This window comes from Agelaius phoeniceus, chromosome 5, assembly GCF_051311805.1.
Source record: "Agelaius phoeniceus isolate bAgePho1 chromosome 5, bAgePho1.hap1, whole genome shotgun sequence".
NCBI lineage: Eukaryota > Metazoa > Chordata > Aves > Passeriformes > Icteridae > Agelaius > Agelaius phoeniceus.
The window spans coordinates 23,563,874-23,632,790 of record NC_135269.1 but is presented as its reverse complement, the minus strand read 5'-3'; the positions used below and the strand labels follow the sequence as shown (position 1 = coordinate 23,632,790).

Here is a 68,917-nt window from a genome sequence, read left to right as displayed (position 1 = left end):
AGGACAGCTCAAGCCTGAACCTGAATGCATCTCAGCCTGATCAAAACCCTGTGGCCCTTTCTCGAGAGCGACGAAGCCTAGGTGAGTTGGGGGTCTTGCACCTTGTGATTGTTGGGGAGCAGCCGTGGGTGAGCAGCTATGGGTGCTCCAGATATCTGTCTGAAATACAGATGTAGGGGTGGAGGTTATAGTGCACCTGTGTGTGTGGAGACACACACAGGTGCACTATAAAAAAATGAGGGTCTGGGCCTGGAGTGGGAGCAGGGTGTTTCACCCTGGGAGGGCAGGAGAGGGAGTCTGGACTTCTGTGCACTGCTCTGTCTTAAATCTTGATGGTGCTTGTTTGCTCTAAAGTGTCATCTGCTGTCTGGGCTGCAGTGAGAAGCATCACTTACTGGGGCTTCCTCCACAGGGCATGGCTCTGTACAGGGAGAGAGACAGAGGGGTGGGAGAAAGAGAAAGAACATTCGTGTGTGCTTGTGCACGTGAGAGCCATCTGGGGCCCTTCACTTGCAGCAGAGGTGGCTGTGGCAGGGTGGTGGCAGCTGCAAAGCCCATTTCACCCCGTTTCCCTCTTGTCCCTGTGTAGATGCTCTGGCAGCAGCAGAGACAGCTGTCCTGGCAGAGTGCAAGACACGGGAGGTGGTCTTTGAAATCTCCCGCACCATGGTGGACAGCACCAACGCCAACTTCGTGGTGTGGCCGCCCTGCGTGGAGGTGCAGCGCTGCTCCGGCTGCTGCAACAACCGCAACGTGCAGTGCCGCCCCACGCAGATCCGCGTCCGGCCCGTGCAGGTGAGGCACCCGCCCGCCGCCGCTCCCTCCTCCTGCCGCCCAGCAGAGCTACAGGGCATTGTCCCCATCTGCAGCTCCACGCCGCGGCCATCCCTGTGCCCCAAAGCCACACGCGGGCAGGGCTCGGGTGCGGGGCTCATGCAGCCATCTGTGCCCTCTGTGCGCCCATGCAGAAGCGTGGGTGACCTCCATGCCAGCTGCTGGAAGGGCTGGTGCTGTCCAGCAGCTGGGGACTGTCACCAGGCAGAGCTGCAGGGCACTGTCCCCATCTGCAGCTCCATGCCTTCCTGTGGCTCGAGGAGGCCTGTCTGCTGTGTTAGAGCAGAAGAAACAGGGTGCTTTCATCGTGGGAACTGGTTTGGATGCAAAAAGAGGAGGGTTTGCAGTGTCAGTCTCCATCCCCCCACTGCTGCTGCAGCAGCTTCTTTCCAAGATGTGCGCTGGAACAGCTTCTCTTTCTCAGCCCACAGTTACCTCCTGACCTGCTCCATCATCCAGCAGACACCTGACAGCTAACCTCTTGCTCTGATCCTCCCCTCACAGCTACCAGTGATCTCCTCACAGCTTCCTCCTAGACAGCTTGTTTAAAAATAATATTCATCCCATACTAATCCTCTGCCTGAGCCCTAAGAGACTCCCCCAGGCAGGCAGCAGAGGTTGGCTGGGAGAGATTGTATTCACACACAGCCCTTTTCATCAGGAAATTCCTTTCTCAGAAAAGCCAGGCTGAATGAGGAAAAAATGGGGGGGAGCAGGAGTTGTTTTTCTGGAAAAAAACAAGTGAGAGGTCAAAAGCCAGCCTGAAAAAGTGACCTGGAAATGGTTTCTTTGAGGACAGAGGTCTCTCTATTGTTTGGCTGGAAGTGTTTGTCTAGCAGGCAGCGTGTGGTCTGAAGCGTGTGGAGTGGGCTTTCAAGGAAAGATAAACAGCCTGGCTGCTTTGGCGCTGGCTGAGAGATGCTGCTGGGGGCAGTGGGTTTAGAGGAATTCCATCCCAGATGCACAGCAGAGTGAGTATTTATAGCTTGTGGAGCACTTCAGGCACCACAGACTTGTTAGATAAGCTGAGTGGGGTCAGGCCTGGTTGATGATGAAGTGGGAGGACCCCCTAGAAAGCTTGTGCCCTGTGGTGGGATGTGGAGCAATGAGTCTTCCCTCTGAGTCAGCACTGGTGGAGAGTCCGGGGGAATTTCCAGAGCACTGCCTTTCCTATGAAGAGCCGAGGGCTTCAGCCCTGCGAGTTATTAAAGAGCTTGAGACAAATTCAGGCAGGCCTCAGCAGGGCTGGTGAGGCTGTGTTAGCTTGCTTCAGACCTGAGTTCTTCTCCTTTTGCCCTTCCTGTCGGTTCTGTGGGAATTATCCTGGTTGTCCCAGGTCTCCACCATTGCATCTGTCAGAAACAGGCTGGCATGTCCTGCATGTTCCATGTTTCTGTCTCTGATCAACCAGTCATCCTGCTTAATCTCTGGCAATGGTTAGGATCAGGGGAACCAACCAGAGACATCCAAACTTGCCTGGTCTGGGTCTGTTCTGCTGCCATGTTCAGAATTATCTCCCATATACACCACCTCTGAGTCTGTGTTTGAGTTTTGAGTTTGAGTTTTGAGCTTGAACAGGGCTCTGTGAGCAACCTTCTGACCCTTTAGGAAGAAAGCCAGGAGTAAAGTGCACTGACACTGACTAATTTTACAGAGTGGGAGCCGTGGCTGTACTAATCTTCTGCTGGCCTTCCTCTTGCAAATAGGTGAACAAGATCGAGTTTGTCCAGAGGAAGCCAAAATTCACAAAAGTCGTTGTGCCTTTGGAGGACCACGTGCAGTGTCGGTGTGAAGCCGTGTTCCGACCGCCCCCCAGGAACATCCGTCCAGGGCCACGGGAACAGAGACGTAAGGATCTTGGCATTGGTAGAATGAAGGGAGGTGTGAGAAGAGGGGCTGGGGAGAGAGAAAAGAGACCTCCACTGGTTTCAATCTGCTTAGCTCCAGTAAATCCCAAGGGCCTTCACTGGTTTATACCAGCTGAGGGACCTTTCCCAGGATGTCTGCCTGCCTGGAAGGGGCTGAAACAGAGGGAAAAGAAGGAGGGGAAGGTGAGAGGTGAGGGGAAGGGCATGGTGGGAAAAGGGAGAGGGCAAAGATTGTGGAGAACAGAGGACAAGGAATAGAAGAACAGAAAGAGGCCTTGTGGTCCTGCTGTTGCAGAGCTCTTTGTTGACAGTGTGTGGAGAAGGATATTTCAACAGAAGCAGTCTGCCCCTGGCTGTACAGACACTCTCCCCTCTGTTTTGGCAGGCTTGTCCCCAGCATTCACCACAGCCGCTGTCTCACAGAGGCGGCGAGTACGCCGGCCGCCGGCACAGAAGAGGAAACATAAGAAGTACAAGCATGTCAACGATAAGAAAGTGCTGAAAGAAATCCTCATAGCATAGAAGTGCTGGCAGGGGAGAGAGAGCACAAGGCAGGTAACAGTGAGCTTCTTTTCCATCCAGGAGAGATGTCCTCCTGGGACATGGCATCTCGGACCCTTCCCACACCGCTGGCCATTCGTTCTGTGTGGGGCTGTTGCAGGACAAAACCTGGGTTGAAGGAGGAGGCAGAAGTAGGTTGGGTGCCAACATGTGCATTCTATTTATGGAATTAAGGCTCTTTGCAAAGTTGGAATGATCATGCTGCAGCCATCCTTGCTCCCAGGCCCCGCCCTCTCCTTTCTCTGCCTCCCTTTCAGGCAGAGAACAAGCCTGGCTTCTCCCTACACCTAAATCCCCTCGGGGTCCAGGTAATTCATCTCCTCTGTGGAGCAACTCCTGTTCTAGTTTCTCTATTGGTTCTCCATTGAAAACAGAGAATTAATGTTGCTCTAGGGAGCCCTTTTCCTTTTATTTCCTTACTTGAGTTGGCAGAAAGACCGAAAAGCAGCAACACTTTTGGTTCATCACTCTCCTACAGGGAAGCCTATGTGCATGAGAAAGGTCATACCAGGGAAAAGGAGAACTGGAATCTCTGGCAAGAGATCTGGACTTTGTCAGGCCAGCATCTGATTCTTCTCTCCATGACTTATGTAAACAGGAGTAATTCCCTCATCACCAGAAGAATTTCACTGGTACAAGCGAAAGGAGGCTAAGCCTTGGTTCCCCATGAGAGGAAGAGGTGCAGAAAAGAGGGAAAGAGTAGTCAGGGTGCAGAATGGTGGGAGCTGGATTGTGACACAGCTTAACAGGGAGAGCCCTGGCCCACAGCTCAGCAGTTCCAGCTCTGCTACAGCCACTCGAATAAGCCTGGGCCACCACTTCACATTCACTTCCCCTCACCCCAGGAGAGGGGGCAGCAGGCTTCCGTATGTGGCAAATCAGGAGCAGGGGACAAGGGGCACCGAGCAGTGACTTGAGACTGGGATTCCCACGCTTAGCACTATGAGGGCTCTGATTGTCCCAAGATTCTCCTGGGCAGCCTAAAGTTCCCAGGGTAGAAATGATGCATACCCATGCAAATCTCAGCTCTTGCTCAAGCTGTTCAGGGGAAAAAAATAGAGGAGGTCAAAAGTCCTCCCAGGCTTCTAATCTGGCTCTTTGGCATAAATATTTCCAGAGGAGAAAAGGGGATAGGAGGGGAGTTGCAGGGGGCAAAAGGTTACATTTTCTAATGCTGTGTCTGGTTTTGTTTCACTTCCAGGTTTATTTAATATATTTGCTGTATAGCCCCCATGGGGTCCTTGGAATGATAACTTTTCCTCTTTGTCCATCTGCCTCGACGTCTGATTCAGACGGCAATTGGTGCTTCCCTTTCCATCAGTGGACCTTCTCCCACCAAAGCCTCCCTCTCATTTATTAGCATAATTTTAAAGTTTAACACACACACACACACTAAAGGACAAGGATGATCTACATATATATATATGAGAAAAGAACAAAGTACAAATAAAACCGTGAATGCCAACAGCCACAACTTGTGATGAGAACAGGACAATTCCTTCCCTGCTACGGAGGACAGGATGGAAAATGTGAAAAGGAAAGCGGGTCCAATTTCTTCCGAGAAAAGGAGAAAAACAGATGGACAGAGGCCAGAAGGGGAATATTCTCCCTTTCCTTCACGCTTCTGGTAAGGCTGGGAGGGCCCAGCTGAGATCTACTCTTGCGTTGGACCTACCTTTTGGCAGCAGGCAAATCTCAGACTGCGAGCGGCGACCAATGATGGAAAATGCACTAAGGATGTTCATCGCCCTACCTGGACAGATCTATATTTTTAACGTGTGTGTGTATATTTTATTTTTAAAAAGAAAAACCAAAACCACTATGGTATATAACATCTCGGGGAACAGAACAAACAGGCAAAGAAATAAAAAAAGAAGCCAAATGCATTCCCCCACTCCCTCTTTTCCCTGCTCCTGGTGCTGACTGGAAGGTGTTTGGATCATGGGGAAGGAGCAAAAGGCGGCAGAATCGTCTCCACGCCCTCGACCCCTGCCAAGGAGAGCTGTCTTTGCACATGCTGGTGGAGAATTCAACTTTCCAGGCTCGGACTAAAATTATTTTTTAAATTCACTCTGGATGTGTGCGTGTGTACATGTGTGTGTGTGTGTATATATAGATATATACGTGTGCATGTGTGTGCGTGTGTATGTGTATTTATACATACATATATAAAAATATATATATATATATATGTTCTTAAATGGGTTTCATTCCCCAGTGGCAGGAAGCTCAGAGGCACGTGGGTGCATCGGCTTCGCTGGGCTGGCAGAAAAGCACACTGTAACTGCAACGTGCCTGCGAGGCCAGGGCCAGGGACAGGGCAGGCAGAGGCATCATCTGACCTCTCTCTTTCTTGTTACCCTTTTCTCTCACTCTGCACCAACCCCCCCTCCCCAGCACAATTTCCTTGCAGGAGGTGAAGTGGCACCAAACTTAGAAGCATGACTTAATCTCAGTGAGCTGTCCTTGCCTGCTCTGTGGTCTTGAAAGGGGTCATTCCCATGAGGTCTTTAACCCCTTCCTCGATGTCCTGCACTCTATGCCTCCACTAATCTTTCCCTGCCAATGTTCCCAACCCACTTAGCTTGGGAGTTGATCCACAATGTGGACAGCTCTGTGTAGGTATAGAGAAAGAAATGAGGATGGTCTCCACAGCTGGCAGCAGCCGTCTGAGACTGAAATGAGCTCTTCTAAGTGAGGAGGACTCAGAGAACAACTGGAGGGTCAGTTGCAGAGTTCCTCCTGGGCCACTGCCTGTCTTCGAGGAGGGAGGTCTGTGTGGGCAAGGGCTGGTTTTGCACAGGTAATAGTCAGTAACCATTAGCAGAATTGTTCCATATGATGGGAATTCCCAGCATCACCTTGGAGTCAGGGTATTGGGTTGTGCTGTGCTGGGTGCTGCATACATGAAGAAAATGCCTGCCCAGAGCAATCACATGGCACTTCTCCCCTCGCACACACACCCCTGTTGTGGGGTAGAACTTTGGAGGGAGATGGGGAAAGTAGCCAAAGCCACAGACTGAGAGCTGTTACAAGTTGTGGAGGGAGCCAGTCCTCACCTCCTGCAAGCCCAGAGCACTTCTCATACCACTGCCAAGGCAGCACGTTGCTCCCTCCCTCCAGCCCCAAGCCCTCAAGTCTTAAGACACTTTCTTACCCTGTTCCAAAATCTGTTTCTTTTGGTTTGTAAATATGTTGTTTTCTTTTATTTTATTTTAAATTTTTTTGCTTTTTTTTAATGTAAGGTTAATTTATACTCAGTACTGTATTTAAAGTTGTAAAAAAAAACCAAAAAAAAAAAAAGGAAATCACCTCTTGAACAGCATTTTCTGTTTCTTTTGTGAGCTGAATGAAAAGCAGAGGCCAAACCAGCTCACTACAGGGCACAGCAGGATTTCCAGGGCCTCTCCAGGTTCCTTTTCAGAACACTTGTTCTGAGATTGCAGAGAGAAGCAACCAAAGCTGGGAAAGTCCTGAGAGCCCATGCACAGCCCTGCCCATGGCCAGCCATGCTGTGCTCCTCCTTCCTCACTTGGGCTGGTTTGAAATGACTCAGGTGCTGGGATTTTTGTCTTGGAGAGGTCCCCTTCTCCTCAGCTGCTCTGCTAGGACACCCAGCCAGAATTTCCCTGTGCTTTCATCCCATCTCCGGATTCCTCTGCTTTGAAGGGCTTGGGACAGTGGGTGCTGTTTACACTTCCCAAAGCTGTACAAACATTTGGCCCCTTCCCTCCTTAGTCACTTTGTCTAGACAACAGCAGTCCTTCCCTTGGTCTGAGAGGCCGCTGCATTTCCCTTTCCTCCCAGCAAGGGAGGTCTCACACATCTGCATTTGGGGGCCATGTTGTGGGGAGCAAAGGCAGGTCCTCCCCTGTGCCTAGATTTTGGCATCCCCCGGCACAGGCACAGCACCCTCAGTCCATGGCTCATTGTGAGGAGCAGAGACCCCAGCAGAGACTTGTGCTGCAGTGGTGAACCTGGGGACAGCAGTGTGTAGGAGTAATCCAGGATGTCCTTAAAGGACAAGCTCGATGCTCACAGGTGTGCACCTTGGTGGACATGGTTCATTTTGGGGTGATGACCTGTTTTCTCAGATCCCCCAAAGAGAGGGAGTAACAGTGAGCTCTATCTACCCCAAAGAATGAAAATACGGGCAAAATCGCAATCCCCACTTTGATTTTCAGAGGATAATTCAGGGAAAAGAAAGATTTTTGTCAGGAGACTTCTTTGGGCTCGAGGGCTTGTCAGCAGGGACTTTGAGAAAAAAAGGGTGCAAGGAGGGGTACGAGGCAAAGGAAACATGGGAGCACCATCCTGGACTGGGGAGTGGGAGGAAGGGCTTGGTGTCCCAGGGTCCAGCACACTGCCTGTCCATGGAGGTCCCCAGGCAGCCCCATTTGCAAGTGCAGCCTGTGCTTTTAACAGCTTGGAACTGGTGCTGAAAGGCTGTGAGCCCTGGCACCTGAAGCCACCCTCTGCCTGGTGTCTGTCACCCCTGGTGTCTGTCCTGGGGCTTGTCCAGGGGCTTGTACAGGGGCTTGCTGAGGTGCTTCTTGCTCACCACAGCAGCCTGGTGCACATCCAGCGCAGCTCAGCGTGGAGCACAGGAAGGAGGGACCTGTGCCACTTCTCAAGGCTGGAGCAGGTGGTTTACACCCACCCCACAAAGCCAGGCTTTAATCAATCCTGGAAATAAATTTTAATAAAGCCAGGAAATAAATCCTGGCAGCATCTGCTGGAAACTGTCTCCTGCAGCTTGGTGAACCCAGTGCTACAAGTGATCTCAGATGTGCCAGGGAGTTTTGGCAACTGTCTCTGGTTTAATTGCTCAACTGCTACTTTACCTAAAGGCCCAGTCTTGGATATGTCATTCAACAGGAGGTTCATCTTTTGGTGGAGAAGACACATCCATCCTTCCAGGCAGGGGAGAGAGGCTGCAGCAGTGGATCCCCCTGTGGTAGCACAGCTCCTGAAAGCAGCACAGAGATGGGAGAGCAAGGCTGGGGGTATTCAGGCACAAGAAGCAAACCCCTGTGTTCTAGAGCCAGACTTCCTGGTTTTTAGATGGACAGTTTGCAACACTAAATCTGTCTCATGGGTAAATGAAGTGAAAAATCTCTTTGCAAGAACAGACCTGGGAAAACCCTTGACTGCTTATTTTGTTGGTACTCAGGAATACAAAGAGCTTAAACTCTCTCCACACCTGGCTGTGGCTTGAAGGAAGAGCCTTCTCCAGCCCAGCCATGTGGCACAAAGCCCAAACAGGTGTTCTCCTCCCTGTGCTCAGCTCCTGCCTCCCTGGCACAAACTGTGCCCGCACCATGACAGCCACTGTGTCCTGCCTGCCCAGGATCCAGACCTGGCTGGAGACAGTTCAGTGGAGACCAGTGCTTTCCCTCTTTATCCAGGGTGGGATAGGGATGCGTTGGAGTGTGGCTCCATCTCATTGTCCATGCACTAATATCTGGCAGGCCCCAGGGATGGAGAAGTCAGCTATGCCAAGGGAAAAGCAGGGTACAAAGAAGGAGGAAAATAGGAAGAATTGAAAGCTATTTTGGAAAAAACCCCACAACAAAACCTCGTTGCCTGAGCATGCAGCTGTTCCTCACTCGCCTTCAGCCAGCCCGTGACCAAAGGGTGCTGCCCCTCCCTGATCCATGAGCTGCCCGTGACCAAGTCAACTTGTTGCAGGCTTGGGAATTTCCCATCTTAAAAGACACTGCAGGGAAGCCAGGCAGCCTCAGCTGTTTGTGGATTTTGTGACAGGGCAGAGTGAAAAACTGAGTGCTAACAGGAATAGGAGGTAACCCCAAATGCTGAGGCCTCCCTGCAGGGAGTGCAGACAAGGGTTAACACAAGGAGTTAACAGGCTCAGCAGTGGATCCATGAAGCTCTTGGCAGAGGAGCTAGGAGATTAAAGATACCAAAATATAAAATTATGGCAGGGCTCACCTACTATTTTTCCTCCCCCAGTCAGGCAGATTCCACATAGGACTCTGGCATGATGGACTGCCTTGGATTCACAGCAAAGTCTGGAGTAAAGGCAGCCTCAAGGGAAACAAGCCCCTTTTTTTATTACTTTGTTATTACTATCTCAATAAAGCTGTTTGCAAGGGATTAAGCAGCAACCCAAGCACAGCAGGGACCCAGGCAGCAGGGAGTTTGTGGTTTGACAGTCGATGCACTTTTCAAAATGTTTGCTGTGAATTTTTTTTGCACATGCTGCAAAAATTCAATGGATGGTGCAGAAACACCAGGCAAGCAGCTTGGCCTTAGGTCTTGTCCCAGCAGCTTTGGAAACTCCCAAGTTCCCAAATGTCCTGAACTTTGGCCCTGGCCAAAGCTGACCTATGCAGTCAGTGAAAGCAGGCTCTGGTCCCCAAACCCAGGCCCTGCTTGGCTCTTTTCTGCATGAAAAGAAATGATTTTTCAGCAGGAGTCTCAGCACAGACCCAGGGAAGAGCAGAGGAGATGGTGTCAGCTACTGTTGGTCTCTTCAGCTGTGAGCAACGACATCAGAGACAAAAGCAAATGAGGTCAGCACAGGAAAAGTGCTGATGACTGAACCGAGGTGTGCTCCCAGAAAGGAGCCCTTCCTCACACCTGCATCCCCCCCACTGAGGGGATTTCAGGACTCCCCAGGCCTTGGGTGGGGATGTCAGCAGGCTTCATGGATGCCAGCAGGCTGGGAGGGTGCTCAGGAGAACTGATATTTGGGCATGCTGGGGTGTTAGCTTCTCCCAGAAAGGAGGGCAGAGGGGTTTGCCATGACACTGCACATGTGTGCTTGATGTCTGTGAGGAAAAGTTCTGGGAAGTGCCTGCATTTCTGCAGAGCGCCTTCAATGCCTCCTGCGCAGCCTCTCATGCTGAGGGGCTGTGCAAAGTGGCCTGTGCCTTTAAAATCTGCAGAGGTGACATTTAGGTGGAAAAAATGTTTCACCATGACCATGGATATTGTTTGTATTTCAGTAATTGACCGAGAAGAGACACACAGAGAGAGAGAGAGAGAGAGAGAGAGGGAAAGACCTTCCTTCCCTCTAACAGGTTCAGGAATTTTTTCCACTAATTAAGAAGAAAAACAAAATGCTTGCACTGGGAGGGTGATGGGAGGAAAAGGGGGTCTCCCTGGTGTCCCATAAACCTGGTAGCCATGGACAAAACACCACAATCACAGCACAGCCTTGCCCTGGAAAGTTTGAGGCAGTTCTGGCCAGTGGAGCGAAGCAGGAGCACACCTCTCACTCACAGGGGACCCTGCTTTGCAGCATCCCAGGCTGGATGAGGAGCAGCTCCCTCCCAGAAGGATGCACAAATCCAGATGAGGCTCTTGCTCAGTGAAGGGCAGGACCGTGAAGAGCAGCGAGGTGACAGCCAGTGGTGCAGGTTGTCCCCTGGGAGGGATGGGGGATGCTTTACACATCAGAGCAGAGCATCTCTCCAGCTGCAGTGAGATGCAGTCAAAGAACTGAAATAGGTGTTCCTTGCATTCAGGTTTGGCTGGGACGAGGCTCTCCTGGCTCCACTGAGGGAGGTGTGAACAGCCCAGTAATTGAACAAGGCATTTTCCCAGCACGGCCACCTTCAAGTGTGTTAAATGAAACAGAAAGGAGCAGCTGAACAGGATCCGCAGATTTTTCCCCATGATACGTATTTTCCCTTTTCCATGGATAGTCCCACAGGGTATGGTGTGACCTATTGTTGTACTTATTTATTTACTCAGGTCTTGTAGATGATTTCAAAGCTCATGGCCAGGAAGGAGCAGCCAGATGCTGTTGCCATGTGGGACACAAAATCTGCTCCGGTTTCCCACTTTGAACACAGATGAGAAGCCAGGTGCAACCCCCAAACCCAGGACTGAACCCTGCTCCCTTCCCTCCTTGCTCTAACCTAGAAAGTGGAATATTTCATTGTGGTTTTTCCCAAGCAAGAGGTTAGCTGATTGGAGTGGTTTGGATTAAGGAGCTGCTTAAGGAAGGAAGGACCAGGGTTGGGTGGAAGGGTGTAGGAGAAGCTTTGGGTGCTTGGAGATTTCCTGGTGCCAGACACCACTAATCCCTGAAGAAGGACAGCCAGCAACAGGGGAATTTTTTTCCCTAGTTGGAAAATGTGAATATTTACAAGCTTGGATTAAAAAATCCTGCAAGGAATCTGGGTGCATGTGCACACCCACCCAGGAAATTGAGGCCCTCAGGCAGCAGGGATCTGGCATGGTGCTGCTGTGCCCACTGTGGTGCATTGTCTGGTGCAGATGGGGAAGGATGTCATCGCTGCTGGCAGTGTCCCTGGCATTGGGAACACTTGTGGCCACAAATCCAAAGTGTCACCAGTGTGAGCTGGGAGTAAGGTGGGTGGGTCCTGCACTTCAGTGTGATCAGTCCTCAGGGAACTGCAGTAGAGGGAAACAAGGGCCTCGTGAGACCTGGATGCCTGTGCCCAGCCAGAGCAGGTTCCATCTGGCCCTTCTGCAGGCTAAGAGAGGAGAGGTGGTCACTGCACTGCTTGAACTGGGGAGAGCAGCAAGGTCTGCTGCTCCCCAGTGCTGGCAGGACTTGGCTCCCTGGGGTCTGTGTCACTGCATGGGAGAGGTCACAGTGCTAGGTTTGGGCAGTTAGCAGAGGTCCTTGGGTATGGGCATCTGCACCTCAGCTCTCCATGGCTGGAATGGGATGCCCAGAGTTCCCATCCACAGGTTTAGAAAGGACCTGAGGAGTTTGTGAGGAGCTGCCAGAACCAGTTATGGAGAGACACAGTGAACTTGTAAAGGAGTGGGAGGATGAAGGTAAAGCCCAAAGGAAGGATTTGCTTTTTGGGAATTTTTTCTTTCACTCCTTTCCACCCCTCACTCAAAGACCCCTCCTGCTTGCCAGGAAACTTGGTCGGGGCAAGCATTTTGCCACCTGGCTTATGCACGCACCAGTCAAGGAAACAATTCTCCAGCTGAAAGAGGAAATCTCCGTCCTGGCTATTTCCAACCTCTATTGTTTGTTACCCAACTCATGCATTACACAGACCAGTGGGCAAGGCAGCATGATTGCAACACTATGCATGTGCTTTCAGACACTTAATTTTAGCATTGCATCCTCTGATTTGTGGTACTGAGAAAACCCAGTTCTAAGGAAAGAGGAAATCTGTGTTTCTGATGCTTGATTTTGACCATAAAAGGAATCAGATCATTCGAGTGACCTAACAGGTTTAGTCATTCACACTGTAATCCTCTGGGAGTCCAGCGAATCCCCCCTGGGGTTTTCCCATTCCCAAGGAGCTGGACTGCCTGGGAGCTCTGGGCTGGGCTGAAATCCTTGAGTTCCTGGAGCTTTTGTGCCTCTGATTAAGTTCCTGATCTTTGGACCTTTTCTCTGGGCGGTACAGGACACATGCACTCCCCTTCCCAAGCAACCTAAGGATGGGACACTTTGCCAGCAAGTGTCACACCTTGACACCGTTTCTCCTACAGACCCAAAAATATCTTTAAGGCACTTGTCAACACGTTGTCCAAAATCTTCCTGCCTTTCCCCAATAACAGGGCTTCCTCAGCTGCAGGTGTGAAAGGCATTTTTCAAAGAAGTTGAATGTAATGAATTTAGGAATAAACAACTCCGGAGGGAGGCTCTGTGCAGCACTGGGGGCTGAGTTCTAAGTGCAGAAGCCCCCTTTGCCTAGTCCTGCGCTCAGCACTGTTCTGCAGCAGGGCTTAGTCCCCTCCCAGGGAGGGGTAAAAAGGCCTTCCATGCTGGGAAGAAATTGGGATTGGTGCACAGCAGCTCTTCCCTACAGAAACAGGCCCTGAGACAGCAAGGACCTGCCTCCCTGCTAAGCAAAGGCACCTTAGTTGGTGTGACTGCAGTGCCCACAGATTCCCTGACCTGGTATTGCAGGGATTCCTCCACCAGCCATGCAGCAAAGAAACACACAGACCAAAATCTCAGTGCTTGTGGCAAGTGTCCAGCCCCAACCAAGCAACAAGCAAACCCCAAACCTCTTCAGCTCCACACCCCACCAGTGCCAGGGCAGAGGCACCAGGCTCTGGGGTGAGGCTGAGACCCCTGCTGCATGCCCAGCCATGGTTATGGAAACTGCACACGGCAGGTTTTCTTCCCAATGGCTGCAGGGAGGTCTGTCACCAGGACTCCCCTGAGAGCTTCCCAAAAGCCTGTCCAGGCAGGCCTAGGAATGGCTGTGCTGGCCACTTCCTAAAATGTAGAAGCATCCTTGGGGTTTTTTGCAATCTTGCAGACATAACATGCTTTCAATTCCTCAAAAACAATGTTCTGCATGTGACCAAAGGCACTGTCCTCTGTCCTCCCTGGGGTCCCTTCCCCTTCCCATAACACATGTGTGTGCAGCTGGTGGTGGGAGCCAGGGAGTCTCCTTCTCCTTCTCTTTCAGTAGTCAATGGGGCTATGACATGTGCCTGTTTCATTGAGAAAGGTACCAAACCACAGAAGGCTGTGAAAGGGGAAAGTGGGAAGCTGGAGTAGGTGGAACAGGGGTGTGCTTTAAAAGAAGAAAGAACTCTTTCTTTTTACCAAGTACCTGGTTGTGCAAGACCTGTAGATTGTGATTTGACTGTGGGACAAAACCATCATGACATAGCTTTGGCCGAAGGTCAGCACTTGCCTTGTTTGGTTTGGCGTGTCAGTGAAAAAAAGGCAAAAAAAAAAAAAAAAAAAGCCAGAAAGAAAGAAAGAAAGAAAAGAGGTCTTGAAATACCTGAATTGCTGATCCTGGCTCACCTCTGCAAGGGTGGAGGAGCTGGGAGCAGGTTGAGGCAGCCAACGAAGGGGCACTCTTGGGGTCTGTGCTTTCTTTGGGAATGAAGCAGGACTGTGGGGGTTTTTCTGCACCCCCAAGAGCTGAAGCAATGCTGAGAGAAAGAGACTGGTGTCCTCCATCATCCTGTTGGTTCCCAACAGCCACTTGGGAGTAGGGGAAATGCCAAGCATCCTCCACTTGTCTGGGTACAGTGAGAAGTGCAGTCTGACTGATGAGTTGCAGGTTGTGGAAGAGCATCAGAAATATGATTATTGTGAGCTGAATTCAAGTGCTCACACCAGGGGAACTTCTGATCCTGTATATACCCATCCTGCCCATGCACACATTCCACTGGGAAAGAGAGCTGGGCTTTCTCATCCAGTGGGTGCCCTGTTCTTCTCACTGGGCTGTTTTGCAGTTGCAGGCCAAGACAGGAATGCCAGGAATGTGAAATCCCGGCGCACTGCCCTGTGTCCCGTCCGTCTGTCCCCCCCGGCTGCCCCCCGCTTCCCTGGCCCGTCGCAAGAACAGGATATTCACCCGAGCGACGAGCGACACACACTCACACACGTCTTGTTATCAGGAAAAAACACTCAGTCAGCGTCTGGAATGGGCTCTCATTAACTCTGTGGCCACCAGGATGTCCCTGTGGGGCCGTGGGGAAAGCACTCACTCATGATGGGATACAGGCAAGTGGGCAGCAGTGGGTCAGATCTTCCAAGGCCACCAGCATGGCAAAGGCTGGAGGTGAGCACTGAGTGCCAGCATAGCCCTGCCATCACCCCCAGTGGTCCCTTTCCTCCTGCTCTCCCTCCTGGCAGAGCCACAGGGTGGCAGGGAGAGCCTCTGCAGAGCAGAGCATCCACCCCAGTGCAAGTTTCACCTCCTCCTTGCTGTGGTGAAGTTGGGGTGTTCAGGCTGAGAGCTGTCCCCAGCCCCATTTCCCTGCGTTGGCCACCCTCAGTCATGTCAACGTGTCCCTGCTTCCAGCACAGGCTCTGCAAAGACGTCCTGTCTCAGGTAAACAGGATCTCGCCGCGCTGTGTGACCTTGTTTACCTCCCTGAAAGAATTTGGCTGGAATTTTTTTTTATTATTTTTTTTCTTCCTAAGGGCTGGTGAGTCACCCTGCAGAAATGTGTGCTGCCTTTCCACACTGACTCACCTCTCTGCCCACACTTCTGCTTTTCCCTCCTGCCCCCCAGCTCTGGGGCAGTCGAGAAGCCCCTGTTTAACTGATGATGCAACCCACGGACCACTGCTGGTGCTGGTGCCAGTGGACCTGGCAGTGGCAGCTCTGCCACAGGAAACACGGCCAAGCATTAGGGCAGTCCCTGTGCCAAAACACAGGAAAAGCACCAAGAAATTACCCCGTGCATTGTCAACTCCAAAAACACCAAAGAAAACAAAACAAAGCAAAAAAACAACCAAAAAAAAAAAATTGTCCTCACTAGAACAATTGCCCAGAAGAATAGAAAAGAGAAAAAAAAAAAGAGGCCAATGGACCTGGCTCAGTGCCAGGACCCTTGTTTTCCTTTCCCAACACAATGCACGTTAAATAATACTTCCTTCTCACAACAAGGCCCTCCTGGGCCGGTTTTTTGTTTTTCTCCCCTGCCGTGTAGGGGTCGGTGAGCGCACATGGCTCCTGGGAGCATTGGCCCTGCAGGGCTGCTGCTCATCCCCACTGCCATGGATTGCTCATTCCCAGCACTGCAGAGGAGTGAGGGCCTGGGCCTGGGCTGCTCACCTCCCCCTCAGCTTTCTGGTGGGGAGCAGCAGGCCCTTGAGCACTTCTGACCTCTCCCACCACTTTGCAGGATGACATCTCCAGGGAAGCTAGGCAGCCATCCCAAAACACTGCTGTGTAACCATTCTCAGGCTACGAAGGCATCCATACCAGCTAATCACAGCAGCCATATCACACATGCTGATTTATTGCCAGATTAAATATAACAGAGTAAGAGAACAATGTATATTACATGGGGGATGAACAACTTCATGACATTTCAGGCTTCCAGACTGGGATGAGGGGAACCCCTGTTACTCACACCTTGGCTCTTCAATTCCCATTTGGTTTGTGGTCAGTTTTCTTTCCTTCAGGATTTCTCTTCCCAATGACGGTGTCACTGGCACCCAACTGACTGTATTTAAATGTCTGTGTTGTGGAAGAATCCAAGTAAAACTAGGTTTGTTTATTCTAACTTCTTTCCTGAAAAATGTAATATCTGAGATACCACACCTCTCTTTGTTGGCAGTGTCAATCAACAGTCTCCAAGGGGCTGATCAGATCCATATCTCTTTTGTCTGAGGATTGTTGGGATTGCTGATTAAATAACAGGTGCAAGAAAGAAAGGAGTTGTCCTTCTTTAAACCAAACTGAGGCCTTTGTACACAAAATGACATCACTTCAGCTGTATATCTGTGTCCTCAGATTTCTGCTTTCTTACATGACAACACAGGCTGCTGGGCAAAATGGATCCAGTGGCTCAACGCTCAGTCAACAGCTCTCTCAGCTGGCCAGCCTTGTCCTGGCACAAGGAAAGAGGGACAGATGCAGCAGTGGAGCAGCAGGTGGCAGGTCTAGTAGCTATTTGGTGTACTTGCCCACTGACACTTGAAGTTGAGCAAACTCATTTGTTCCAAGGACTGACTTTGCGCACTGACGTTCCTGAGGCAATCCACAAGAGCCAGATCCAAGGTCCCACCTACCTGCATTGTCTGGGCTCAAATGTCAGTTCCTGCCTCTGAGTAAGGATTTGTGTTCTGGGCAAAAACAAAGGCTTTGTGAAGGTGAGATCTTGGTGCTGTTTTGGTCTGTTCTTCTCCCATCAGAAGATGAGCCTGTCCACTGCTACAAGGGTGTATGTGGTCAGTCACATCAGCAAGAGGTTGATCAGTGAAAGATGGTTTCTGAACAAAGTTAACCGTGCCAAAGAGGTGCCTAATTCCCTAATTAGTGGGAATTAGGAAGGAAATTGGGGCAGAGCTAGAACATAGCATGCAGCCCTGCAGAAGTCTGAGTGTTTGTACTGCCCCTGTGTTTGCTGTGCCCTCCATGCATTCCCAAATCTGTGTGGAGGACATCAGTGGGATTCACCTTACAGCAGATGTCTAACCACTGGCTCTGAAGTCTCAGCCAGCTGTCTCATCTCCCTCAATAATCTACAGAGTGAGATGGGCATGTCCAGATGCCCTGGCTTAAACTTTTAAAGTTTGGGATGAATCATGCTGTGGCAGTGCTCAACACTCCCTATTGTCTAGAGAAGAAGACAAAGGCTGTTAGTGTTTGACTGCTTCATTTTCACTTGGTTCAATTTAAGGTGCTTAACTTTTAGCTGGCAAATGCCAAGAACAGTGAATCCCACCTCAGGAGTACAATGTACCAGTGTATGACAAGCAGCAGCAAGTCCAGGAGCACAGCTCCTCTCTTGATTTATTTAACAGCTACAGTTATTGCTTAAACTTGATCATGGGAACCACTGTCTCAGCAAAATCCGTCTTGCTCAACATGCAGAGTATGCCTTGTCCTTCAACAGTGCTGTCAAAGAATATGTCCCTCAGGGACCTCAAAACACAGGAAAGAGTTGCTGGGGCTAGCAACTCACATCTGAGAGTGGGGTTTTCCCTGGATCTGGCATGGCACTTGTTTTTATCAGCTGCCAAACCTTTGGCAATTCACCAGCTCCAGATAACACAAGTAAAAACCTGGAAAAGACAAATCCAAACACTTAGGCCAGATTTCTGTGTACCTACAGGGGTCCTCGTGCCTGGTGAGAACAACCAGGCTGTCCATACTTGCCCCTGTGTACAGGGCAGCCCCTGGACACCAGGTCTCAGTGACAAAGAGCAACACTGCTGGCAGATCTCCCTCCTGCCAGTGAGACCGTGGTGGAAACTTTTAGCCAGCAAATATTTGTTGCTTGGCCTCTTCTATTAAGGGAGCAGATGCTGAAGATTGTTTGGCTAGCTGATTAAATAAATCCCAGTGTTTTCTGCCAGACCAGGTGAAATCAAGATTTTCAGCTCCCTGGTCCTTACAAGATCATCAAACAGCATTCAGCAGCTCAGTTACTGCTGAATATTTGGCTTTAAGAGCGTCATTCTGGCCATAGCCCTGATAACAACCATGAATCCACATTTCAAATGGCACTTGGAAGCACCAGACAACAAGAATATGAAAGGAGTATATTCAGATCAGGCTGTGCATGTGCTCTTTAAACCATTTTTAATGTTCCTCAGGACTCAGACTTGGAGGCCTGTGTAGAAAAGTGGTGGGTTTTGCTGGTCAGCTCACATGTGAGCCTGTTCAGGGCTTTGTCAGTGCCATGCCAGCTCACCAAACTGAGGTATTTTCAAGGTGACTTCCCATAGCAACCTGGAATGTGTGCTATTTTGACAGGGAAAGTCCATCCCTAGCTCTATTTTGTCCCCCACTTGCACCAGGTACGCATCTGAGATGTGTGATGTTCATCTGGATGCCAAGTTCATCTGTATCACAGAAAGTGGGAAGCAATGGTGGTGACCTCAGCCACGGCTGAGTGCTGAGAAGTCACATGAACATTTATAAAAGGAGATGTAGGACACTACCCCATCTCTTTGGTATCTCCCTGCTCCCTTCACTCAGGTATAAACCTCCTGCAGCTGATGCCAACCCCAGTAGCTCAATGATCCACCAGTGCATGACCCCTTGCTCCTCTCTCCTTTGGTGAACAGAGATAAAATTACTTAATGTTTTCATTACCATGTGTTTTGCACATCCCCTCCTAACAAACTACCAACTCCCAACACTAAAAGAGGATCTATTCAGATTAGATAGAAGGCTTTGTGAGGTGGTGAAACACTGGCAAAAGTTGCCTAGCAAGGTGGTACACGACATATCCTTGGAAACATTCACAATTAGCTTGGACAGGTCTCTGAGGAGGTTCATTTAATTGAAGATGTCCCTGCTCATTGCAAGGGGGTTGGACTAGATGATCTTTAAAGGTCCCTTCCAACCCAAACCATTCTAGAATTCTATGAATACCATGGTCATGAGGAGCTGCAGCAGTCTGCTTTGGGATGAGGGACATGCATAGTGACAGCTTTACAGTGACATCTCTAACACTGACTATCTACTTTTCCTTTATTTTTTGCAAGTTATCCTACAAAATAATTGTATTCGTTGGCAACTTTCTCAACCTGAATTTCCAGGGGTTACAATGACTAGTGATCCTACAGAGTCCTGCATCTTTTAAGGGGGTTAAAACACCCATTTGGCCAAACTGTGCCAAGAACCATCTTTCTATTGGGTTTTTCTACCAGCAAGTAGACAGTGCTGTACCTGTCAATCTTGCTGAAGCAACAGTTTTCCTCAGAAACAAATCTACCTACGCTGCAGTTTCAGGCTCTTCCTAAGAAAGGTTTTTCTGAAGTGCAGTGTAAGGCTGAATAATTTCAGATGGGAAGCATAACTGTCTACTGAGAAAAACGGGAACATACACTCCATTTTAAGCCCATTACAGAAAGAATTAGAAAGTCACGCGGATGCAAAGCTAATATCATCCTCTAGATAGTAACTGCTGCATCTAGTCCTTCTCAGCAATGTGCAAAAATAGAAGTAAGCAGAAATCCACCCAGACAAAAGCCGGGATTTTTTTCTAATGTCAATCAGGTGCCCAGACGTGGCTCCTGAGCTGTGAACATCCCACTGGCCTGACTGCCCCAGTGACCCCTCCTCGCCTCCATTCTCCCAGACACCTGCAGTTTTCTTTGAAGCAGGGACGTGGCAGGCATTTCCCAGAGACATGTCAGAACACAGAAGGAAAAGCAGAGGGATGGATTCTATCTGTCAACTCACGATGAAATACAGTGACAGCCCCCCAAGTCCCAAAAGAAAGCTCAATTTTTTCTAGTTAAAAAAAGCATTTGGCTTCTTCCCTAGACCAGCTGCTTCCTACATAAGTAAGAGGCATGCACAGTGTACAGAAAAGAATATTTGACATTCCTAATCAATTAGATAAGGGGAAAAAACAGTCCATTTTCCTGTTCAAAATAAAATTATCGTGGTTACTTCAGATTTCAAGGGCATTTATCTTTCAGCTTCAGACAGAGGGGCACTGAGTAGACTGCAGGTTACTGACCCAGGGCTAGAGAATGACTAAGCTGCCAGCTGGAATGGAGGAGCCCAGGTTTAGCTCTAGTGGAGCACTGGGATGGGAACAGCTGTGTCAGCTGTCAGCCAAGTCAGGTGTGCCCTAACAGAGCCAGGACTATGCCAGGCCAGGAAAAACTGGGAACATGGGAGGAGGGAGTTAAAACACCTCAAACCAAACTGTTCAAGGGAAGCACTCCCAGATCTTGCCCGCACACTCCCTGGCTTTGAAAACTTGTGTAAACATTTAACCAGGGAAATGCCAAGGAAATCAAGGTGAGGAAGAAGGTGGCTGGAAGGGTTGTAAGAGAACATAGGCACTTTCCTAATTTGAGTTCAGCTCTGGATGTTTCAGTGGAAAAGGCACAACCTGAGATGTGTTGTGTATCTTTTACTCAAAAGCACAGGAGGCTCCAGGCCCTGGGGCAGGTGCCAGGCACCACTGCCAGCCCCGCAGCAGAGGCAAAAGGAGCAGGTACAGTGGCACGGTGCCCTCTCCTTGAAGATCATGTGTCTCTGGATCATCTTTGAGGCCTCTCCACAGGCCAGTGGAGAATGGATGAGGTCTTTGAGAGGACTGACCGTGCTGTCTCCCAGTTCAGAGGAAAGCAGCAGCCCCGTTGCACTGCCTTAGTGCAAGCAGGGTGAGCAGGGTGGGCTGCAGGTCCCCGGTATGGGATTTACCCAAGCAATTACAGGCTCCCCCTGCAGTTCTTGGAGACTTCAGTCCCAGTTAGTTATATCAGAAGTCTTGGTCGCTGCTGCTTTGCACTTGCAATACCAAGCCTGTGTTCTTCCACTACTTGTCAGGACGGCATGTTTTCCCAGGAAAAATACACGGCAATAGGGCAGCGAAGTGTCGGAGCCTACAAATCCCTGTCCAGACCCAGCAGAGCCCTCTGGAGACCGCTCTCACACGTGGAATCTTGGGCCTGTAGTGCCACCTAATGAGCAGGCGCCGCGCAGAGCCCGCATGGATGCTGCTGTGTGCTGGGAAACCAGGCAAAGGCACTTGGTAGGGCTTGAATGCCTTTCATCCATTACTCTCGAATGCCTTTCATGCCTCCCAGCGCTTCAAAAACTACATATTTGATCCTCACAACCCTGCTGTCAGGCAGCAGATAATAATAACCCTGTTCTGTGAACAAGTTGAGGAGCAGCTTTTTGCTGAGCCCAAATACACAAACCCAAATACTCAAAACAAGCCGAGAATAGTTGAGTGACAAATGAGAGTTAACTCCTTGTTCCATGTCATTTTTGGAAATAGTGTTTCCAAGGGACAGGGCAAAGCAGTGACGTGGTGCATTGTGCAATTTGCACCCTTCTCCTGGGACTCACTGGCTTGTTCATCATGCACGAACAGGACCCACCTGGATGGTGAGCCATGAACTCCCATCTTTCAGGAGGTAGAAGCTTGGTTCTTTTTGGTTTGTGAGGATGGTGGTCAGGCATGAGGTGCTAAAGGACATTCCCTCAGGAAGAAACCAGCTGCTGGTTGGCTTTTCCATAGGACATTGTCAAGGAGAACAAATATTCCACACAAAGTGTAAGCTTCAGCTGGTCACAGCAACTGCCTTCTCCGATCCAGAGAGCAAAACACTGAGGTGCTTCCCAGGTTTGTGTTCTGGTTTCTGACTACTGCTGATACAAGAAGGCATAGGAGGGACAAACCACCACCCAGGAGAGGGAGCTGCCTTGAGGCAGCAGGCAGGCAGTGTGGGGAGTTCAGTCTCTCCCTGGAGCTTAGGAGTTAGGGCTCTGCATCCTTCCTTCTCCCTTTACCTTTTCTGCCATGATTTCAGGTCAGGCCCCCACCAGAGCAGAGGTCTCTGTAAAGGTGCTGTCACAGATCTCAGACACCCACGAGAGCAGAGGTCTCTGTAAAGGTTCTGAACAGAGTGTAGCACGTGTGTGAATGGCAGCCGTGTGGTCAGAGCCCTTGCCCAGAAATGGAGGCTCTGAGATGAGCGCTCTCCTCAGCCTGCAGGGACTGTAACAGACTCTTTCCAGCAGCCCAGTCTGCTGTACCCCACACACCATGGCATGGCAGGGCATGGTTTAATGTGGTAGGTCTGTAGCACAGGTGGACAGCAGCTCCCAGGTTCAGCATCCCAAGGGCATAACCCAGACGTGTCCTGGTGTGAAGGCTGGGAGCCTGATTCTGGCACCAAAGCAGCAGACCTGGCCACAAACACCAATCATGTTGTGACAGCACAGACGCTGAACCCTCAGCTAAGTGTGAAACAGGCTCTAGCCCCATAGCTGGTTTGGAAATCTTTCAAATTTTTCAAAGTGCTTCAGGGGTAAAGAAAGTGAGTACTGCCACTCTGGCCCTTCACAAAGGAAGGAACAGGGGACAGAACACTGTTTCACATGCAAATAGTCCTCCGTGAAAAGAAACATTTTTAGGGCTGGATGCTCTACAAACAGGCGGTGCCAGGAGAAGATCATACGTGAGAGTGGGAGTCTTTGGAAGTTTTAAGCAATGAACAGCTGAAGAAGTTTCCACAGAGCATGTGGGAGCCAAGGCTTTTCAAAGACATATCATATGTCCACAGATGGGCAGGCTTTCACTAAAACAACAAAACTCAAATTAATTGAAACAACAAAACTCAATTTCATTGAAACCACAAAAATATTTTTAAAGAAAACAAACCACAAAAGCACTTATTTTCTCTTGCCCACCCACACTTCTAGTCTAGGCTTCAGAGCAATGAAAATCCTACTACAACTTCCTGTAGAGGAATTTATCTGAAGTGTGTGTTTTGTGTACCAAACCAGCAAGGTTCACTCTTGCTGGGACAGTCAAAGTGGCCCAGAGAGGAGGAAGACTGATCTCTAGCTAAGTGTTTATCTTGGAAAGCAGAAATCAGTGTTTCAGCACCTTCCCTAGGACATGTTTAGGAATTTTGCATGAGTCAGGCACTGGATGACATGTACACACAGCCAGGAGTTGTGGTCGGCACACAAATCTCATCTTGCCCAGGAAAAGCTCCATGGCCCAGTGAACTCCGAATTTGTCTTGCACTGAGCAAGTGATTCAGTAGGTGAACATGTATTGCCCTTGCTCTTGAAAAAGAGAATAACCTGGTGTTTGGGGGCAGTCTCCCAGAAGGTGGGATTTTATGGCTCTGAAGGGGAGGGGACAGGAGGGACAGGACCTTGATCACCAACACTACTGGGTTTGTGCAACAATTGCTGAGCTATCATTTAAAAGGTAGGAAAACAACAAACCCTTTCCCAGTGGCATTTGCAAATGTAGTAGCTGCTATTTTTTGCACTGATCCTGCTCTGGGAAGTAGATGAGCTCTTCAAGGAAGTCTGGGAGGAAACACCTACCTGCTGGTTCCCAGCCACACCTGGCAGTGAGACAAGGTGCAGAGGAAAACAATCTGCCTACCAGATTGATCTAAGACTGAAGGACAAGTGCCAGCTGTGTTGGATTGAGAGGAACACAGTCTGGGATTCTGGCTTACCATCCCACTAAAATGGTCCTCTTAGGGCCTTAGATGTGCATCCAAGGCATGGCCACAGTTCAAGAGAAGTGCTGGGTGCTCACATCTAAAGAGGATGGAAGGCTGCAGTTAACAGCTGTGTATACTGTGTAAGGAGCGCAGAAACCTCACACCGGGCAAAAAGTGGTTACGGATGGGAAGAAAATTACACGGAAACCATGACAGACCTCAGCCATAGCTCTCAGGGGGTTCTCTGCTTGGGCCAGATGATCTTTCCTCTACCCTCTAGGACTTTCTCCTTTGGCAAGGTTGGAGGATTTCCACGTTTTTTTCCCTTGTGTCTGCTGTGTAACACCCGGAGGTAGAGCACTGCTTTGGGCTGGGGCTCACTGGCCATCCAGTGTGGGGCAGTCCTGGTGCTGGGAGCAGATGAGAGCCAGGTGAGGAACACACAGCAGCACAGATTTGAACACACAGCAGGACAGATTTGAACACACAGCAGCACAGATTTGAACACACAGCAGCACAGATATGAACACACAGCAGCACAGATTTAAACACACAGCAGCACAGATTTAAACACACTGTTCGCTGGCTGCTGGTGCCAAGGGCTCCAGGTAAGCCGAGGAGCTGCCAACTGGCAGCAGGGGGCGGCTGCATTCCTTCCACGCGTTTTAAGAAACTAACATTAAAAATGCTAATTGATGTGAGCATACCGACAGGGTAGAGTTCTGGCGCCCTTGGGCTTGACTGCCCTGATACCCGGTGCATCCTGCGTGTGCCTTCCGTGCTTCCATGGGGCGGACGGGGCTGCTCCCCGGGGCCAGGGCAGCACCGACCGTGCCTATTCACTGCTCTGTACTCCGGCGATGTGCTCGCAGGCTGCCTGCCCAACCCGCAGTGTGCAAACCAACCGGACCTGTGCTCGCAGGGCAGCAGGCCGAGAGCCATCTGCTGCTAATCAGACGCGCAGCCCCGCAGTGAGAGAGGCCGGCTCACCCCCCGGCCCGGCGGTGCCTTGCACCCGGCACCGCCAGCCCCTCCTCAGGGCTGCCAGCTCCGGGACATCACGGGGGCTGCCAGGGCTGCCTTCTGCTGCAAGGTCGCCTCTTGAAGCTTCACCAAGCAGCGTTTCTTCGAGATGTGCCGGGTGGTTTTGAAGCTATGCTGATCTTTGCTGCAGTCTTCTGGGGGACAAAAAAAAAAATCTTTGGCAGAATTAGGCTTTGTAGAATATAAATGACCATTAATAAATTTTTAGTGTTAATGTAAGTGCTTGTATCAACTGAAAGCTGAATAGCTTAATCAGGCTAGCAGCAATTAAAATGGTAATTTTTTTCTGTACTAGATTCTGCTTGCAATTTTTACTCAAGTAAAACTCTTTGAAGTTAATTGGAATTTTGATTAAAGCCTCCTGGATCTGGGTCTCTGAATTTGTACTAAGGAAGGTTCAATATTTGCTTTGGTTTTCTGCACATGAAGTTCACTGCTATATATTAGCACGACTGTACAATTAGTGGTAACAAGAACAACTCCAATAAAGATTTCTGTAATCTAGTTCTTGATATACTTCAGAAAAGGTCTTTTATCACAGAATGGCTTTTAAAGTACTGCTAAAACAGGCTGTAAGATCTGAAAACCTTGATTGATTAAATTGTTTGTCTTAATTATTTCTAGCCTAAACGAATGGCTTAGCAAAATTCACTTAATTTGGTAATTCAGAACTTGGATGGGGTGGGAGGATGGGAAATTGCCTTCAGCACTCGGATTTTGGCTGCCAAAGCAAAGAGAAAGAAAAAAAACCCCTACTGAAATGACATTATAACCATTAGTAGAAGGTAAAGTAACTGTGGTGGAACAGCTTTTAAAGGTAATGTTTTGTCCAAAATGTTGCAAAGTAAACGCCAAGCAATCGCAACCCCCTGACCAGACTGCAGTGAGGCACTCTAGCATTTTGTGACAAGTACTTTAGGGCAAAGGAGGGCTTTTCTGAAAGCAGCGACATAACTGGTGCAAATATTGCTTAAACTTCACTTGGGTCAGTTGCTGGTGTGGGAAAAGCAGAAAGAAAGAAGGGAATAATCACATGGAGATTACACTGATAATACCAAGCATATGGGTTCTTACTATCTATCTCTGTTTGTAAGAAGAGTATTAGAGCTTGTGATCAAAATGCAGGTCAATTTGTTTATGAGAACCCCTTTGGTATCCATTAGCAAAGTTAATATATCTATATGTATTATTGGCCTTAAGGAGACATATATTAAATAACAAGTTGTGAACATCCTGGACTAAGAAGTACAAAACCTTACCAAGAATTGAAATAATAATAACTGAAAGTTTGTTGCGACTAGGGGGTTTCTTTCTTTTATTTTATCCTAATGTGGTCATTGGAGCACATTTTCTTCCTTTTTCCAGTCTGACACCTCAGCAAGTGGATTCCAATGTGAGGGAAAGGAATACAAGCAGATCCTTGCGATTCAGAGAAATGGTCTGTTCTTTTGGTGTCTACTTTTTCTGCAAGTCTTAATTTTGAGAAACAAAGAAAATTTTACCTTAAATATTTTCCCTATTCTGTCTAAAACACAGACACAGAATACGAGAAAGGAAGAATTAAAAAGCAGATCAAAGCTTTTATTATTATTATTATTAACCACTATTTTGTAATATAGTGTAAGCATTTTGAATATGCAACAGCTATGCTATTAAATACCAAAACCCTGTTACAAACTGCTAGTTCTGCCTAATGATTATCCAAAGGGTCACTATCCCCTGACAGTGGACTTTGAGTTCTTAGATGGCTTCAGCAAGGGTAAGCACTCTGCCAGTTACCCAATCCATACCTGTGGACACAGTATGTAGTGTGCAAATGAGCACATGCAGAATAAACGTCTCAGATTAACACATTCACACTGTGTATTTGCCATTTCTACAGTAAGGTTTGTCCTGTCTCAGACTTTGAGTGCAAACAGCAGCCAGTGACATTCAGTCACAGCAGAGGAGCAACTGAGCACACTTGTGGGAGAGTAGGTAGTTGCATATGTAGAAATAAGTCCCTGCTCTGATGTAAAAAGTTTCCTAGGAGACTTCAAAGAAAAACCCCCCAGTCTGTTGTTTGAAGCAGTGGTGGGGAAGCAAAAGCACGTTTCTGCAGACTGGTGTGCGAGGGAGCCTGGATACCTGAATGCCTGCTCATGATGTCCCTGTTTTCTCATGCCTCACCCAAGAAAGCCTTAGTTGCCTTGAAGAGGTGGCCTGAGGTCCTGCTTGCTCCACGATGACTGATAGCTACACGTGTGCTACGCTCACAGAGCCCCTTTGCGCTGGCAGAGGCACAGAGGCACCCCCAGGACCCGGGACATCTCATCGGCCGGGTGGGTGCAGCTGGATCAATGCTGAAACCAGGACTGACACCCCATCAGCTGGATTGACACTGGGACCAGGACTGGTGATCCCTTTTTCTCTCTTTTATCCCGTTTTTATATTTCTCATTCTCTTTCTCTCGCCTGCCCTGCATCCCTCCATGCCCCCTAATACATCTTTTCTCTCTTCTTTCTCATCTTACCCTTTTTCTAAAACACGCTGCTATGTGCTTGTATAGTCGGTCATGGACTAACATACCAACTACCACGCTAAGTGTGTAATTTACTAGTAAAACTTCCTGATCGGTTGCGGGCCCTCAGACTTTCGTCGCCGCTTTCCACCGCGAGCACTGACGAATCCCGGCTGCTTCCTTCCCCCTGAAGCTGGGCCGCGGCGGGCACCTGCGCTGAGGCAGCTGGCGCTGAGGCACCTGCGGCGGCGCAGGCACTCCGGGTTCCTGCCGCAGCGCCGCTCCCGCCTCCTGGCTCTGCCGCTCGCCGCTTCCCGACCCGCCGCCGCCGGCACGCGACTGCCGGGGGCCGCGTTCCTGCGGAAAACGCCCGCAAACGCCGCGGCTCGGCGGCGGCGGGCAGCGCTCCCTCACGGCGCTGCCCCCGGCGGGAGGCGGGCCGGAGGCGGCGCGGCCGGGGCGGGAACCGCCTGAGGCGCCGCTCCCGCCTCCTTCGCTCCCTCCCTCCGCTCCTCACCCCCCGCTCCCGCCCCCTCGCGCGCGCGCCGGGGAAAACGTTGCGCAGGTTCTAAAGCGGCGGCGGGGGCGCGGCCGCGCGCGAGGGGGCGTGTGAGGGGGAGCGGCGGGGAACGGCGGGGAACGGCCGCCACCGGCACAGCCTCGGCCCGCCCGCCCGCTCGCCCGCCCGCCGCATGGAGCTGTCGGCCATCGGCGAGCAGGTGTTCGCCGTGGAGAGCATCCGCAAGAAGCGCGTGCGGAAGGTGGGCAGCGGCGGAGCGGAGCGGAGCGGGGCGGGGCGGGGGGAGCGCACCGGGACACCTCCGGCCCCTCCCGCCGCGCACCGGGAGCGGGGAGGCGTGGTGGGCGCGCGCGCGGCCGCCTGGTCCCCGTCCCCCGGTCCCCGTCCCCTCACACCCGCGGGCGTCACCGGCACCTGCCCGAGGCTGGCAGGCGGGGGACACACGTGTTGCCCGTGAGGCGGTGTGGGGCGGAGGGGCGGCTGCCGCCGCTGCTGGGGTTCAGCCTCTCTGCAGGATGAGTGCTGGTGACACCGAACGGGAGAGCCCAAGCCGGAGAGGGTTTGGGAAAGCTCCCGTGACTCAGTTTCCCCAGCCGTGGAGCGCTCCCGTCCCCGCCGAGTTGCAAGGATTAACCTGTAAGCATGCAGTGTGTAGAGATCCTGCGGTGGAAAGTTCCTTATAGGGCAGTGTTTTCCAAGCTTGGGAAGCTGATGAGCCCCCCAAGGGGAAAATGAAACTGGTTCTCTGCCTCAAGCACCCGAGTGCTTCCCTTGCTCTGCTCTCCTGTAAAGGTGTCTGTGGCTGCAGCAGCGGCTCTTGGAGAGTGGTCGTCCTGCATGCACAAAGGCCTTTGCCATGCTTTGGGCAGTGCTTAACAAACCCCTCAGTATAACATTAAATATTTTGATAGTTGTTCACATTGCTTGCAGAGCCCTTGTATGCAGCTTCCAACCACAGCACTTTTTTTTTAATCTTGTACTTAGAGTGGAAAAAAAAAAAAGATAGCTCTGAACTTCAGCTGTGAGCTGCTGATTGCTTGGGTCAAAAGGATGAGTGCCTGTGATGGATGGAAGAGTGTTTGAGTAGAATGTGTAGCAAATGGAAAAGAACATGCCAGAGACACTTCATAGGTTCTGATATACTATATTTCTTCTCTCTGCTTAAAAAAACAATTCATCTGACATTTGCTCCTGGCACACATCTCCATGCATTTATGTGTGCTGACTTCTTGTAGGTTTGCCTGTGAATGTGTGGATGGCTCGGTCTTGCTCTCTGGTTGGCTTTTAGTGTTCTGCCTGCAAGCCTTCTGCAAAGCTATGTTCCAAGCTGATGGTAGTACAAGCATGCTTAAAAAATTGAGCTGTGTGCCCAATTTTGGAGAAAAATGTATAGCAAGTGTAGTTGAATGGGAAAGTGGCTATGTTTTGAAAATAAAGTGATGGGAAACAAGCTTTTTGGTTGCAGAGTTCAGTGTGTTGATTGGTTGCATCTCGTGCTGTAGCCCATATTTGGTTCCATAGTTCACCTGTTTTCTTCTGCCTTTTTTCACCCTCAGGGTAAAGTAGAATACTTGGTGAAGTGGAAAGGATGGCCCCCAAAGTAAGTTGTGTTTACTTGTCTGTTTTTTCTTTAATAGCTTGCACTGTGTCTCTGCAATTGAGCATTTCATTCATAATGGGTAATGGTTTGTCCCTCATTTCAACAACAATAAACAAAATCAAAGAGCCACAAACCAAACCCAACTCTGTTTGTGAATTGGCAGCTAAGGAATACAAACTGCGTGCCAGTCTATTCTGACTGGGTTTTGCCACCACTGAAATATTTCATTGAGATGCTTTCTAGATACAAATGTTTTTAAATTCCTTATGAGTTTAACAAAGAACCCAGATTCTTCTGAACTTGGAATAGCTCCTGCTTTTCTGAGTCAGCACCAAGAGGACCCCACTTTATTTTTAGAGCTGTCTGCAGTCTTTTAAAATAGAAAACGTGTTGATGGTCTTGTCTTCCTCTTCTACTGCTTCCCCTCTGCAATTCACCAACGGAAAGGGGCAATGTTTCAGATTTATTGATTGTAGCCAAATGCAGGTGATCTTTGTCCCTTGAAAATTCCCGCCATGCCTTCATTTCCTTGTCTGAAACCTCCTGTTACTTTGAGTGCCTTTTCTGCTTTTGTTTTGGTTGCTCCATTGCAAAAATGAAGAAAAGTTTGGGTTTTTTTCAGCATTGCTGTGCACTGTTTACAGACACTTCTCTCATTAAAATGCAGCTGCTCCTGAAGAAGAGCGATTCCTCTGTGCTTGAGCAGTCTGTGAAATGGTTTGAGATTAAAAGGATTAGGCAACTGGAGAATATTACTATGTCAGCTAGCAGTCTAGTGGAACAGCCTCCTGGCCAACCCATATGGGGCCGTGTCTTTGCTTTTCTGTTTGCGCCTGTGTGTGTACACAGGCGATGTGTGTGGGTACAGCAGTGTTACACACGCAGTTGCTCCGTGTGTTGCTAAGCGAAGGGAGCCGCTTGTTACGGGTTCGTCCTTGCAGCTGCAAAGTGGGGCCTGCCAGGGTGGTTCTGTCAGGCTGTACCTGGTGTCCAAGAAGCTGGAATGTGTTCTTGGGTGCCTGTCATATCTAATCCTTGTGAATACCGGCCATCTGTGAAGATAAGCAGCTTCCCCTCTCTGGTGGTGGTGGGAGAGGGTGACTTTATTCTTGGGAGTTCTGCTGTCAGTGTAACCTTGTGCATTTGTTGAGCACCAGCTACCCTGTAGCGTGGGTCACTTGCTGGACTGCTTCAGCCTCAAATAGCCAAGTCTTACTTAATCACTGATAGAGGGTGGGTAATGTATTTGGAGTCTGCAAGACCTCATCCGCTCTTGGCCAGAATACTGATGTTTATCCCATTCTCCTTTCAACAAACGCATTGAAGTCCTTCTCTTGTAAAGCCCCTTGCCAAGAAGGTGGGCTGAGGCATGGCGTAATGTTTCTTGGACAGAGCAGGCCTTATTCTTAACTGCTGCCTGTCCTTGTCCTGTGCCTTGGAATATTGGGAGAGACAGAACACTTTTGGGAATTTAAAGCACAGTTCCCCTGGGTGCAAGGTGATGTCGGAGTTCTCTTGTTTTGATGTATGGCATGTCCATGCATCTTCCTTCTTCCCCCAAACTCCAAATCTGAAGACTGTTGTTTATTTTTTTTCCTTCCTCCTGCCTGCCTCCACTTTAACTGTGGCCTCAGTGGTTTGAATTACTTAAACTCAAGATGCTCAGAGCACTGGAGTCACTTTCATCCCACTAGCAGTCTCTGTTCCTTGTTTCTAAACATACAAATGCCCGTGATGGCATGCAGCACCACAAGCTGTTAGTATCTTTGTGTCTGTTTCCTCATTCCACATCATTCCCTTCCTTAATTACCAACCTTGTTGCATTGCTTTTTGTAATCTCTGTACCTATTATCCCATCATTACCACTGGAAGTATCATGAAAGGGAATAAGGATAGGTGAGTAGTTTACTGCTTTCACATGCAATTCACATTTCACTTTTTTTTCCCCCTCTTCTTAATAAAAAATTCTTATTCATGGCCTACACCTCAGATTTATGGATTGCACTGCAGGAGTCAGGGAATGGAGGAGTGACAATCTGATTCTATCTACAAGCTTGTTTACAACTTGAGTTGGAGTTAAAAGGAGGGGGAAGAGGAGGAGTAGAAGGAGGGGGAAGGAAGATCATATGATCTGTGTTTTCCAGAGTGCCTGCTCTCTGCAGTTTGCTGCAGCCCGGGCTGTGTGTATCCATATATAAAGCTCCGTGTGCGCGCGCGCGTGGCAAACTCAACCATGTTTTTTTATATGCAGTGTTTTGCCACTGCAGCGAAGCCAGAATCTGAGCTGCAGAGAAGAGGGCAACACCCACCAGGGTGTTTTTTTTAAGCAAGTCCCTTTTCTTCTCCTGCCTATGAAAAGCAATGCAATGACTTTTTTTCCCCCTCGTGGTGTTATTTTTCTTAAATTTGTAGGATGAGTGCCAGAATTCCTGCAGCTGGGAGGAAACCTTCCTCTTTTCAAACAGTATCTTGGCTTTGACAGCTCACAGTCAGGTTGCTGCGGGAGGCATGAGCAAAGGAGGGAGGGAGAGAGGGAGGGATCAGCTCCTTATGAATACATGGCTGTTCTTAACTCTCTGATGTACTGTGCACCTTGGGATATCTGAATGTCATATTTTTATTTCTCCCTTTTGTAAAAAAATTTTATTTTCATTTCCAGACCCATCCTCCAGTATTGTTCCTGTATTACAGTATTTTTTTTCTCTCTAATGGAGAGATAAAAGGGAAAAGCATTCCCAAACCACGTCCCTTGTGTACCCTATGTACCCCATGTCCTCACATGCAGTCTGTGCTTCATCCAGAAATGTAAACATCCTAAAATGCTTTCTTGCTGTTTAAAGGCACTGATACAAATGCACCCTTTTGCACCTGCATGTGACTCCTCTCTGGTCCTCCTCCTGGGGGCCTGGGATGAGCTCTGCCTCCAGGCCTGGATCTCACATTTCAGGAAAGTTGGGGTTCTGAGACATTTGAGGATTCAGATTTGCTTTCTTGCCTTAGAGTTCCTCTGGTAGAGACACAACACCCATCTTTTCTGGGCAAGCATGACCTCTAAGAAGTAAACATGCCCCAAGGACCAATTCATGATTCTTTCAGCTTCCACAGTGGGAGAATTTTGCCTTCTTCTCCCTAGTGTTAAATGCATCTGTGCTCTTTGGGAACTAGTTTTGGAGTTGCCTGCTAGGTGGATTCAGTCCTTTCCTGAGCATCTGATTCCTGTCGCAGCTGTCTGGCTGTGGAGGAGGGATCTGGGGCAGTGAGTGACGCTGTTCCCAGGGTACTTGGGGAGCGTGAAGCCTGTTCGGGGCAGTGTCGGTGCCCTGCCAGCAGTGCGGTTGGGGTACTTTGTATCCATGAGTTCCGCAGGAACAGCCTGTAGGGGGAGCCGAGCAGGAGCAGAAGCCGTTGGCAAGTGGCCATCAGCTTGCCCCAGGGCCCAGCTCCCAACATGTTTGGTTGAACGGCATCAGTGGAAAAAATTAAATTCTTAAATGAATCCTTTCAGGTTCAGTGATTAGAAGTAATTAATAATGCAGGTGAGAAAGCGTACTTACTCTTCGAGCACTCTAAATTAAGAGAGACCTATTTTTCAGAAAGATGCATCAGAACGTGCCTCATTGTTCCATGGGGTTTGTGAGATTTGAGGGAGTGCTGCAGATGAGACCTGTTTAGGCACGGACTTAAAAACAGTTTGTGAGTGTCTGCACAGGCTTTGCAGACAGTGTGGAGGGGGCCCTGGGGAGGAAAGTCTTCCCCGTTTTCGTACAAAGAGCCACTTGATGCTTGGCCCTGCCTGTTGTGGGAAGGGGAGGTGGTGTCTGTGGGAAGCTGGGGAGGGAATGGCTGGGATTCCTCAGAGCTCTCGCAATGGTGTGGCAGGCCCCACCGACCCTTGTGAAGACAGTATCCAGGGCTGCAGCACACTGGTAGCAGGCCTGCAGAGAGAATGTTTCATTAAAATGTTGTTTACTTTTTATTCCTTATGTTTTTCTTCAGATACAGCACATGGGAGCCAGAGGACCATATCTTGGATCCTCGCCTGGTAGTGGCTTATGAAGAAAAGTAAGGACACATGTTCTTTCTCTCCCTGGACACAGGAAAAGAAATAGTGTCTTTATTTCTTTGTATGCATAAAGTGCCTCTGTTATCCCTACTTCAGTCAAAGATGAGATGTATAGCAATGAATCCTGCTTGATTTTTGTACCCTGGTGTTGATTGAGATGGAGAAGACAGGGTTAAAGCAGCTTTGATTGGCACTCTTCAGGAAATGAGGCCAAGAACTGGCAGCACTGAGCCATAGAACAATCAGACTCAGGTTTTGATCGGGTCCAGAGCTGGACTGGAGTTATGTGAGGTGGGAAGTTTCTCTAACCCATCCTTGATTAGCTGTGTCAGAGAAATTCCCCTATTGCAAGGTTTTCACTTCTACAGGAAGCAATTCTGGAATGTTTTCCAAGCTCACACTGGTCACCATTGGATTTTATTGAAGGAAATTGAGGGAGCTATGCTGCAAAAGATTGAAGTCCCAACTAGGTTTTATGCTGTGGTATTTAGTACTCAGTTTGATTTGTATTCCTCTTTCACAGGGAAGAGAGAGACCGTGCATCAGGGTACAGGAAAAGAGGCCCCAAACCAAAGCGCCTCCTACTGCAGGTAGCTTCTTGCTCTTCTGTGTATTTCTAACTCCTTAGCTGCTCTGCTGCTCCCCTGCTCTCAGTGAGGTGGAAACTGTTTGATGTTGCATGGACAAAACTGGAGGTAACAAGTTAACATCATAACATGAAATCAGTGTTTAGGCAGATAGTTTTAACTTGTTAGCTGAAGAGATCTCTAATTTGTCTTTAAAAAAGCAAAACAAAATAAAGCAACAGCTCTTTCTCTCTGAACTAGGATTTTATAAAGTGTTAGCCTGGGTACTCGCAGGTTACCTGGTTTGTGTGCTCTTTTAATTTCATGTTGAGCTTGGATTTTCCTTCAAGTCAAAGATATCCCATAGCTGGAAGCGGAGTTTCAGCATGCTTTTACTGTTGCCAAGCAAAGCAGCCAATCCTAGGAAGCAGATATTAGGAAGAGCTTAGAAGGCAGTTGAAGAGGGGAGAGAAATGGTCTTGTAGAAGCAGCACACTTTATCCTAGCTCATCTAGAGGTTCAGAGACCAAACAAAGAATATTTTCCTGGTTCCCAGTGGGGAGCCCTCACTGCATGATCAGATGTCTGCTCTGACCCTTGCTGCGTTGGTGTCTTGGCAGCGGCTGTATGGCATGGACTTGAGGAGTGCTCACAAGGGAAAGGAGAAGCTCTGCTTCTCTCTTGCACGGAGGTTTGGAGGAGGAGACAGTAGCCTGCCAGGGGCCAAGACAGGGCAGGCAGAGTTCCCCGAGAAGACTGGGGGTGCAGTCCTGCCATTCTCTCTCCGGAAGCAACGCAAAAACCAGAAGTACCTACGGCTGTCAAGGAAGAAGTTCCCGCGCATGGCGAGCCTGGAGAACCGAAACTGCAGGCACGAGTTCTTCCTGAATGATGCAGTGGGCCTAGAGGCCAGGCAGAGCCCTGAGGACTGGGAGGCCACACAGCACACCAGCAAAGAAGGTAAGGCTAGTCACCCTTTGGTGAAGTTCTGAGGCATGTGAAGGATGTTCTGCACACTTCCACCTTGGTTACATCCTCCTGGGATTGTGGTTTAGGTCAGGCCCGTATTATGTCCCTCTTGTTTGCAGGTTTCTTTCTCGTTTGAGGAGCACAGATTAATTTTTTTTGGTCCTGTTGGCTCTATGTAGTCTTACATCCCAGATATCCCTCTCAGTGTTAGAAAACGTGCAGAAGATACTACAAGTTTTCCTCCTCTTAAAATTTCCTCCCAGCAGAGGTGACACACAAGTGTGACAGATGAACTCTGCCTCTGTCCACATTATCCACATGTGTTCAGCCTGCTGCTTGGCTCAAAGGACTTTGGCTGGCCGTGGACAAGCTTGGGCAGCGGCACTCCTCTCATAGTGCTGCTTTAAGAAGCATACAGGAATGCTGCTAGGAACTCATAATATACTCCCTGCCCCCTCCTTCCCTCTCCTCTCCACACCCCTCTAAAGCCTCTTGCTATATAGCTATGTGAGAAAGGGAGAGAGAGATGAAGTAAGGATGATAACTCCTGCCTGATCCCACTGAGTAGGCAGTATGAGTGAAGGCATGGGAGATGTCCAAGCACATTTGGCATTTTGGGGAAGGATACCAGTATCTTGTGCAGGAGGGTTGTGGGATGTGTGTGTTGCTCTCAGTTACCAGGGAAACTCTATCCCTGCATTATTAGAGCTTCTGAAGGCGTAGCTTTCCTGAGGAGTGGAAAACTGGGGCTTGTGCTGCTTGTAGTAGCTAAGGGAATCCTGTTACTCCTTGCTAGGAGTAGCTGTTAGCCAGGCTGGATTAGGCAGGATCTTAGGGAGAGGGCTATGTTCTGGGAATCAAGTCTATTCTCTCCTTTCTGAGAGAGACTGGAATGGTGCTCAGAATCCAGGGAGGCAGCAATGGGAGTAGCACAGAGGAGCCCAGTGTTACATCCTGACAGTGAGGAAATGTGTGGGGCTGTTCTCCCCAGAAGTGTGTGGCATTAAAGCACTTAGGGATCAGAAGAGTGAGTGGCACTACAGAATTGTAAAACTGTTTTTGTTCTCCCCTTGACACACAGCCTGTGTGGAATCCCAGTTACTGTTAGGGGGAATTGGGCTCTTTCTGGGGGGAAAGTAGATACTCCTGGTGTTTGAGACAGAAGCCAGGAAATACACTCTAAAGGAGGTCTCGTTCTTTGCCCAGGTCAGGACAACAAGGTACATAGTGGACAGGTAGAGCAACAGGGAGCGTGTGTGTTTTCCTTCCTCTCTTTTTACATGGCAATCACTGGGAGCTGTGGGGAAATTAGCCTTTGGGTGGCAGAGGGGCTAATAATTATTCTTATAGTGAGAAAGTGCAGGGGTGCTTGGGTTTCTTGTATGGAGCTGTCTGGGAGCAAAGGAGACATATGAGAAAGGAAGAGTAGCTTCTCTGTGGAGCACTACTGAGGGATTTTTGAGAGCATCACACCCAGGCTGCATTGCAGGTGCAGTACAAGGCATTTTTACTCCATTTTGTCTCCCTTTGACTCCCCTAGGAGTATCTGAAGAGTTGTGTGTAAGAGATTTTAATTTTTGCCTTTTCAGCAGGGTAGGGTGTTTAGAAGACAGTGAGTTCAAACCAGGGTGAGTGTGCTTTGCAGACACAAAACCGAATTAGGGGCTGAGGTGGGATGAGGGATATGGGGGAATTGTGGATGGCTAGATGAACTCAGTGGTTTTACAGGGTCTTTTGGCCTCTGCGTCGGCTGCTCTGGTACTACTATGTGTCTGGACACCTGAGCCTCCATTTTCCTTCAGCCTCTGAGGGTAGGGCTTGCACATGTTCCTTCTTGCTCTGGACATGCAGAGTCAGAGTACAGGCTGATTTCACCTATGGTTTTTCAGAAAGGAGACCCTTTTTCCATCTTTCCTTCCCTCTCCCCTTCCTCTTTTCTTCTCCCTCACCTTCTGTGTTTCACTAACATGCTCTTATGTGCCTTTCTTCCTGCAGCAGATGTGGATGCCAGTCTCCCTTGGATCCCCACTGTGCCCCCCAGCGAAGTGACGGTGACAGACATCACGGCAAACTCCATCACCGTCACTTTCAGAGAAGCACAAGTGGCTGAGGGCTTCTTTCGAGACCGGAGCGCACAGTTCTGAATCTCTGTTTGCAGTGCTCCCCAAAACCAGTGCTTTTAGGGTGGGGCTAGGGGAGGCTTACGTTATCCCTTAAGAGAAAAAAAATTCAAAATGTCTCCTCTTAAAATGTTTACAGAGACCCTTTTTTTTTCTCCTTTTTCCTCTTTCAGATACGCAAAAAAGGGCAGTGTAGGGGGTGTGTATTTGTCATTGCTTTGTCCAGCTGAAAAACTGACAGCCCTTTCCCTGGCAAAGACTCCCCTCCTTGATGTGAAAGCAGCAAGCTGAACAATTCGTCTTTTATCCTGTTAAGTGGCGGCAGCTGCATTTGTGGGGAGAGGGCATGTGGAGGTGGAAAGAGAGCTGGATCTCTAGCCTGCCGCCTTGTTCTGCAATTGATATCCCTTGGATAAAGATACATCTCTGTACATTGCTCTTCCCACCTTCCTCCTCCCTCTCTTCCTGCAGCAGTGAGAGGCGATGGATCCTACCTGTATAGATAACTCCAGCCTGTTAAGACTTTCTCTCCAGTGCTGTTTTCCCTGTGGCCTGCTGTCAGGACTTCAGCAGCGTATTTGCCTGTCTGTGGTAAGTCAGTCTTTGCAGCATGGGTCCATATAGACAGCAGAGCTTTCTCCCTTTGATTGTTGATCATGCGGAAAGACTGCAATGCATCTCTGAAATCCAAACTGGCAACATAAATTCAATTTGCCCTCATTAAAAGCTCAGAAAGCCAGCATAGTTGAGACATACCATTCTCTATATGCTAAACAGGATTTGCAGGCTTGGCTCTGCTGCGTGAGGAATGCGTTATGGAAAGCGGGGTCTTCTTACCCTTTGCCAAATTCAGTATTAATAACAAATCCTGCCCTGAATCTGTGGTAATAAGTTCATTGAAAACTGACTCCTCTCCCCTGGGAGGAGGGACTAATAGGACAACTGAAGCATTGCCTGGCACTGCAGAGATATCCAAGATACTGGCACAGGCCCAGGACTCGGGAATTGGACAGAACTGAGCTAGAAATGGACCTTGATTAGCAGCAAATTCTGTTCTTGGATCCCATAGAGAGATCCAAAATAAACAACATGTGGGGAAGGCATGTATTACATCTGAGGAGGGGAAAAATTCCTAATTCTTAGCAATGAGAATTCTTGGATTGTGCTGCCTGAGTGATACTCTTCCATGACTCCAGTATCCTCACAGTATCTGTGATCCTGTACTACTTTACTGATAGGAACTTCCCCTTGGAAGGCTTAAAAATCTTTGCCAAGGAAAGAGGTCTGCATTTCAATAGACCCGCCTGATCTTGCACTCAAAAATGCCTTGTGCTGGACTGCCTGTGAGACTTTGAGGTTTTTGAAGAATTGCTGTATTTTGAGTTTGTAGATTAGCATAGCATCTGTTCTTGCACATGCATGTTCTCTTCCATTTTTAAAAGCAAATTTTATTTAAATAACTTAATTTTTTAAATATAGACCTTTTCCAACGGAAAGCAAGAAAAGTAAGGTAGTCTAAAGCGGGAACTGCGGGACAGAGTGCTGCAGGGTAACATTGGCTACTGTCATGATTACTGTCCTCAAATACTATGTTTCCTTACTCCACCCCATCTGAAGCATCTCTTATCTGCTGTATTTATTCAAAATGAAGCCAGGAGCTTTCTTAGCTCTGAGATAAAGACACCTGTGGAAATCCTCAATGTGTTTGTTTGAGGGGCTTGGCTCCTGGCTTGCAGAATTTGGGAGCTCTAGGGTTTCTGGTCCTCCAAACATTTACTTATTATAAAGTGCTTGGACTGCCACTGTGGGTTTTTACTAGAAGCAATTTTTACCTCATTTCGGGATATGGCAGCTCGGTGTAGATTTAGGATTTCCCCTTCCATCTCAGAGCTGTTGGAGCAGGTCTGTCTTTCATGCCATCAGAGCAGTTTCAGGATTGCTGGGAAGATCTTGAATTTCTGGACTGACCTTTTGTCTGTCAAAGAAGTAAGATGGGAGTTTTATTATGGAGAAATCTGAGAGGGTGAGAAGTGGAAGCTGGGGGGGAATTATGTGGTGGGAGGAAGAGTGAGTGGGAAAGAAGCTTGCAATAGCTAGCAAGGGCAAGCTGATGAGGTAAGCATGCAGGCGCAGGATGTTTGTTGAACGTGGGTGTCCAGAGCGAGGCTTCTGTGTCTGGAGTTGCACCCTTTTTTGCAGGATGTGGGGTCAGACGGTGTTGTTACCATCACCCACACACCCCCTCTTCCTGACACCTGCCAAATATGCTGAATACCTGCATCTCTCTTCTGTTGTGACCAGTGGACACACCACATGGCCCAGTCCACTCTTGTGGGCTGGAGCAGGTCAGGTAGTGATGGTTGCAGAAGCATAGTGTTTAAGCTTATTTTAAAAAAAGTCTTGAACTGCAGCTCATCCTGCTAAATCTTCATGGCATTTATAGGATCTGTTTTCTTTATTCTAATGCAGCAACTGCTGCCTTTGTCATGTCTTCATCTCAGTGTACAAATGCACCAAAAAAAGCTTCCTATTTACTAAGTTCCTGGCTTTGGCTGACATTGGAAGCAATATCAATCCTGCAGCAGGAAAGAGCTTGTCCTAATAAACTAGATTTCCATCCTCTGCTTTCCTCTCCACTCTCCACCTGACACTTCTCAACACTTTGTTTTGGCATTTTTCTTTAAGAGTATTTTCTTTCTCTTGCAATGGAGTTTTCAAAGACCTGTGGTGGTCTTTCAAAGAGGATCCACCCACAGTTCCATATCTTAATCATTTTTTGGATCAGACTATCTAGTGTTCTGCTGGTGACTAATCATCTTGCTACACAAAGTGTGGAACAAAGTACCTGGCTGCCATGCTGCTTTGTGTCAACGAGGAGCTAACCATAATGGGGTTAAGACACAACAAGCTGCATGTGCGTGGGTTTGAGAGGAGGGTGTGAAGAGGAGTTTGTGGTAGGAAACTAAGCAGTTTGTTGGCGTGGACTTTTTTTTGACATTCATGAATTCTTATTTATCTCAAAGAACTTTTCAAGAAGATCTTTCTCCTGATCTTTTTAAAATGTGGCTCTGTTCCACATTGTCTGCAGACATATCACTGTAAACTTCCTTGGTAGAGCTGGTCTTCAGGGACTTTAAAATTAGCTTTATTCCACCTCTGCAGGTGTAGAGAGGGTTTTACTAGTGATGGAAAGACAGGTTGTCTGGGTTTGTCTCTTCTCCCCAGTACTGTCCATCTGCCAGTTCAACCCAAAACCTGGCAGTTGAATTGGGACCTCCTGTGCTAACATATCATGAAAATCAGATGCTGTGTTTGGATCTTTGTTAAGCATTCCGTTTGATTAGGGGAGCCAGAATAGCATCCAGCTGAAGCTGAGTTTAATAATTCTATTTGAAGCACAAGCCGAGAATAGAAATGGGCTAACTCTCCCATACCTTGTTTGGCTCCATGGCTGTAAACAAGAAAAATAAACTTCAGCCAGTGGAAATTACTGAACTGTACACAAGAAACAACCTTCTCAGAGAACTGCTCTAATAGTCATTGTTAGAACTGTTTCCATGTGAAAATTTACCAGCAGTGTTGGGGGACAGAGGTGTTTATTTTATAGATCTTGCAGTGAACTCACTGTACGTGTGATAGACCTGAGGGACTTCATGAGACTGGAAAGCCTTTTTTGTTAACACTGTGTTTAAAAAAAAAAATCTATGTGTAAAGAACTGCCTCTGTTCCTGGATGGTTATAAACTAGATATTATTGCTCTGATATACAAGGGATGCCTTGGAACAGCAAGTTTTAACACGTTAATAGTGGCATTAAGTAGCCTCCTGCATGCTCCTTATTGTCTTGCGTTTGCTTGGGGGCCCTTCTGCTTGTGAAGTCAGACTACGGTGATTTTTTTTTTTCTCTTTATCTTTTTTCCAAGCAAGACCAGGATATTATTGTGAGAACACTCAAAAGCAGTTCCATTTGCCAAAATAAGCCCAAATTTCTTAGTGAATTGACTCTTGTTTATGTCAGAGCTCAGACATAGAGAAGCTTATTGAGAAATGAATGGCTTTTTTTGTTATTAGTGTTGTGAAACTGTCCAGAATTGTTCTTCTGGTGTTTTGTGACTGGATGTATAAAATTGTTTGTTCACCTCACAGGGGGCCCTCGGTCCCAGTACTGTTTCATGCTGTACGCCAGCTAGTGCTGCTTGATGGTTTCACTGGAATAGAGAAGGGAGGTCTCACACAGGTCAAAATGTAGGCAGGGTAGCTCAGGCAAGTCCCTCCAAGGTAGCCACAACAGAGGCTGGGGTGTGGAAGACAGTGGGGGCGGCCAGCCACATCTATGTATTAAGCAAAGCAAAGTCTACCACCACCTCTCCACCTCTTCCTCTCCTCTCAAGCTTTGAGCTTTTGTTTTCAGAAGTAGGGAAAGTACAAAAAACTCCTTTTCTAAAGCGAATTGGTATCTACCCATCTTCTGTTCCTCCCTGGCTTACCTGCAGCCTAGGAAGAAGAGGGTGGTGGGCCTTTCTGGGAAAATAATAGGGACAAATGCTGGTCAGGGAATGGAGGGACAGAGTTGCCTTGGAACTGCTCTCACTCGGTGGTTGAGGAGGGGCCTTTGGGTCAGCTGGCAGTTGAGAGAGAAGGTGTGTTGTAAGCAAAGAACTTGTAGTGAAACTGATCCCTTGCATCTGTGAGTGGAGTTCTGAATGGGCCTGCACAGAGGTGAGTGCTGCATTTATGTATCAGTCTTCTGCCATTTGGGAATGCGAGGGAGATCTGTACATTGAGAACTTGCATAGGGCAATTTCTACATAAAAATGTATAGCATTGGAACACGTTGCTTTTGCCATGCCTGTTGTAAAGGTTTTCCCCAAGGGCACGATAAACTTGTTTTGAGAAAATAGCTTATGATCAACAGGCCACAATGTCCTGTGTCTGAACTTACTGTCTTCACAGAGAAAGTGTGAGCTTCTGGGTGTCAAACCATCTGGATTCCACACACAAAGGTGGTCAAGATAGGAAGGCTTATAAAAGAGCCCCAGGACAACTGGAAGGAGAGAGAAGCAATCACTTAAAATGGAATTCAGACACTTCAAATCCTTTCCTGTAACTAGCACCTGCTGTAGAGATGACCCCATTTTCTCTTCCACTTCTTTCTCTTTCCTCCTTAACTTCTTGAAATGCAGGGAGTGTGCAGGAGATGATCCCCAATTAATGAATGGTTGAGGTGCAGGGCTCCATGAGAGCATGAGGGCTGCTGTGGATTGCTATAAAGTTGGGATGGGGTAGAATTCCTAAGAATTGGAACCTCCATCACAGCTTATCTCATTAGTGGGGTATCAAAGTTTTGGCTGGGAGGGGAATTTTGGAGGAGGAGGAGGAGGTGGAAAACCTTTTTTTATTATTGTTGTTGGTTTTTAACCAGAAAATGTAGTGTCAGCACAAAGAAGCTTTTTGCAAATCTGTCAAAATGTTAAGCAGCTTTTTTTTTGCTTTTAAATCTGAAGTATGTTTTGAAGCACTTTGGAAATGCAAAGCACTAGGAGTGCTAAGTACTCCTTATCATCTGTCTGAAAGTGGCATTTGAAAAGCAAAAGATGTATCTGTTTCAGGCCGCTGGCTGCTCCTTCTCCAGAGCTGCCATCCAGCCCTTTGCCTCCCTCCCATGGGGGAGAGTGTACTCCACCATGCTGGGAGCAGAGGGTTCCCTAAGGGAGGAGACCTGCGAAATCCCTCACTTGCCTTTGGGGCGCAGGTTGGCTTCCTCCCTTCCCACTTCCTTTGATCGAGGAAAGGGAAAAACAAAGTTGAGTTTCAGTTTGAGTGGTCCTTATCTGGAACTCTGACTGTTTCTTCCAGCTCTGGAGACATCTTCATAGAGTTTTCTGTCTGAAAAATTGCACCTTATTAGCTTAATTGAGGAACGAGGAGATGTCTGTCCTTCTGCAGGGAGTGGGGAAGAGGAGAAAGGAGGGTGAACCAGGAGCTGTCTTCAGTAGCTGTTGATTTTTCCAGAGGCTGTTTCCACACCTCATCTCCAACAGAACAGCAACAAAAGACCTAAAATAATTTAGATGAAGCTTTTGTTCTGTGTATCTCAAGAACCTTTTGAGCAGGTTTAGGGCAGAGAGCCCTTTTCCCTCACCTAGTCAGCTCTACAGCATGGGGGACAACACCCCAATTCCCTTGCTAGGTTTTCAGCACCAGCCTTTTCCCTCAGCGTACGCACATCGTTAGAGCGCTTTTGCACACTGGCTCACCTCATTTGGTGTGCTCCTTTCTGTTGCAGGGGGAAGATGGGGGACAGTGGGCTCAGTTAGAGGGGAGGGTCCCTGATTACTTTTGTTCCTGTCTCTTCAGTTGTTGCTATTGTTCCTGTAAGCACGCTAGAGTATTGGAGTCTTTGCACACAGAAAGCTTCCTTTTGCACAGAATGAGCTTCTAGCTTTTGTACAGACTAATTGAATGTATTTGGGGAGGGGGGGAAATAGGGAGTAAACCAATTCCAAACAAACCAATCAGAGTATAATGCCTTTTCTGAGCGAGTATGTGCTGTAAAAGGAGATTGTAATAGCAAAGGGAGGGCAGGCTCAAGTATAATTTGACACAAAGTGTGGTTTTATTTTTGTACTGATATGGATAAGAGACTGTACAGCATCTATTTATTTAGATGATTTATGTGGTAAATGTTGCAAACAAAATTATTAAAATATTAAATATGAGAACTGACATTTACCTTATGGTATGTTTGTGTGGTCATTTACCTCCTCCTTGCTTTAATTCTACAGCTGAATTATTTTCCAACAGTCACAATTATTGGTGTATAAACATGCAGTGCAGCTGGAAAAAGAATGGAGAACATGCATGTGTGCATGAGGACGATCAATAAAGAAGGATTGATGAAGAATGGAGCCTGCAAAAGGCTGCTTCTGACATTACTCGTTACTTTGATTAGAGGAGGTCAAGTTTTTATTAATTTTTAACCCACTGGGTAAGTTAGAGCTGTCTAGGGCTGACCTGGGACGATTGGTCTTTGATGGTTTATAATTTTAAGAGGAGAACACTGATGGCAGGGTGGCTGTTGCTCTGGGTTTAGGGAGTTCTCTACATCCTTCATGAGGCTGCAGTGCCAGGACAGCTCTGCCAGCACCAGGAGAGTGCTGGCGTGCCCCACATCCTGCATCTCATTGGAATGGAGAAAGTCTGAGGTGAGGCCTGGGCTGCCAGGCATGCTGTGCTGTGCTTGCCAGCAGGATAGCAGTTCTCCTCCAAGCCAAAGCCTCCAATGGTTTGGCCAGCAAGGCTTCCAGAGACCTCTTCAGGAACACAGCTGCTCCTGGGTACAGTGTGGCCCCTGGTTCACCCCAGGACTTAGCCAAGGAGCTTGAGTCCTGGAACTGCTGATGCTCCATGGAGAAAATCCCAAATGTCATCTAGTCCACTTGGATGCCTGGCTTGCTCCTTCAAGGTGTGTCCCACTCCATCCCCTGTGGAGAGAGAGGCCAGGTGTTTATGGAGGTATCTGGCCAAGAGAATGGGGCTGTCTGAAATAGCTCTAGTAGATGTAATGTGGGGGTGAGCCCTGCACCTGAATGCATCTATGGCATCAATCACAGAAGCAAGTGGAGCAAAAGCAGAGGGGGATGGGGTGTGTTTCCTGACTCAGTCATGGCTCAAGGCAGCATGGTTAGGTCTTGCCTGTGTTACCAAAGGGCTGTCAGCATGCTTGCCTTGAGCCAGGGAAGCTGAGCTGAGTGATGGCATCAGAGCAGGACTCCAGCCAGCCACTTACTTTCTGGCAGCAGCTAGAGGGTCAGGTGAAGCTGTAAGAAACTGCAGTGCAGAGTTACGGGAAAGCCTGCTCTGGAGATTGTGTCTTCCTACCTCTGCCAAAGCTGCAGAGGCTGGCTGGTACTAGAAACAGCTTGTCCTTTTGCATGCATGTGTTGGCTGGATTAAAGGTTAATCTGGGCAGTCCTTTTTTTAATAATCTGTTGCTATGCCACCCCTCTGTTCTCTGCAGTGCAGCTGACTTGCCTTGCACAGCTCTCTCCATTGGATGCCTGAGAACAAGGGCACTTGGCAAAAGGCAAAACCACAAGGGTTGAGCAGTTGGATGTTCTCTGAGAAGCAGAAAGTGAAATGCAGCCTGTGTGACCCCTGTGAGGACAGTCTCTTCCTGTCTGTTCAGTGCCATACAGCTTCCCTGCCCTTCACAGCATTTTGCTTGCCGAGCGACTGCTTTTGAAATGAGAATGAAGAAATCTGGAGGACTTGTGTAATCATCCTGAGCCAGTGGCAGCCTGGGCAGCTGGGCCTGCTTTGGGATCTCCTAGGCAGGCCCCAGGGATGTCATAGTATCCCACTGGTGTAGGCACAGCACAAACCCCATGGGCCTTCTCTGCTGCATCAAAAAGTTACTGGGCTGGAGGGCTGATTGTTCTGGCCACTGCTTGGGCCATGCTGAGCCACCTGTACCTGGTATGCAGGGTCAGCTCTGAGGGACCTGCCTTTGCCTCTGTGTGTTCCAGAGCTGCAGCAGGGAAATCCCAGCACACATTCACCTGGATGCCCATAGTGCCAAGGGTTTGGTTGGAAATGTACACAGCATTGGCTTGAGGGGCTGGGCTGTGTGCAGCTGTTCCCAGTATAGGTGAGGGACTGACCATTTGCTTTCCAAAGTCTGCTGCTCCTAACAGTGACCTCGCTGGAGTGAAAAGCAGCAGAGTCACTAAATGAACCCTTGGAGCTTTTCTCCTGGAGATAAATGCTGCTACTCCTACCAGGTCCACAAAAAATGAGCTTGGAGGCAGCTACTGATTTTGAGCAGGTGAGTTTCCCATTACTGTCATTTCAAAAACACATAAAAATTCTCTCACACCTGCTGCTGTCCCCCATGCCCCTACACCGTTGACTAGGGGTTTTGATGTGAAAGATGTTGTTGCTCTCCTAAAGCTTATTGCTTCCAGGCACTGACTTCCTAGTAAGAAGTGCTACAGTGTATTCTATGGCACCAGGGTTTTGCAGGCAGCGAATTGCAAGAAAAATATTTTATTTCAGTGTCTGTAGTGAACAATAGCTTATTCAGGGAGGACTGGCTTCCCAGTTGGGTTGGGGTTTTTTTTAAAGTGTTTTACTAGAAATGTGAATGAAACAAAGGAAATGCCCAACAATGTCCTGAACAGCTGGATATTCCGCTACTATTTTGCTTTGTGAGAGTACAAGGTAGATGAAAGTGTTAGGCCGTACCTGTGCAATGGCAGGTTGCAGTGATTTGAGCAGTGGCTGTGGCTGGAAGGAAGGTTCTGCTGACAGGTGGAATGAGAAAATAACTAGAAAGAGCACATGAAGCTCTCTGAAAAGCTGCTGCCCCTTCTGGTCCGTGGATCACGGTTCCTTTTGCTCCTGTCCTGAGGTGGGCTGTGCTATTTGTGACCCACACATCTGTTTTGTGACAAGGCCACCAGTCTTGGTTGCTGCACATGTTTGTGTAGCCGTGTAAAGACTTTTTTCCCTTTTGATTTAAGGGTGCCTGCTTTTGGGGGTGGGTGATGGTGGTGGTTGAAAGCTCAGTTGCTTGACACTCAGCTACAAATGTAAAAGCAGTTGTTTAAACAAAGTGAACAGTAACAAACACTAATTTAAACGTGGATGGTGTTAATGAACACTTAATGTGCAAAGTTAAAAAAGTGAAAAGCAAAATGCAATGGGTGTGATAGACTTGTTCTTTTGGAATCACCTTTAAGCATATGAAGAACTGAGATTAAAAAAAGGCGTCTAGGGAAAAGGGGTGCTCCAGAAGGACTTGATCCACTCTAAGTGAGAGTCTTGGACTTCTGTTCTTGCCTGGCCTGTGATGCCAAACACCTGAGAAAGGGCCTCTTAGAGCCTATTCTCCAAGTGAGGGGTATGACCTAAATGCGGAATTAGCAGTGATGAAGCACGCTGTGTTTCGGTCCCTGACTGGGAAACACGTCCTTCTCCGAACTAGTCACATGTCCTGAACCAGGGTCTGTGTGATTGTCTCCATCAGCATCCAGCAACCTCTCCACCAACCTCACTGCCAATGGGGACATGGCAGTGGGGAGCACATCCTCTCCTGAGTCACTTTTCCTCCAGGCAGAGCTTGTGTTGGCTGCAATATTTCAGCTGCTAAAGTGAAAAAGGAAAAACACTCTGAACAGATCTTGCCTGAATCACAGGCAGTGAGGAAAACATTCATTTTTGAATGTTGTTTGCCTGCCTTGACTTTGGGAAATCCATCCCTACTAGAACTGATATTATAGCCATAATATAACCGTTTCCAGAATTTCCTCCTTCTGGGTGAAACCCCTGAGCAAGAGGTGGAAAGGGAATGTGAATGCAAATGTAGAAAGGGTTGGCAAGAGCCACAGGGGCTGTGAGGGGTCCCTGCCAGCCCAGCTGAGGAGCAGGTAACAGAAGGATTCCAGTGCTCTGCAGGTACCTTGCTGGTCACGCTGGGTTTAGAAAGAGCAGCAAATGCAGGACAACAACCATTCCCTCTAGCCCTCATCACAGCTCCCACTTTTTCCAGAGGGTATCTGAAATGCACAGCCTCCTCGCCCAAAAACCAGGTGAGAAAGCAGAACGGGCCAGACAAGGTCCTCCAGGTAAGGGTGGACCCTGCGTTCCACACAAATACAGCTGCAGGGCCATGAGCTTCCACTTTGAATCACAGAGAACGATTTTTGACTGAGATTTTTGTCTTTTTAGCACCTGGAAGAGAGTGTAAAGTATGTTGCAAATCAATGAGGGGTTTGCAGCAATAGTCAGGGCAGGGAATTCCTCTAAGTGACTTAACATTTTTCTGGTTTCCTTACAGGTTTATGTAGCGTGGTTGGCCCATTTACCTCGCAGTACCTTACACTGGCTCAAAAATTGTACCTTATACTGGCACACACTCACACCTGCTAAACAGAATAAAACACAGAAAAAGGAAAGAAAATATTTAAGCGCCTTTATTCCTAGTTTTTGCCGTGGTACGTGCTTCAAGGCTGCCTGCTTCCTCGCTGGCGAGAGGGGGTGACGGTGCATCTGCAGCGGGAGAAGAGGCTGCCGCCATTGTTTTAAGTAAAAAAAAAGGCCCCGTTCGGGCGGGAAGGGGCAATACCGCCGCCATGCCGGGGATCTGCCGGGCGGGATTCGCTTCCCTTCCGTTCGCTCCTCTCCCCGCTGCGCGGCCGTCCCGCGGGCCCGGGGCTCCGAGCCCCCCGCCCCGCCCGGGCGCGGCCCCTTTAAGGGCCCTCACCCACGGGGGGGGCGGGTCACGCGCGGCCGCGGCGGGAGGGGGCGCGCGGGCGTGCGCGAGCCGGCGGCGGCACGAGGAGGGCGGGGCTGCGGGCAGGGGGCGGGGCGGCGCGCGCGGGCGGGCGGGATTATTATGGGCTGTGGGCGCCGCCGCCGCCGCCGCCGCCGAGGGGGAGCAGCAAGATGGAGCTGTCTGCAGTGGGGGAGCGCGTCTTCGCCGCCGAGTCCATCATCAAGCGCCGCATCCGAAAGGTGAGGGGCCGCCCCCACTGGGATTCCGGGACTCCCCCCCAACCTCGGTCCTCGCTGCCGGGCCCCGGCTGCGCCGCTGGCCCTCCCGCCGGGCCCCCGCCTCACACACCCCCCCCTCCCCCTCCCCCCCCTCCCGTCTTCTCCCCCGTGTGTTGCAGGGGCGCATCGAGTACCTGGTGAAATGGAAAGGCTGGGCCATCAAGTGAGTGTATCCCGCCCGGGCTGCGGGGATGGGGGGCTTGGGATGGGGCGGAGTGGGATGGAGGGGGAGGTATCCGTGTGCGCGGCTGCGGGGGTATTTGGGCGCTAACCGCTTCGCTTGTCCCCTCCGCTGCTCCCGCCCGGCAGGTACAGCACCTGGGAACCCGAGGAGAACATCCTAGACTCCCGCCTCATCGCCGCCTTCGAGCAGAAGTGAGTGTTCATCCCCCACCCTGGGCTGGGGGGGCTGCAGCAGCAGGTTTGACTTTGGGTGGGCGAGCGGGAAACAGCGTCCAGACGTTACTTTTCTTTTTTTTTTCTTTTTTTCCTTTTTTTTTTTTTTTTTTTTTTCCTTTAACTTGTATGCTTCTGGTTTTCCCTTTGGGAAAAGTTTTAACTTCTTGAAAAATTTGATTCCCTAAAGGGAACGAGAACGTGAGCTGTACGGGCCCAAGAAGAGAGGACCTAAACCTAAAACTTTTCTGCTGAAGGTAACTCTTAACTAAATAACTTAGGCCTAGCAAAAAAAAAAAAAAAAAGCTTCACAAACCTTGCTGCTGTGTGCCCTTGGAAGGATTGGACTTTCAAGTGACTTGTGCCTGATGCCTGGCTCTGGGAGCGCGGGGAAAACCCGACAGGAAAGGGGGGGGTGGGCAGAGGCGCAGGAGCGTGTGAGGGGAGGGCGGTGTGCGTGCCACGGGGGCCTCAGCAGGACGGTCAGCACACGCAGATGTGCGTGGTGAGCCTGCAGTCTCTTCTTCCAATATCCTCTCCTTCTCGTGGCCTGCTGTTGCCGCAGTGGAGAGCCAGCCAGTCTCGTTCCCTCTTCCTTCAGCAGGCTGTTCCATCCAACCCGTGCCCTGCAACTTAGCAGCGTGCTGAGCGGTCAGGCAGCAGAGGCGGGAATCCCACTGCCACTTGTGCTCCTCTGATTGCATTTAAGGATGTGGGTGCTCCACGGGAGTTTCATGAAGGGTTCATGCTTTGATCTATAAACTGCAGGCTTGTTTTGCTTTTGCAGAGCGTAAGGGGTGGCTGGGAGGAGGAGGACGAGTGTTTCACCTCTGCATAGGAAGGCAGCTGAAGTTTCCAGTTCCTTTCTGGTAGACTCAGCATCTCTGCAAGATGTCGTAGCATCTCTGTTTGCTTGCAGAGAGGAGCAAGGAAGGTAGTCCCTAGTGCAGGCCTAATTGCTCTGTATTTTTATCTTTTTTTAAATTAAGAACTCTGGTAGCTGCATGACTGTTATGTGAGCTCTGTGAATTTATTAGTTTACAGATTAAATGCCTTGCTCTACTCCCCTCTTCCCTCCCCTTCCTCTCCAGCTGTCACAATCTCTGGCTTCAAATGAGCATAGAAAGAACACACCTTTGTACAGTTTAGAGAGATGAGCAAGTCTGGAATTCCCCTGGTTTTATTCTGATAGGAAGCCCTGGAACAGGCAGTGTGGACCCTGTAGTAAGGCATCACTATCACCAAGTCATCCTGTGGCTTTGGGCAAGTCACTTAGGCTTTGTGCGTGTTTCCCCATCTGTGAAACAGGTTAATACTTCCCTTTGCCTGGCAGCAGTAGGAGCTTTACTCAAGTCAGCACAGCACTTTTAACTGCATGAGCACCAGAAAGCACAGTGAGGGGTAGGGTGTCACCTCTTCTCTGCTTTGAGAGGGCTTAATGAAGCACACAGAAGAAATGCAGGAGCAGGCGTATTCTGATGCTCTGCGTGAAACCCAGGGGACCATGGTAATCCTTGGGAAGTCCTGCTGATGGAACTGTCCTCCCCGGTCACCTGTTTTTCTGCTAACAGTGTTCTGTATCTGTAGCCTGAGAATTACAAACATATCTGATAATGTACTACCTCTTGTGCTGTATTGAGGAAATACAGACTAGTTGGATTTCCTCTTTTTGGCAGTCATGCATTAAATGTAACTCTTGTGTTTAAATTTCCAACAATGCAAAGGAACACTTGAAGGGAAAATCACCAGCTTGAAATAGTCCTCTGCCTGCATTAAAAAATACTGGTATTTGTAACACCTGACACTGTTCAGAGCTGTGGAGCGGTGACTATGCTATGTGTAATCACTTTCTTTTATTTTTGATTCTGAATGTGATATGGCCACATCTATTGCCATATCACTCATTTTAAAAAAATTACTCATTCTCACTCATTTAAAAACCAAAACCAACCCCCGAACTCAAAACCCACTCATTGCTTCTCTTTTCCCATTACCCTTTAAAACTCCCCTAAACTTAACGTGAATTATTCAGCAGCATCCTTTGAATCACGTCCATGACACGTTTCTGTGGCACATCTTCCTTCTGCCAGCTCCTCAAATGGTACTGGAAACCTGTAGGTTTGCAGAGCTGGCTTGGTACTTTGTAGAAGATGACTCGTGATAAGGAGCAAGATCAGCTCTCCTGAGGACTGGTGCCACGTTGTGGGAGAGGCTGGCAGGGCAGAGCGCTACCACTGCTGCTGGGTTTGCACCTCTGGGAAACAGAGCAGCTCTGACTTGCTGTTCCTCTGTGACTTCGGATCCTACCCTAAAAATAACACCCCAGACCAGGCAGTGAAAAGTAACTCTGTCTGAGCCAGCCCCATCTGAACTTGTTTGAGCTCTGTTCAGGCAAACCACAATCGACACAACTGTGGCTAGAGTTACGGCAGAGACAGTGAGATGGTTAGTAACTCAGCTTTTCTGACCCCTGAAGATGCACATTTCACCTCTTCCAGCCCTGCAGCACCGGTTCTGCTGGGGGAGGAGTGGGATTGGGTTGCGCCTCGGGTATTGCTGACAGTATTTTCAGTTCTTTCAGCTGCAGAATCTCTTGCCAGTGAGAATTTCGGAAGCAGGGGAAGAAATTTGATTCTTGTATCCCAGAGGGAGTATTTGGAGTTGGCAGTTAGAACAATATTCTTTTTGATCTGTTAACTGAACAGATTAGGCCTGGATGCAATGATGTTTAAGCAGAAATCTGGCCTAGGACTGCTTTGATGGAGTAGTCTGCCCTTGACTGGGTGGCTTGCTAGGGTTTTTCATGTGTATCGGTGCTTTAACCTAGGCTTCTGAGTCTCCAGAATGGCATCAAAAGAAGTGCCCTGATATGGCACTCAGTCCCTTGGCTTGTGTGGGTGTTTTAGCTTGCACTTGGGACTAGGTTTATCCTGGGATTAGTTCTCAAAAGTTGCAGATAGGCACCCAGGGGGATTTGCAGAAAGCATTCCAGCAGGTTAGTGGCCCACGCCTTTGGAAAAGCTTTGAAAAGCTGCATCTTTGACCACCTGCTGCTTTGTAAGCCAGGCTCCTGTTTCTGAGAGCTGTCTAACACTTGCCCTTTCCATCAGACTGCAGAGGCACATCACAGTCCAGGCTTTATAATATCACTGTCAAGATGGCCGGTGTTGAAAGCGACCCCTGCAAACTGCAATTGCAAAGTTTTGGGCAGGAAATGGGTCTTTATCCTTTGCATGCTAGGGGCAAACTCCCACAGCTGAGCTCTGGCTTGGCAGGAGGCTGTGATTCTTGGGAGGCTGCTGGTGTGCTGCAGCCCTTTGCTGAGCAGATGGGAAACGAAGTTCTTAGTCTGAAACAGGCAGCACTGTATGTAAGGCTCTTCAGGTGTCTGGCAGAAGTGATCCTTGAGGACAGGCATGGATGCTGGTGTGAGGTTAGAGAGAGACATAGCATGTGCTGTAGTGATCTTCCTCTTTTTCTCCTGCTCGATTTGCTCTTTTTATTTAACTTTTTTCTCTAGGCACTACAATGTGTGGAATGCAAACCTCACCAACTCATTTAATAAAGTCTAGCAAGTGCTATTCAGAGACAGAGCCCAGTCTGCAAGCTCAGTGGGTGGCTGGCAAAGACCCCTAGCTGGGGTGGCCATAAATACTAAGGTGACAGGAGCGAAGAAGGTTAATGGGAAGGAAGAAGTAAGGGAGAACAAGGGTAAAGGGATTCTTAGTAGGAGAGTGGGGGAAGAAGGGGCTGAGCAGCATGGTGCTCTGTCCTTTCGCCCTCTCTTGAACTCCAAAGCTGGAATTGGGTTTCTTTTGATCTCCTCCCTGTTCGTAAATTATCCTGAGTAATTTGAAAACAGACCGTTCCCCTTTTGTAGTATTTTGTTCCCAATCCAGAGGGAAACTTTAGTTTATGGCAGTGTTGCTTGGGAGAACTGTGCTATGAACTGGCTTGCTTTTGCCTTGTCACTTGGAAGACTGCAGAAGAAAGAGGGTGATAAAAAGGCAGAATGGCAGCCAAAAAGGGGAAAGAAGAGCTCTTGCAAATGCTGTTGGGAGCGAAGACTGTGGGAATGCAGGTGTAGAATAAAAAGCAGAGCCAGTAATTTATGAGAGAGTAGCGCTACTATGGTGCAGCAGCACTACTGGAATTGGCGAGATTTTAAAATAATTGACTAGAAATCTATTGCTTTACAAGGTCTTTGGTTTGTTTTTTTCTTCCATATTGTAGAGATTTTGATACAAATCAGGTAGGAGAGGCCTTTCTAAGCACGTGTCTGTGTACGTGCTTGTGTGCCTCGGTGCCTTAAGGGAATGAATGAACAAATATGCTTGCTGGGCCTCGAGGGACACTTATTCAGAAATAGTAGGGAATGGGGGAGATACACTAGTTCCCAGGGGCAGTGAGGGAGAGCTGTACAAGATAAATAAAGGTGATACATATCCCAGACGGGAAGAGGGGGAAGGGAAGCAATCCCAGCAATTGCCTTGCTCTCATGACAGAGCACTGCAGCAAGCTTCCAGAAACTGCATCCTGATGTAGGCTGAGCTGTAAGCAGAGTGAATTACTTCGTATACATGCTGAGTACCTCTTCAGCAGTGAGCACATCCTGCTGGTGAAAGCAGCAAAACCTAGAGAGGTGATTTCCATGTGGAGAACTTGCGAGCCAAGGAGCAAACTGTGGTGACACAGCTGAAAGGATTCGGGGGTTTGTTTTTCAAAGACATTATCCTCATATGGCTTGGGAATGATCGAGGAATGGGCCCAGAGCAGGGAGAAGTGCATTTCCAGCAGATAAAACTGAATGTTGAGTCTTCTCCAAACCAAAGGTAGCAAGTTACTTATTCCAAAGTTGGAAGCAGGGGAAGGAGAGCCTCTGTGCTGTCCTCTGCAGTGAAGGGATGAGTTCATGTAGGTGATGCCTGAATAAACCTGATCCTGTGGTAGGAATACTGAGCTTCCCAAGTGAGAAAGCTCTGGGGGCTGGTCTTAGATAAAGCATCTGATACGATTTTTCTTGAAACCTTACCTGGAAAAACAATCTCAAGGTAAGCTGAATATTTGCATAATGCTCTTTGGAACTTGCATTGAAGCTGGTCACTGGAGATAACAGTGTAGCAGCAGGGGAGGACTGTTGGGCCCTAATTTAACCCTCTCTCTTAATAATCTGACCAAAGTATCAATGCTGTTTGTAGACCACCTGGACACTACTGAAGCTGGAATTCAATAAAGGCAGATAGCTGAAACATGAGTTAGAAACAGCTTCAGCCGTGAGAAAGTGCCACAGAAGTAACTGGAAACGCAGACACATGGCACATAAATGAGACCTACTGGTTCTGGCACACTGGAAAAGTCCAAGCCATGTACCAGGGCTCTGCAGTAGCTGCTGAGCAAGCACAAAACCAGGACGGGTCTCTCTGTGAAAACAGGACAGGAGCTGATTAACGTATGCAGAAAGTAAAAGAACAGGGCTGTGGGAGTGGCCAGGTAGTAACCATCCCAGCATTATCACTTTGTTTCATGTGGCTGATGGGAAGCTTTGCTCAGGAATTTTTGGGGTGTATAAGGAAACTGAGGGTGTTTGTGACTGCTTCCCCCACACTTCTGGGAAGCTGCCTTCTTTCTCTCCTGGGTGATGGAGGCGGTGCTGGTGGAAGGTGGCAATTAGATTTGACTTGGAGCAGAATGGCACAGAGGGTGCAGAACTCCTCACTCGAAGGCATGATTATGGGCTAGGCAATTAATCTGAAAGATGTGCAGTGTTGGCAACGGGAGAGGCCCTGAAGGATACGTGTGTCCATCCACTGAAGCTGTAGAAGGATTTTCAGTGATGCATCTGTGTAGCCTCTGCCTGGCTTCCCTGTCCTGGGTTTTGGAATGGGATGTTGTGTTGCATTTTGCTCTTGGCTCAGCAGTGGTAAATTGGTAAGAAACCCAAAGCACAAGAGCAGCAATGCTGGAAGGGCTGGCTGTGGTGTGGAGCAGGATGAAAAGGAGCAAATTTGTTAATTCAGGTTGTGCTGGTATGTAATGTCAGAAAGCAAACTTTAGCTTGTCCTTGTGCCTGCCATCTGCTTCAGAGGGACCCGTGAAGAGATGGAGTAAGCACAGCCCAAATGTGCATTTGCCTGTGACCTCCTGACCGGGTCTGCAGTGTCTCCAAGTTGTGATTGTGTATTGATGTGAGGGGGAGAGCTGATGCGTGGTGCAGGGAGTTCATCTGGAACTGTTGCTGGGCTCAGGCCTGTACTATGCCTGTGACAGGAACTGTGTCTTATTTTCTCAACAGTTTGGGGCATGGAGTAACACAGGAGGCTGAGCAAGGAGTAACTAGGTGGACATTGGGATGCTTTCTGCTGCAGCAGAAAAAGTGTTGGGGTTTGTGTGTGCTGGGAGCACTTCCCTTTAGCTAGGTGGGAGCAGCCCTGTGTGTTAATGTGCAGAGCGGCTGTGCTTGCCTTGGGGTTGTGCTAACTTATGTCTGTTTCTTTGTCATTTGGCTGACACGGAGTCTAGGTCCCCAGACAGGGTGAGCCTTCAGTTTGTGTGTTCTTGTACAGTCAGAGAAGGAGGCCTCATTTTTGCAGTTCTTTTAAAGCCAGAATACAAGTAGTACTGAAGGCTGTGATCATCCAGTGTTAGTTGAGAGAGGAACAAAATGTCTTCACGTCTCCATTCTGTGCTCATTCAGGATCTTCTGTGGTTCCCATGGGTATCTCTGTGGGAGAAGAGGGGCTCTGGCTAACAGCAAAGTTCTGGAGCTGTAGGGCCAGGATTTTGAGCTTTTTGTGCAGGGGCTGGCTGGGCCCCTTGCTTAGATCTGCTAGATCCCTGCCTTTACACGCACATTTTTTCCCCAGGCATTTCTCTGGTAGGAGGCACAGCCTGCAGGGTGACAAAGGAGATGGAGTTGAGCGCTAAGCTCTTAGCTGGCAAGAAGCCATCCCGATCTTGGCGTGTGCAAGGGGCAACGGGATGGAAAAGTTGGGGAGGAAAAGCAGCTGTCGTCTTGTAGCACTGCAGTTCTTTCTGTGCCCACGAGGTGGGGGAAGCTGCTCGAGGGATGGGCAGTCACAGGGTGGGGGCTTGCCTGTCCCCTCCAGGCCTGTGTGACTTCTGCCTGTCACCACTGCTGAGAGGGAATATGGAAGGGGGTTGGCTTGGGCAAGTCCTGGGGTGCAGGTGGAAGGATGAGCTATACAAGCAACAGTGCTCTGATGAGATGTGGTGTAAGAATAGACTCTGGGTTTCCATGCCCACAGGTCATCCAGCACCAGCTTATCAATGAAACTGTTGTTCCTGCTGCCAGGAAATGTTCCTGTCTCTGCTGGATGAACCAGGGCAGTTTTTGGCACCAGAAGAGCTTAAAAATATTGTTCCCCTGGCCTGGCTCTTGAGAAGGGCTGGCACAGAGCAGTTGAACAGGTGCTATTCCTGCTCTGGTCCACTGCTAGGTTTCAAACAAGTGTGGTGCTCAAAAGGACAAGTCAATCTCTTCTTTGGAGGTGCAGTTAAAGTTTACTTGAATTCCAGCTGGCCTCATCTCTGGCTTTAAACACTGGACTTTGCTCCCACAGCACAGTAAGAATGAATGACTTTCATGTGATCCTAGTTAAAAATCAGACTTCTAAATGTTGTATTTAATGAAGACAACTCCATCAGACCATTCTCACGAGCCTCCATCTGTGTTCCTCAAGACCCCCTTCTACCACGCTTTTTAGAGGCAATTACTCTGCCTCTTCCCTCTTATCTCATGTTGCATTTGTAGAGAACCTTTACAATCCCTTTGTAAGTTTGGGTGCTGTCTCAGCACTGACAGCCTCAAGTGCCTAGGATGATGCTGGCTTCTTTGGCTGACAGTGGAGGGTTATGCACTTTGACTGATGACGACCAAGGGGGGCTTTGGAGACCATTAACTTTAACCCTGACACTTGCCTGGGAAGTCGCAGTTTCTCCCTGGGGAAAGCATGTGTCAATAGGGGTACAGCCTAGGGAGACATCACCTGCCCAAAAATGATACAGACAGTGCCCTGTGTCTGTCTGGGGGCTGTGCTGGAGCTATCAATAGTTTGTAGGTGTGTACCTGTGCTTGTCATTGATGTTGGGTATAAATGTGTCATGGTGCTGCCGGCGAGTGCTTGGCCTGAAGTGAGCAGTGCCGGACTGGAGATCTGGCTGCAGCTAGGCTGCCTCTCTGACCCTGTTTGTTTTCTTTCTCCCCACCACCGCAGGCTCGGGCCCAAGCGGAGGCCCTCCACATTGGGGATGTACACTTTTCTGTCAAGCCTGGTTCCAGTACCTCCTCTCCCAAACTCCACTCCAGCGCCGCGGTGCACCGGCTCAAGAAAGACATCCGGCGATGCCACCGCATGTCCCGGCGCCCCCTGCCCCGTCCGGATCCCCAGAACGGCGGCAGCGTGGGTGGCGGGGCTGGCATTCGTCCTCCTGTCTCGCCCTTCTCAGAGACCGTGCGCATCATCAACCGTAAGGTGAAACCCCGTGAGCCCAAACGCAGCCGCATCATCCTCAACCTCAAAGTCATTGACAAAGGTGGGAAGCCAGCCAATGGGGCCGGGGGCCTGGCTCGGCCCAAGATCCCTTCCCGAAACCGGGTCATTGGCAAGAGCAAAAAGTTCAGCGAGAGCGTCCTGCGCACTCAGATCCGCCACATGAAGTTTGGTACCTTTTCACTCTACAATAAGCCGTCTGCTGCACCTACCCCCTCTCTGGAGGGCAAGGGGGAGGCCGAAGGCTCCCAGGCAGCCTCCTGTGGGCTCATTATGGGCTCCACCCCCTATGATGCCCCCAGCTCCAGCTCCTCTGGCTGCCCATCACCTGCTCCCCACTCCTCCTCTGACCCAGATGATTCCCCTCCAAAGCTGCTCCCTGAGACCCTCAGCCCAGCCATCCCCGACTGGCGTGAGTCAGAGGTCCTTGACCTCTCAATCCCACCTGAGTCGGCTGCCACCAGCAAGCGTTCTCCCTCGGGAGGGTGTAGTGGGGGGCAGACTCCCTCCTTGTCCCTCTCCTCTTCTGACCCGGAGCAGGAGGCTGGCGACTGGCGTCCTGAGATGTCCCCTTGCTCTAATGTGGTGGTCACAGATGTCACCAGCAACCTCCTCACTGTAACCATCAAGGAGTTCTGCAATGCAGAGGATTTTGAGAAGGTGGCGGCAGGCAGTGGTGGAGGGGGCAGCAAGTGAGCAACCGGGTCCCCCCACTCCAGGGGTGTGGGGGGAGCTCTACCTGAGAGAAGTCGTGGTGCGAATGGCTGTCCTTAGTTCTCTCCTTCTCCCCTTGGCTGTCCCTCTACCCTCACTGCCACCCTTCCTCCTCCTTTCCTCCTGCCCAATTCCTCTTGCCTGGAGGCTGGAGTGTGTCAGTGGGGGTGTGGGAGCACCCACTGTTGCTGGGTGTTGGTACTGCTAGGAGGAGGCAGGGAGGGTTATGGTGGGGCTGGGGAGTGGTTGTTTGTCCTTGAATGTGGTGTTGTCCAACGGGCGGTGGAGCCTTTGGGGCTGAGGGATGAGTGAGCATGTGTCTGTGTGCCTGTGCAGGTGGTGAGGAAGGTGCTGCTCTTCCTCATTCCCCTTCTATCTTTGACAAAAACTGAAGAGGAGCTCCAAACCCGTGAGGGGAGGATGTAAGAGGATTGGAGCCCTTGCCCATGTCCTCCAGACCTTCTCCCACAACGTGCATGCAGACTCTTCCATTCTTGTTTCCCTCTTGCCATGACTACCATCCTGCCATCCTTCCCCTCTTGGCCTGCGGCCTGGATCTTCCCTCTCCTCTACTGTCCTTGTGGCAGTTCCTGATCCAGATGCCCTCAGAGTGAGGGGGAGAAGGACAGGTTAAATGTCATGCCTGGAAGGTGCTTGAGACAAAGCTGGGGTGCTGGGGGGTGCCCCATGCAGCCTATGCCTCATATTGGCTTCCCCTTTCCTTTGACTATTGGTGCTACCTTGGCAGTTGTATGGGTGCTTTCAGGTGCCCTGATCCCTCCTCTTCTCCCTCATCTTCCAACCTGTTCAGCTCCTCAGGAGAAGGGGAAGAAAAGAGGAGTCTGCTTCCAGCCCATATCTTCCTCCTGATGTTCATCAGTTGCACTTGTTTGTGAGAGAGTGACATGAAATGCCTTTCTCTGGCCTTTCCGTGGCGGAAGCAGGAGGGGGCTGTGCCTCCATCCTTCAGTCTGTGGGAGGATGATGGCAGCAGCGTGACGCTGCCCAGCCGCATGAGGCTGCTCTCCCACCTCCCGTAAGCTTCCCCCGGCCCTCTTTGCTTCCTCTTGCTCCTTCCAAAGGAAGGAGGGGTGGATGCGAAGGCAGGTTGGTTGTTCTTCCTGCTTGTTTTTGCCCCTCCTGCTCGGTTGTGTCCCTCCTGCTCTCCCCTCCCTCTGGTGGGTGGCCTGGAAGAGGTTTCCCCTGCGTCTTTTCAGCATCTGAAACAGCCCTTACAACTGTCAACCAAAGGTGCTCATAAGAAATACCTGTCTCTCACATTGCATGCATGTGCGCTGGATCTCTTCCCCTAAAGCTGATCTAGAAATTCCTTCTTCTTCACCCCTAGCAAGTAGGAGGGAGCAAGACCACAGCTTGCTGTTTATTCCACAGCTCCCTCTTTCCCTGACCAGCTTTGTTCACATCCAAGATAAGCTCTATTTTTTGCCTGCCATTTCTGGCTTGCTCTGTTTCTGTGTGGGTCCTAAGCTTCATGGTGAGAAGCCATTCCTTTGCTCTCCTTTCTTCCTCTACTTGCACAGGACTGAGCTCTTAGAGGCAAGGAAAAGAGATGCTGATGAACTGGTGGGAGAGCCTCACCCTCTCAGCCCTGTCCCTGGATGGGGCAGAGGGGTGTCACTTCTACATAACATGCTGCAGAGGTGAAAAGGGTGGAAAAAATTCCTCATGCCAGGGCTCATTTGCTTATAAGCCTGCCCTGGGCGGGTGAAGACAAGTGGAATTGGCCCCTCTGGTGCTTTCACACAAGGATGTTCAGGAGCTGCTGGCTCTGAAACCTGCTCTCCTGCAGTAGTGATTTTGTGGTTGTAGTGATCTGAGGATAGAAGGGAGGCAATTTGTGGGAGGGAAGTAATATTTGTCTGCCCAAGGGACGTTGTCAGGGTGGTAGAGGGATAGACCAGCTTCTGACCTTAATTAGGGCTTTTGTGCCCAGAGTGTGTCTATTCCTTGCCTCCAGCGCCTGGGTTGGTGTAATAAAATCTTTGCTGCCCTCCCCACAAACCTTGCCTTGCAGTGGGTGGCATTCCAAGCTGTGGGGAACGGTGAATTCACACCAGTTGTGGTTGGGTGTCTGCGCAGACAGTCTGAGGGGGATTCCAGGTGCTGTTAGCACCACCCTTGGTACACCTCTTTCTTTTTCTTTCCTTGGTTAAAGAGCTTAGTGGACTCTTCAGGGATGTGCTTTCATTCACAGCTGAAGCTAGGGGCAGGGAGAAAGAGACTTCCCTGATCCATTCACCAAGCTAAGGCTTTCTATAACTTGTTGGACTTGTGTGCGTGTCTGTGTTAATACCTGCTTGTATTTTTTGTGGGTGTTGGTTTTTTCTGGTTTTTTTGGTTTGAGTTTTCTTTTGCGCATCTTTCCTGTGCCTGGCACACCCAGGGATCCCTTATGTTAGCATAGCCTATCCATTTGACTGCAGCTTCAAAGATGAGCAGTTTGTAGGCATAGGGAAAAGCTCTTTCTTAGGAAAATAGCGAGGAGATTCTTCTCTTTTTCCTCCCCCTTCTGAATAAGAACTAATCTGTGGCTGTGAGATAAGAGGAGCTGCTTTATGGGGTGGATGCAAACCGGCCAGTCACTTTAGGTTGTTAAGTTACTGTTAGGTGTGTATGTGGTGCTGTGTTTTGTTTTGTGGTATCGAGATTCTGAAAAAAGTGTTGAAGCGTTTAAGTGGGAGATAAAAGGGAACTTTAATAGGAAACTCTTGATGTGTTTTGGCCAAGATGTGTTGCTTGGCAGAGTTCTTTTCCCCAGTGTCTCTTGTATGGTGTTCTTTGGGGGCAAGGGGCAGGAATTGTTTAATTGAAGGGGTTTTGCCTTTCTCCAGAGTGGCAAGCAAGGGAACTGTCTGTGAAGAGTAAAACAGTGGGTCATTGTAGGGATGCTCCGCAAGGACCTCCTTCCTGCGGTGAGGAGATGAGGGGACTTGTTGCAGCAGAGAAACTCATGTGGTAGATCCTCGTTGTGGAGGAAGAAAGGAGTATGATCCGGCTTGCAGACACAGCTCACCTGCTTGTGTGACAAATCTCTCCCTGGGTGGGTCACCAGGTGGGAACCAAACCCTGAACCTCTGGATCCGAAATGAGGATCCCGTGCTGGTTTGAGTTAGAGGTTTGCTAACTTGAATGCAGCAGTAGCCTCGAGTTCCCTCAGGTGGACAAGACACTTGAGGCTAGCTAACCTACCTTCGTATTCACGTGGGCTGTGCTCCTCCTTCTGAATTTTTGCCTTTGCTCCTTAATGGAGATAGGAAAGAAGATTCATCCGTGCCTTTTGAAATGGGCATGGAATTGAGGGAGGAGTTTATTTGAAAGTATCCCCTTCCTTTCCCCGTAACCCTTAGGAAAAAAAATCAACAAAAACAGGGAAATATTCTCTGTGTCTGTGCCATGTTTGTTCTCGTTGTCGTGTTTTTAGAGGAGATTTTATGATGGAGTGGAAAAAGTGAAATGATTAGTTTTGCATAAAAAAAGAAAAGTTTTAAAAAAAATTTCTACAGGGAGAGAGCGAGAGAGAGTTTAAAAATGAATAATAAATGCAGTGATTGCACAAACTGTAGTGGTATTAGATGGTCCTTAGAGAAAAGAGTATTTTGTAGTATCGAAGCATGTGTGTCTGGGATGGTGTTTGGCTTGCTTGAACTGGAGGGAAAGGCATTCTAGGACTAAGCAGCGATCTCTGAGCTGAAAGGCAAGTTGCATGTTGGAGGAACCCTGTCTACAAACCTTTCCCGTCCTTGCCTGCCAAGTGTTGGAGTGAGTTCCCTTCCCTCCCATACCTCTCCTGTGAGCTAAGGTGGAGTCTCCAAGTGGTTTTCTGGCTGAGCAGCCCTCAGAGATGGCCGGTCACATTCTGACAGAACGTGGATCAGGCCATCAACATGGAAACAGTTGACTTACTTTGCATGCACAGCAAGCCACTAACGTTTTGGGTTGGCATGTACCTTTCCTGCCAAGTTGCTGTCTCTTTTCCATCCCCTATATCCAAACAGAATTAATCATGGTGGGCTTATTTCCTGGGAAGCAGATATGCCTCTCCTCTGTAAGGTTTCTTAAACCCCTTCGAATACTGTGTGGGGGGTGACATTTTTCTGTATAGAATTCACCACATCAGGACAGAAAACTGAATCCCATTGTTGTGTATTCCAGCACCCCTTCTCCGACAGTGGCCAGATCCCTAGAGGCAGATGAGAGCGCTGCCTTGTGTGCTCTGATTGTGTTGCTGAGGGAAGTGCACCCTCTTCTCGAGGCCAGCAAATGCTGGAAGTTTTTAGGGTGGAGAGGGGAGAGGAAATCTCTGACAGGACTGCTCAAGTAGGGCAGCCTTCTTCTCCAGCTTCCTTTGGGGTGCTGGGGAAGAGTTGCCTGAACGTTCCTTCAGAGCGAGCAGGCAGCTCTTGTGTGCTGGAAGCTCTGGCTTCCCTGTCCAAGATGTCCCTGGTGTTCATCTGGCACGTGGGAGTGACTGCAGGGAAGAGGGAAACCACCAGGTGTTGGTGTCTGAACAGAAGATGGTTGGCAGGGACGCTTGAACGGCTTTTCTTGTCTGGACTTCTCTGGTGCCCTTTGCAGTGGCTTTGCAGTGGCAGATGACTGATGTCTCGATGCTTCCCATAGCTGGGCTGCACTTGGGAACTTCTCTGTCTGCCCATCAAACTGTCGGTGCTTCCCTTGGCTTTCAACTTGGAACAGAAACCTCCTGTCTCAGGCTCTCCTCTCAATGAGCAGCACGGGACTGGAGGGGCATGAAGCTAATGAGATACAAGCTCCTTTGGGGATGAAAAACAGAATTAGTGTGGTGAGCAGGCCCAGCTGTGGTAAGCCACTGCTTAAATTCTGTTTTCAAAAGAGAATGGGAGCATTTCTCTGTGTCTCCCCTTACTGAAGTTCCCAGGGAGATTTTGTGAAATAAAGAAATAAAGGAAAAAAAAATCAAAACCACAATAATGCTTTTTACCAGGTAGGAGCTGTCTCTGAGCTGAGTCTTCCTAGGGATATCACTCCCTTCTCCAGCCCCTCTTTGTAGAGGAGGCTTCAGCAGCTCCCAGTGTTTGGAGATTACCACTTCCCTGGGGACTCCGTGGCAGAAAGATGTTGCCATGCTTGAAGGATGGTGTCCTGAGTTCCCCATACTTCTGCCCACCCCAGGCCATGGCATTAGTGGGGCTGCTCAGGAGCAGGTCCTTCTTCCCAGGGAGCTGTAACAAACCTGGAGTGTGTGTTTGGCTAAGTGCTTATTTTCCCTTTTGCTTCCTTCCCCACCTTCTGACAAGACTTTTTCCTCCTTGCCTGGCACATCCTTTTACTCCAATGTCGCTTGCTTTTGCTGCATTTTTCAATTGCCCAATAATCACGCAAGAGCTGGGATCTTATTTACTTCTTATATATAAATATATGAATATAAAAAGCCTCCTTCCCCCTTTCTCCCCATCTCACCCACCACCCCATGCGCAGCCTCCCTGATCTCCGCTCTGAAGGTGATCTGCTGTAGAGGGTTAATTTGGGGTTGGGGATTTGGTGCCTCCTAGTTCTGTTCCTTCTTGGCTTGCCAGCTGTGTCACTGCCCTGTGCCTCTGTCTTCCTCATGCAAAGGGGGTGGGGGTGGAGGGGACCATCCTGCTGGCAGCCCAACTCTCGAGGTGTTTGCACAGAGATGGAGTGCTCAGTGTTGCTTCAGAAATCCCCTGCTCCCTGTCTGTGCTTCCTTCCCCAGCTAATTCCAGGAAGTATCTTCATTTCACCAGTGCTCTGAGGTTGAGAAAATAAGTGTCTTTCTTCTATTTTTGAGATCCTTCCCCAGAGTGCAATGTGTATGGTTTCTTTTTGGCAGTGTAGATGGCAGATGTTGGAGTCTGTCTTCATCCTCACCTTTGCCTTTCCATCCTCTGCTCCGCTCACATTTTGCCATTGCCCTGTGTCAGATGGATGTGGTCGAAGGTATTTGCACCCTTTTCTGAGCAGGGTCAGTCTTGGCACCAGGAGCTTCTCCTGTGTTGTGTGGTGATTCTGAGGTGCCCTGTGTCCCACCTGCCTCACCTATAAGGATTCAGCAGGGCCCTGAGTTCTTTCTTCCCTTCTGTAAATTTCTCCCTCCAGAAGTGAAGGGAGATAGAGTCCTGTGGTGGTTGGCTGCCTCTGGCAGCTCTTCTGTCCATTGCAGCTTCTGTGTGGTGGGAAACAATGACTCCAGGGCCATCCAAAAGCACAGTCCTTGGAGGGAGGGTCCTTCCACTCCAGCTGAGCTCTGTGCTTTGAGCCCACACCCTCCAGGCACTGGCAGATGGCCCTGGGATGGAGGAGCGGGATGCCCTCTGTGCCCCTGGGCTGGGTGGAGCTGGGAAGTGGGCAGCCAGCAGCATGCTGGGCCACAGGGAAAAGTCAGGTGACAGAACTGCAGCAAGGTGCAGTCAGAGAGGTGCCAGCTTCTGCAATGGTTCAGAAAATGTGTCTGCTGGGAGGAGAGGAGCATGGTGGGACATGCAGGCAAAGTGTTCATTCCCATTGCAGGGCCCTGGTTCTTTACTTCATTCCTTGTTCAGCTGAGCACTTGGAGCTCACATCAAACCTCCAGAATACGGCTGGGTGGGTCAAAGCACTTCGTGGGGCTTCAGGGCCTCGTAGGACTAATGGGGCTTTCCCATGCTCCCAAGCAGCCCCCCAGCTGGCCCCTGCTCTCTAGGGGGACTGAGGGTTTTCCTCTGGGCAGAGCAGCAGGTAGGTGCTCTTGCACAGGTAGGTGGCTCTTCAGCTGCTCTGGAGGGAGCCTGCTGCTTCCAGTCCCCAGCTGCAAAGCGGGGGCAGAATCTTAGGTCAAGTTCTCAAACGGAACAAAAAAATTAATCGTTGTGATGACTTTTTTTAGAAAAGAGTTGTCATGCCTGCACCTCCCCCAAGCAAATCAACTCAGTGTGTGCTGTCCTCTTTCCTCTTCTCCCTTGTGCCATTAAGCCTTGTACACTCCCTAAGAATAGAGGAGACTCTCTGCTTTGGGATTTTTTTTCCCCCATTTGTTTTCTTTTGCATAGAAAGTTGTCTGCTGGTGGTGGAGGACAGGGGCCTGCTTCATCTGTTCCTTCCTTTCACCTTCCCCTGTGCCAAGCTTAGGCTCAAATGCTGCAGATTCCTGCAAACACTGAACTTGGAGCAGGCGAATGACCCCACTGCGTTCTGTGGTACTTGGGTGCTTCAGATTCTGCCTGTGCTTGAGCTTTGGCAGCATCAGAGCCCTTCCTTCCTCTTGGAGAAGGTCAGCCCTAACTCCAAGTGCTGATAGTTCTGGTGCAACCCATCTGTCTCTTCATTTCCCCTCACTTGGCATACAGAGTGAAGGTGGTAATTTTTTTTAATTTAAAATAAACCTAAATATGTATCTTGTAATTTTTTTTTATTTTGAAAAAAAAGCATTTAAGGATTGTGCACGGATGAATTGTATATCTATATATTATTTTTTTGTCTTGCAATTTTCATTTTAAATATAGTGTTTGTTCAGTTTTGTTTTGTTTTTTAATCCAGTTCCCAGCTGGCTAAACTCTGTCTAGAGTGGATGGGTGGGAGGCAGAGCCACTGGAAGGGTGATTGAATCACTCCTTCCCTTGGTGCTTCCTACAAGAAACTGGTTTGCTCCAGGTTTGGGGGTGGGGGTTGTGCTAATTACTCTTGTATTCTTGTACATTTTGTTCTTTCTGCTGCTCTTGAATATTGTATCAATGCCAGAAATGGGGAGTTAAAAATTAAAACAAAAAATTAACCCCAATAAATTGTTACATTCCAAAACCTGTTGTTGTTTTCCTTGGGTGGGCTCTGCCTTGTGGAGCTTGGAGGAGGGCTATGGAAATGGCTATCCTGAGCCAGCACAGATCAGCTCTGCAGTCAAACACAAGCACCTGCACCCTTCTTGGGCACCATGGATCAGCTCTGCTTTGGGCTTTGGACCTTTCTGGACAGAGAAGCTCTGAAAAAAGAGAAAGGAGTATTCTGGAATGTTAAGGGAAGAGGGAACATTTGGGAAGGCCAAGCTGTAGCAAGTGGAACCTGAACACCCTCTACCCAAGTGCTTTGGAGTCTCCCATGGGTCTCCCATATCCTTTTAATAATGAATTTAGATCAGGGTACAACCTAGCACTTGGTGGCTGAAAAATGCTTTAGGCTTTTCCCAACTCCAGAACACATGCTTAAGTGCACTTTCTCACAAGCTGATCTAAGAAATATGGTGAAAAATCTTCTCCCTGTATGTAATTGAAGCCCCAGATTCATTCCATCACTCTCCAGCCCAGAGCAGCTGCATAAAAAGGCTCAGCTGAACTCAGTGGGAAGTGCTGGTGGTGGGAGATGCGGTGGGACAAGCCAGTTGCTTTTGGACAGAAAGGGCAGGCAGGAAGGCAGCACTTCTGGGTGCTGGGAAAGGGCAGTGTCTGGGCACAGCTCCAACCAAAACACCCTCAGGAGAGCCCTTCAGGAGCCTGTGCTGAAGTCTCACCCCGAGGGGAGACTGGGCTGAGCTGGGCGTTCCTTGGACAGAGTTGCTGCCTTGAGATACTTCTGCAGTGTCTGAGTTTTGAGAAGCCACAGCAGGGCCTGCTCCAGTGGTGGCATGGCTGGCAGCAGGGAATGCTGCCCACCCAAGCCAAGCACACTCCAGGTGTCATTCATGTCATGGCACCAGGCTCACCTTGCCTCTTCTGCAGAAAACACTCACAAAGCCAGCACTCCCTCCTCCCTTGCTCCCTGGTTCTGCCCAGAACCTGGTGGGCTTTTTGCTGGATTTGAGGGCACCAAATGAAGCCAACTCTCACCCAATGCTTTCTGGACCAGGAGGAAGGCTGGAGAGACAAACCCCAGCCTGACTGAACAAATCCAATGAGGTCCTGCAGCAGTGCCCTCGTGCAGGCAGACCCAGTAACCAGGGCAAGGTGATGCAAGTCACATCTGCAGGGCTGAGAAACCTGGAAATAAAGAAGCCAGGATTTCCATGCTGTGTAGATCTGGGAACCTGCAGATCCCCAGGGTCTGAAGGCTCCTGATCTAAGGAGACGGTGGAGCCGAGTCCATGGAGTGAGTGGCAGAGGAGCCCTTTGGTCTCCTTAGGGTGGCCCTGGGGATGTTCCTGTACTGGGTGATGACCTGGGAGGAGGCAATCCCCCACCTCAGAGGCATCAGCTTACACTCCCCAGCTTACACTCTCCTGAGAAACGGTTTCCCCCCTTCCCTCACCCCACCACCCTGCTGGCCTCAGCATCATGAATGCTGGCCAGGGTTTCATGCTGGCCAGGATGGAGCTGCCTGGTTCCTGTGAGGAGGATTGGATGCAGGGCAGCCTTGGAGCAGCAGGTATCCTTCCCCTTAAGCCAGCAGTCCATTCCCAAACGTCCCTCTCACCCAGGGGGCACAGCAGGGTGACCCCTTGTCCTGCCTTGACCCTGTCTGCAGCCACCCCTTGGGGACAGCTGCTAGTCCCAGACACCATTTTGGTGTTAATTAAATGGAAGAAAATCCCTTAATTGCTCTCTCCCAGTCCCTCTGGGCTGAATCCATGAGGTCTTGTTAAATCCAGCTTCTGTCACCAATCCTGCTCAAAACAGGAACCAAAAGAGCCCCACGTTGCCTTCCCCACCCTGTCACGCACCATCCCTGTGAGGGCCGGCTGCCCACCGAGCATCTCTAAATTGTTATTCATGGGACAGGGAGGCTGCTCTGGCCACTCACCGGTCTGAGTCATCACTCCCTGTGAAAATCTATTTTTGTCACCTCTTTGTCTCTGGGAAGAAGTTGTGGTGCCTGCTGAGGGACAGGTCTGGACCGTGGGAGAGGTGAGCCCTGCCCTGCTGCGATACCCAACTCTTCCCCATCCCAGCCTGCGTGAGTGGGGCCAGGCTGGTGCAGAGGGGCTCACCCTTCCCCTCACTGCCAGAGCAGCATCAGCCAGAGGCACAAACCTTGTCACCATGATCCTGCAACCTTTGCTAATAAAATCTGGACAGTGCGAAGAAAGCATCACTTCCCCTGGCAAGAAGCTATATAGAAGCCTATGGCAACTTTCCCTGCAGGGTAGCAGATGAAGGATACCCCTCCCACCCTGATCTGCACACTGTGGGGTGGGGTGGCCTGGTGCAGCTCTCACGCTGCACCTGCACTGTGGGGTGGCCTGGTGCAGCTCTCAGATGGGTTCCTTTCAGTCCCACTCCCACCTGGGCACTGCCAGGGTGGGCATGCAGCAAGCAGGGGGTGACAGAGCAGGGTGCAAAGCTCTGCCACTATTAGCAAGGGACAGGTTGGAGGGTGGAGGCCTCCACTTGTGTCATAGGGTGCAGGCTTCTGTTTCCTTTGCATCCTGCACCAGTGCCCACTTGTCCCATCACACTGAGCACTCACCATCCCACAGCGCTCACCGGCCTTGCCACCAGGGCCAGACGCTGTTTCTTGGGCTTCGTCATATCCCCCTGCCCAGACTGCTCCATGTCCAGCTCCACTTTTCCTCCTCAGCATTTTCTTCATCTCTACTCTTCCTTGAACCTCCCCATCTGTCTTCCTCTCCTCCTCCCCACAGCCTTGCAGCACCACAAGTCAGGCAGGTCTCTTGTTGGCTCCAGGGTGATGATTTTGGGGGGCTGGGGTACAATGCTCTCTGTGGGGAGAGAGGGTGACTGTACGCTGTCAACAGCCAAATTTGAGGAGTCTTGTAGCTCTGGCTCCCTTGCTATCTCCTCAAATATGTCTGGGGGGGAAA

At 49.4% G+C, this 68,917-nt stretch overlaps 3 protein-coding genes across 7 annotated transcripts in view; all 3 read left to right on the top strand.

Moving 5' to 3' along the window:
• The window catches only part of PDGFB (platelet derived growth factor subunit B), a 21,250-nt gene extending 15,917 nt beyond the window's left edge, over positions 1–5,333 (top strand). For 2 of the 3 annotated variants that reach the window (XM_077178584.1, XM_077178583.1), the window contains 5 exons: positions 1–81; positions 590–795; positions 2,541–2,682; positions 3,088–3,257; positions 4,465–5,333. The exon at positions 1–81 is cut by the window's left edge and continues 3 nt beyond it. In XM_077178584.1, the coding sequence (XP_077034699.1) occupies positions 1–81; positions 590–795; positions 2,541–2,682; positions 3,088–3,224 (566 nt within the window). In that variant the 3' untranslated portion in view covers positions 3,225–3,257; positions 4,465–5,333. The remainder of the gene's footprint in view (positions 82–589; positions 796–2,540; positions 2,683–3,087; positions 3,258–4,464) is intronic. The other variant, XM_054631794.2, reaches the window with a different exon arrangement.
• Positions 5,334–27,599: 22,266 nt separating this feature from the next.
• CBX7 (chromobox 7) lies at positions 27,600–43,726 on the top strand. Of its 2 annotated transcripts, none has more exons than XM_054631841.2 (6): positions 27,600–27,918; positions 29,234–29,277; positions 33,274–33,339; positions 33,864–33,930; positions 34,527–34,866; positions 36,874–43,726. In XM_054631841.2, the coding sequence occupies exons 1-6, from the start codon at positions 27,850–27,852 to the stop codon at positions 37,017–37,019; spliced, it is 732 nt and encodes a 243-aa protein (XP_054487816.1). In that variant the 5' UTR covers positions 27,600–27,849; the 3' UTR covers positions 37,020–43,726. The 2 variants fall into 2 exon arrangements, with proteins under 2 accessions (XP_054487816.1, XP_054487815.1); XM_054631840.2 differs by having other exon boundaries at positions 27,608–27,918; positions 36,871–43,726.
• A 4,626-nt stretch (positions 43,727–48,352) lies between these two features.
• Positions 48,353–65,967, top strand: CBX6 (chromobox 6). 2 transcript variants are annotated; one of them, XM_077178582.1, is made up of 5 exons: positions 48,353–48,511; positions 48,670–48,713; positions 48,860–48,925; positions 49,137–49,203; positions 57,235–65,967. In XM_077178582.1, exons 1-5 carry the CDS (start codon positions 48,443–48,445, stop codon positions 58,150–58,152), a joined length of 1,164 nt encoding a protein of 387 aa, XP_077034697.1. In that variant the 5' UTR covers positions 48,353–48,442; the 3' UTR covers positions 58,153–65,967. The 2 variants fall into 2 exon arrangements, with proteins under 2 accessions (XP_077034697.1, XP_054487473.1); XM_054631498.2 differs by having other exon boundaries at positions 57,181–65,967.
• The last annotated feature ends 2,950 nt before the right edge of the window (positions 65,968–68,917 follow it).

Coding starts and splice junctions, on each gene's coding strand:
- CBX6 (XM_054631498.2), top strand. CDS start 48,443: ATGGAGCTGTCTGCAGTGGGGGAGCGCGTCTTCGCCGCCGAGTCCATC. Junction 48,512..48,669: donor TCAAGCGCCGCATCCGAAAG/GTGAGGGGCCGC, acceptor CGTGTGTTGCAG/GGGCGCATCGAGTACCTGGT. Junction 48,714..48,859: donor TGGAAAGGCTGGGCCATCAA/GTGAGTGTATCC, acceptor CCCGCCCGGCAG/GTACAGCACCTGGGAACCCG.
- CBX7 (XM_054631840.2), top strand. CDS start 27,850: ATGGAGCTGTCGGCCATCGGCGAGCAGGTGTTCGCCGTGGAGAGCATC. Junction 33,931..34,526: donor CAAAGCGCCTCCTACTGCAG/GTAGCTTCTTGC, acceptor GTGTCTTGGCAG/CGGCTGTATGGCATGGACTT. Junction 34,867..36,870: donor ACAGCACACCAGCAAAGAAG/GTAAGGCTAGTC, acceptor TTCTTCCTGCAG/CAGATGTGGATGCCAGTCTC.